The following is a 72089-nucleotide window of genomic DNA, read 5'->3' as shown; positions in this document are numbered from 1 at the left end:
CACATAAGCTTCATGCCATACTTGATCGATCATCATCTGCTGATTGCATATATCTAGACTTTTCAAAGGCATTTGACAAGGTGTGCCATTAACTACTACTACACAAGTTACGTCAGCTTAATATTGAACCGAAACTTCTTGCATGGCTTGAGATTTTTCTAACTACTCGCTCGCAGTTTGTTTCGATTAACAACCAAAATTCTAATAATACCTTCGTTCAATCCGGTGTGCCACAAGGTTCTGTTCTCGGCCCTCTGCTTTTCCTAATATATATTAACGATTTAACGCCGTGCGTCTCATCTAATATAAATGTATTTGCTGACGATTGCGTAGTGTTCCGAGAAATAATCTGTGACGATGACCTTACCACCCTTCAAACTGACTTGAATTCTATAACGGCTTGGTGCTTAAGGAACTCAATGTTAGCAAGTGTAAATTTATGCGTGTATCTAGAAAAAATAACACATTACCTGTTTACTACCTTGATAGCATCGCCCTAGACTCTGTTTCTTCTTATAAATATATCGCTGTTAACATCACAAGCAACCTCACCTGGAACGTTCACATTGAACATATTCTTAACAATGCAAATCGCATGCTGGGTTACCTGAGGCGTAATTTTGCTAAGGCACCATCTTCCCTTAAACTACTGTTGTACAAAATACTTATTCGGTCTAAATTAGAATATGCCCCGTCTATTTGGGATCCATCTTTTAACAATCTCATAAACTCACTTGAAATGGTACAAAACAATTCTGCCCGTTTCATCCTGTCGAACTATAACCGAACCGCCAGCGTAACAACAATGAAATCTACCCTTAACCTTCAATCCTTAGCAGTTCGACGTAAAATTTCCCGACTTTCGTTGTTCCACAAAATATTTCATCACCAGCATCTGCATGAAGAACTCATTTTGCCTCCATTGTACGTTTCTGCTCGCAAAGTCGGTATAGCATCAACCCGAACGACCGCTTTTTCTCAGTCGTTTATTCCTCGTACGTCATTAGATGGAATCGCCTTCCCTCTCCTACAGCAACCATTGTAAATCACACGCTTTTCAAAAATGCCATAGTCAACATTGTGTAATTCATGCTTGTTGTGTACAGTTATGCTTGCTTGCTGCGTTTCTTTTTGTTTTGCCTAATTTTGTATAAGATGTTTGTTTGATATGTATTTCTCTCGCTGCTTTATTTTGTTGTTCTTATGAATGTAACCACTCTCCTCTATAATGCCATTGGCCCTGAGGGTATGACTAATAAATAAATAAACATTTATTTGTCGATTCTTATGCCGGTTTATCCTGCACAGAATTTGTAATTACTCGGCATTAAGACCCCCTTCTAACACGGGGGGAGGTCGTGTTACTAGGCGTAGGATTACGCGACGTTGGTAAGTTTTTTTTCGGCGAGAGGAGCTCGCGTGCTCGCAAGGAGCGCGGTGTGTGAGTTCGATCTCATGAAACCATTGAGCCAGGGTGTCCTAGTGACGTCGTTAACTTTCTTCATTGTAGATAGTAGTACCTTACCAAGGAGTTTAGGTATTCTGTGGTACGGTAGGCTCAGTAAAATACGGCTCATGATCAGTGTCTGCATGATATATATATATAGATACAACTTTATTTGAGCTTTGAGCCATTGAGGTAACCATTGAGACGGCCTCCGACGGTGTGGTCCCTCATTCACAGAGCCCATAAACGGCCAGCACCTCCAGGCCCCTGGCCACTAGGGCCGCGTGGGTCGTTGCGGCGGGGCTGGACCGTAGGATCTCCCATCGCTCTTTGGGGGAAGGAGGTAGGGGGATGTTGGTTGGGGATGGGATTTCTGGGATGGGGGCTTTGAGTGACGTACACTCTGCAATGACGTGTCGCAAGGTGCCTTTTTTTTTTTGGCGACAGAAGGGGCATCTGTCTTCATATTGTTGTGGGAACATGGTGTGTAGCAATGTTGGGTGGGCCAGCGACCCCGCTTGAATTCTTAATATTTTCTGCTCTTTCCGTGTTAGTGTACGATGGGGTGCCGGCAGTGCGCGCCTGTCCTCCCTGTACATTTCTGTTATGTCTTTGAAGCTAGTGACGGCAGTCGGGTCGTCTTCTCCACTCGCCTCCTCGTGTGCCCGGCGTGCCATCTCTCGGGCGTAGTAGTCGGTAATTGTGTTGCCGATTAATGAGGAGTGAGCGGGTGTCTATACGACCTCGACTACCCTTTCTGGTGGCTCTCTCTTGTTCATAATGTTTGTTGCCAAGGAGGAGATCGAGCCATTCCGGTAGCTGCTGTAGGCCTTCTTGCTGTCAGTGACCACGACCTCGACGCCGGGTTGAAGCAGCGCTAGTGCCATGGCAACTTCTGCTGTGGTTGGGTCTCTTGTCCTCGTGGATGCCGTGGTAATTAGCCTGTTTCGAGACGTTACGGCACTGCTGCTCTGTCGCTTCCCTGTAGTCGGGATGCGTCCGTGTACAAGACGTGAGGGTTCTCGCCGAATCTCCTCTCCAGAGCTGCTGTTCGCGCCTTTCTTCCCTCGTCCTCTATCGGCGTCATATTACGTGGAAGGGGCTTCGACGTGATTTTTGCTCGCCAGTGTTCTGGTATGAAGCCTGGTGTTGGCATCAGCTCGATCTTCCATCCTATCTTCTGGAGGACCCTTCTGCCGTGTTTGGTGCCGCTGAGTCGCATCCTCTGGTTGGACAGGTGGGCTTCCACAAGCTCGTCCACGGTGTTGTGGACTCCCATTTCATGCAGCTGTTTGGTGGACGTGTAGATGGGGAGTCCCAGGGCTTGCTTCGTTGCCTTTCTTGTAAGTATGTCTATTCTTTCCCTCTGTGTCTTCGTTAGTTGCAGGTACGGTGCTGAATAGGTGATCCGCGAGATGACGAAAGCCTGGACAAGGCGGACTTCGTCGTCTGTTTTGATGCCTCGATTCCTGTTGGCTACCCGTCTCAGCATACCAAGTACCTGTTCCGTGGTTGCTCTGATCTTGGCAAGGGCTGCGTCCGCTTTACCGTCGTTCCTCAGTATGAGCCCCAGTATACGGCATTGTTGGGTGGGCTTTATCTCGATTCCGTCTATTTGAACAGTGATTTGACTCCTGGTCTTCTTGTTAGCACCCGGTTGGCCTACTAAGAGCTTGGATTTGGGGGGGGGGGGGGGGGGTGTCGCAGCTCAGGCCGCACGACATAGCGTATTCATGCACCGTCTTCGCTGCTTGCTGCAATGTTTCTTCCATCCACCCCTCAGACCCTGCTCTGTTCGTGTATACTGTGATATCGTCAGCGTAAAATGCATGGTCGATTCCTTCAATCTGTTCCAGTAGTCGTGGCAAGGGCAGGAGAGCGAGATTGAACAGTAGAGGTGAGATCACCGATCCCTGGGGTGCGCCGCGCTGGCCCAGTGTTATGGGGTCCGACTTGGTTCCTCCTATCGCCAATGTTGCCGTTCTGCCCATTAGACAGTTTCTGACATACTGGAAGGTCCTGCCTCCGCATCTCGTGTTAAGGTTCCGTAACACGCTGGCGTGGGTTACGTTATCAAACGCTCCCTGGAGATCTAAGGCTAGGATGGCCCTTGGTCCAGCTCTCGTGGCCTGTTTGACCACCAGCTCGTGAAGTTGAATCATGATGTCTTGTGTTCTGAGATGTTTTCGAAACCCGTACATGGTGGCCGGCATTTGTCTCGTGGCCTCGAGATGTTCTTGGAGTCCAGGTATCGGTATGAATCTAACTTCAGCTTGTTTTCATTCGTCCGGCAACGTCAGGGTCTCCCAGGCAGTATTGATATACTGTAAGAGTTCGTTTGCTGTTTTTACCACACATGTTAGATAGGAGCTTATACGTAAAGTTGTCCTTTGCGGGGGCGCTTTTCTTGTTGCTGTCGTCGATAGCCGCCTATAACTATGCGATGGTAAATGGGCGATCTAACTATTCGTTTTCGGTTCCCCCGTATTCCTTGGGTGGGGGTGAATTCCTTTCTCGGTTTGCAAGTACTTCTTTTTCAGTGCTTTCAGGAGTTTACGTTCCCTGCCTTTATACGTGTTTAGTACCTTGGTCAGGTTACGATTCGTTGTTGTTTAACTTTGTGTTGGGTCAATTAGATGTCTCAGTAGCTTCCGAGTTTTACCGGCAGATAACTGTCCTTGAAGGCCCTCACACATCTTGTGCCATTTTTCTCTGCATAGCTTGGCGGCATATTCTGCTATCTGTTTGTTTAGTAGTGCAATGCGTCGTGCCATCTATTGCGTCTATTCCGTCGTTGACGCTTCCACCTGCGCGTCAGCAAGTGTCTGGCTGCCCACACGTTGGAAAGCTTGGCGGCAACGAACGGTGTGTCTGTTGTTGTTATGATCTCTTGTGTAAATTTGCGAAGTGCTTCCCGTTGTCTTTTGGCCCATTCCGCATATGGCTCTATATGGGATGTTCGGCTTCTGTCTCCCCTTCTTCTTGTGTGGCGCAACGCTCTTGGGTATGTTTCCTCATCTTGTCCCAATCTGTGACTCTTGCTTTCCCTAGCTCTGCTTTGTATTTGGGTCCGTGTATATCGGTTTATGATCTTGTGGTCGGAGCCTAGGTCGACGTCGTCACACTTCCATTCCATCTCGAGCGTTCCCGACATCCATGTTAGATCTGGCGTAGTGTCATTGGTGACACTGTTGCCGGTTCGAGTTGGCACTCCGGGTTCGTTGAGAAGTGTGAGGTTATGTTTCTCCATCGCCTTTACAAGAGCTTTGCCCCTCTTGGATGCGAGCTTGTAACCCCACATCGGGTGTGGTGCATTAAAATCACCAAGGACTAGGAGCGGTCTGTCTTTCGCTAGTTATTTCGCGTCCCCCACTAGTGCATCAAAGTCGTATGGATGCTTAGCACCCGCTATGCAGTATATGTTCAGTATGAATATGTTTCTTGTGCTTCCTATGTCTCTTGCGTGTATCTCCACAAGTGTGTGATCACATCCGTGTTGTGCCGTGACGTGTTGCGCTGCCGCCACGGTGTTTCGTACGAGGATTGCTGTGCTCTTCTCGGTTGGGTCCGTATATATTATATATCCTGGCAAGCGTGGCTTTACTTTTGTTTCCTGTAATGTTATGATGACTGGTTGTCGGTACTTGCCTCGTCCTCCGGTGGTGTGCAAGATGAGTCTCATGTCTTTGTCTCTGAAACTCCTGCAATTCCATTAATATACAATAGAGACTTCCTTGTTGTCTTTCCGTTTCCGTTGCCGCTTACTGTTGGGATTCAGTGCCATCTTTTGGGCTGACGTCTATGCGACCTCGCCTCGTTGCGATGGTCTCTTTCAGTCTTTCAGCCATCTCCTTCTTGAGAGAGCCAGGCCGGTTGCGAACTTCCATAGCGCTTACTCTGGCCGCAAGGCGATCGTGCGTGACCTCCAGCGTGGTGATACGGTCTTCCAGCCTGCCTAATGCTGCCAGAATGGCCGGCCTATCGTTTCTTCTCTCATTTATGCTCTTGTCTCCGTTGGGCGTTTTATAATGTAGGCAAGTGGTTAACGATTTCCCCTTTTCTTGTAGAGTGTGAGATCGGTTCTGCCGCTTGACTCTAGGGCCACGCCAAGCATTGTTACGTGGCTTTTCTTTGGGAAGATATCCGTACCTTTTTGTTAAGGTGACTTTTAACTTTGCCGCGTGGCGTCTTTCGTAGTTTGCGAACACAGCTTGTAGCGGAAACAGAATCACGAGAATATCAAAAAATAGTTCGATAATATGTATTTGACGCTATATATTTGGTTTTTTTTTTTTAGTTCGTACCTGCTTGTACTGTATGCCTTCCTTGGTTTTTGAGAGACTGGCGTTAATCCTTTGCCCCTGTTTTATGGTGAAGCAATGCTGGTGCCGGCGTCAGCTCCGTTGGAAAACACTCCGCGGTGGCTCAGTGGGTAAGGCATTGCGCTATTGAGCACGAAGACGCGTGTCTGTATCCGGGCCGCGGCAGCAGGTTTCCTGATGGAAGCAGAAAACGAAAAAGTCAGTGTGTCGAGATTTCAGTGCACGTTGAAGATCCCTAGGTTGTCGCAGTTAATTCCGAGCCCACAACTACTGCGCGCCTAGTAGCCCAGGTGTGGCTTGGGCACGTGAATTACCAAAAATTTTAATTTTTATGTTGCGGTGGAGAGGTGCTTTGGTGTGATGGCGTCAGTTGCGGGAACTGGTGAACGTGTCAGAAGAGCGTATTACCACCGACAGGGCTAGAACGAACTTCACTGCGCAGGCGCGGCACCTGCTGAAAATGCGTATGCTTTCTTTAGTATCCGCCGTAGTAGCATTGTTCATCATTCCACACCACTTTCCTTTGTGCCATATTACAGATTTAGGCGAACCCTCGCATCTCGTTGTATCAGTCATTGGCAACTCCAAGTTCAGTGACGCAGTCTGGCAACACTAGGTAGTCAAAACAATCAATATGGCGTCGCAAAACAGGTCCTTCGTTGCATTTTTGCTTGCTTCCGTACTAAGATTGTTACATCTTGAAGTTAGCGCACTTAAACACGGACACTAGCGAAAGAAACGACAAACCACAGCGCGTTTCTTTCGCTAGTGTCCGTGTTTAAGTGCGCTACCTTCAAGATGTCCCATATGCACTACCAACTAGCCCAGTTGTCACTTCTTTTACGCTAACATTGTTAGACTGCGGCGTTGATTCGCATTGTTTTGGCGAGAAAGAGCGCATGATTTCAGCCGACGACCTTATCGTGATCAGGGTCAATGATCGGAGCGATGAAAATGCCGAGATTGTCGCTATGTGCGTGCAAACGTTGAGGGCGACCAACACGGCATCGTATTTCGCACAAGATGAGCTGCCTTTCTAAGGAGCCAGAAATGGAGGAAGGGCGGTGCCCGCGCACACCAAGGCTCTCGGAAAAGTGCAAGCACCTGCTGCGGCTTTCATCAACTGCTACAGGTAAGACGTACAGTTTTAACTGCCACTGCTGTGATAGAGCTTATTCGCCGTCGCCTTATAAATGAATCTTCCTTTTCGATCCGTAGCATATGAAAACTCAGTTCAGGATATCATAAGCCACGACAACACGCAAATTTAAATGCAAACCATTGCACATATCTCCTCAGTTAGGGCAACTTAGCTTTTATCGCATTGCTGTAAACGTTTATGCCAAAAATATGTGGCTTGTTGTGTCAATGATTACTGCATGCAGCTTACAGGTGCTGGATAAACTTGTGAACCGAACATCTTACGCTGTGGCGTAATTGCCCAGGGCGTTGGGTAGCTGCCGGTGAAGTAAGATTCTATGCAATTGGGCTGTGCTTTAAATGGCTCGACATTGTTCAATTTCCGGTACATTTTTTTTTATCGCAACTTCATAATTTTGCGCTTTGAGACCCTAGTTTGACTATTTTTATTTGCAGGCGTCCGTGACGTTCGCTCATTAATTACTACAAATTCGTACTAGTTGGTTAACAGGCGCACGGATCACTGTCGGCGTTTGGAACATGCGCAACTTACTTCCGGAAAACTACTAAACTAGAAGCTCACATGCGATAAGAGTAAACAAAAAGGCGACACAGCGTGCACCGATAAGGTGACGTCGTCATCTCGCTGCTTGGAGCTGTCGAAGCTGCGGGATTCCTGGCATTCACTGACTTGGACGTAAAGTACGTCGACCTCATCGCGGGGCGGCCCCGCAGATGTGCATTTGATGCCCGCTTCAAGCGCGGATTAAGAAACGATGTTCTCAGCTAACTGAAATCAAGGCTTCATTTCAAATAAGTATCTTGACATAATTAGCACCTAACAGATATCTTTAGCGCTTAACAAATATCTGGAAAGGGCAGGTACGTGCTCGAGCAGAGCACACGGGGAAGCGCGCAGACAGAAAGCTTTACTCCGCGCGCATGCAATGTCTCTTCATTCCAATGAAAAATCAAGTGGTTGCTGACCTGGAAGGTAGTAATCGTCTGGAGCGAAGTGCTTTGAGCAAACATGCATCGCGTGTGTCACTTTTTTACACCGCGTAGGTTCCGTCTCCACAACGCATCGCGAGGCGCGTCGTCTGCTTCTCGCGGGAAGCGGTAAAAGTATCCACTGTTGTACTTCCATCGTGCCGACACATCGAAGGGGATGCAAAAAAACTCCTTACACGTCCGCTTTATCGCCTTCGGGTCTTGTTTCGGCGGTATCAAGCCAACTACGCAGTTGCTACGATAAACAAGTGCGGTGCGCCATGGGGAAGTCCGCAACCGGACCTGATTAGGGCGATTCTCGCGGCGGCCGCTAGGTGGCGAGCACAAGCACGGTGCCGCCAATAGCTTCCGGGTGGCAGCGATGACCTATTTCCGAGGATGCCTGTTGAGCACGGCTGATATCAAACGGCTAGCATCCACAAGGAAATCGAAAAATGAGCCTAATAACGCTATCACGCGTTAAAATTAGGTCAGAGAAAGAGAGAGAGAGAGACTGCAATTTAATGATACTGACGAGGTCTGTCCAGCACGGAGCCTAACATACTGAAAATGAGACGAGGGGAAAAATGAGACGAGTGAACAAAAAAAAAGGAAATGAATGAAGAAGAATAAACTGAAAGAAAGAAAGAAATGAAAAGAAATGGACCGAGTTAAGGTCTGTAGTTCTTATCAAACAGGATATTTGTCGGAGTAGCACAAAGGTATAATATATGAGCAGCAGGAATTAACGTTTATTTCGAGCAAAACAGAATATGGTGGAGCCGTTCACTCGCGCGGGGTAGAATTTTTGCGGGAGCTATATAGAGTAACTCTAGGGCGAGAGACGTCCTCAACCAGGATGTCGTGGGCACGTGCAGGCGGCTGTTGCCGGGAGAACAACTGCTAGCTGATCCTCCAGGTGTGAGCTGGCCAGATGATCCTCCCACTGATCGCGCGGGCAGGGGCGTAAGCCGCCTGATTCCCTGGTGTGTCACTGTGACCGGTAGTCCACACATTGTGAATTCCAGGCACGATGGGTAAGAGCCTTGAGGGAAACGGCAGAGATACGGTCCATTTGGTTGTGGCAGCAGCGGATTGCGAGACAATCAGGATGGTGCACCGGTGACGTATTACAGGCCAGTGTAGGCCTCCTCGTCAGCAGCATGGATGTTGGCTGTCTTGAGGGTGAGTGAAGAGAGGAGGCTGCCCTCAGTAAGGCTTCACTTTGAGTCGACAACTCTCAGTGCGTGGGCTGTGCTGGTTGGGAGGTTCCCATTTGAACCCATTCCCATTTCAACCTTCTCGTTATTTCCCTCCCGTTTCTACCCGGTGCAAAACGACCTTCCCGTTTCGTTTTTTTTTTTTTTTTTTTTTTCATTTAGCCCCTTCCCGGAATAACGTACCCAGTTCGACTCAGGTGACTGGGACCGAGGCGTGCGATTTTTTTTTAAATCAAGGTTACATTCGATTGTGCCAAATATCTTTAGCTACGTCCGACGTAGCCCAAAGTCAAAACTTACACCTACATGCGACGTAACCTGAAAATTAAATTGAATTTACCCCCGGCATATTGCTGCGAACCATACACTGGGTTTGTTTAATTATGTTTTGTTTTTGCCGACCGGCTGCGCCCGGCTGTGTTACCTGTGTTATCGGTGGGCCAAGTGGAGCGCGTGTTCCATTCTTTATGCCGCACGTGTTATCGCCTTTGATACGGAGAGTGTTTTGAACTAACGTCACCGGCATAGAATAATCTTCTTTTATCTACAGTGTTCTGGATGCGATTCGATGTTTCGAGAAACGCTCGCGCCGAGAAGTAAATGCCCTTCAAGGAAGACGCCGCGGTATTGGACTCGCCGAAACTCGCCTGCGCCCGTCACTTTGTTGACTGCTGCTTAGCCGCCTGTGTATTTTTGACCTGTTAGGGGCGTACAAGTTCGCTCCAATAAACTTGCTTTTCCTTCAATCCAACTGCGTAACCTTTGGCTTCGTGACATCTGGTGGAGGTGCTGGGTACATGCACCCTAAACCCTCTTCAAGTCATCAACCAAGCCCAACTCGTGCCAGCCGCCGACAGCAAGGCCTAACGCCGGAGTTTGGACTACTGCTGGATAAATTGAAGGCGGAAGACGTCGCGACTGTTGCAATGAACAACGCATTCACGATGACCAACGCAGCGAGCTCTCCTGTAGTTCTGCAGCAACCCCGGGAGCCACCATCATTTCAAGGGTCACCTACGGAAGGTCCTGAGCAATGGCTGGAGCATCTCGAGAGGGTCCGAACGTTTAACTGCTGGGATGATGACGAAACACTCAGGCAAGTGCTGTTTTTAACCTTGAAGATTCCGCACGGATTTGCTTCGAAAACGACGAACGTACGCTGACGGCCTGGGAGTTATTCAAGACCGAACTTTCGAAAACGTTCACTACTCTGGTCCGCAAGGAACGGGCCGAGCAGCTGCTGCAGACATGCACGCAGCATCCTAATGAAAGCGTGCTCGTATTCGTTGAAGAGTTAAAGCGACGTTTTCTCCGTGCGAACCCAGAAATTAGCGAAGAAAAGAAACTAAGGTTTCTGATGCGAGGGGAAGCAAGAGCTCTTCGCATGCCTTGTCCGCAACCCCCGAAAACTGTGCCCGAATTCGCGTCTGAAGCGGCCGCGTTGGAGAAGACGCTTGAAATACGAACGAGGCAGTACGACTGCCCAATCAATGCTCTGGTTTCGGAGACAATTTGTGCCGGGGCTATTAGCTCCAACACACTACGCGAGACCATCCGTTCAGTGGTGAGGGAGGAGCTTCGAAAACTTTTTCCAGTGACACCACAATCTCAAGTTGCCTCCCTGACCGACGTGATCCGTGAAGAAGTTCAACACGCTTTGGGGACTTCTACGCCGTCCGAAGAACCCCGCTAGCCACAAGCGATGACCTACTCCGCAGCTGTTCGTCGACCCAGAGGTCCCGCTGTATACCGCCGCCCACCGGTGTCGCCCGCAGCCCAAAACCAGACGCCGAGGAAGACTGACGTATGGCGAGCCCCCGATAATCGTCCGCTGTGTTACCACTGCGGAGAGGCCGACCACATCTACCGTCGCTGCCCCTACAAGAGGCTCCGTTTACAAGGGTTCTCTGACGACGCACCACGCCCTCGACCCGGCCAGCGCCCTACTGAAATCGAAGATGACCTGTCCAACACCAGCCGAGGTCCAGCGCGCTTCAACCGTTCGCTTTCGCCCTACCCATACCGATCACCAATCCGTCGAAGCAACGCAGACTTCACGCGTGGGAGATCCCCAAGCCCACGTAGGGGAAACTAAAGCAGCAACTTCTGAAGGTAAAGTTGCACGACGGCGGCAAAACGAAAACCCTCCCACGACGCAATGATTCGCCGGAGACCATGATCTACGACATGCCCTCAGTCCGACGACCCGATCTAACCCTGATGTGACTACCGAGCACGACGACAGCAACACGGAGCGACGCGTAGCCGACATGACCGAGCCTGCCGCTAAGAAGACGACAACGACGACGCATAGTCCCATTGTCCGTCCGAAATCTCGTAGTTCATGCCCTATGCTACAGGGTAGTCCGGTATGGGATATGTATATATGGTCATGGCGCCCAACATTTGGTAAACCGGGTCAATTCCATCCTTCGTGGTATTCTGAAGAGTGTTGCTTATGATCTCTCCCCCAAATCAGATGTGTTCAAAATCTTGTCATTACCGGATTTCAATTCTCTGCTGTTCGAAACCGTTGTCTTAAAACATTTTTGGTACAGTCACTACAAAATTCACTATGTGCCTGCTCGTTGCCTGAGACCTAAGAATTCTTGTGTTACACCCCGCTGTAATACAAGATACGGTAGAAGACTCCGTAACTACTATGTCCCTGCAATGTTTAATTCACTCCCCCCCCCCCCCTGCATACTAAAAGTTAAAACAAAACGTAGTCTCAGAAAGGCTCTTATACACATTAACGCGTGATCGGAATCCTGTTATGTTTCCGAACATTTATTTCATTGCTGTTTTTGTGCTAATTAGTTGCTACAGATGGCTCTGTCGCTGTCTGCCAGGCACTGCCATTCACGCCCACTGCGGCTTTGGCAGGCCGGTCTCTTGTATTGTATTGCACTCATGCCATCAATAAAGTATATAGTGCCCGACCTCCAACACGCACAAGCCGAGATACAACGCCCCGACGGACCCGGAACTCGAGGAAGGCGGCGTCCGACGTCCAGTTGTCCATAGACGGTTTTGATGTAGTCGCCCTCATAGACACTGGCGCTGACTGATCAGTAATGAGCGGGTCATTTGCGTCTAAGGTGAAGAAAGTTACGACCATGTGGGACGGTCCACACATACGCACAGCAGGAGGCCATCTCATAACGCCAAGTGGAACGTGCACATCGCGCGTCACCATAGGCGGTACCACGTATCCCGCTACATTCGTCATTTTGCCCAATTCTGCTCCCACTACGTAATTCTTGGAATGGACTTTTTGACGGACAACGGTGCAATAATTGATCTGCAAAATAAGTCGATAACTTTTTTTCTCGAATCACTCCATGACGCCGGAACTGAAACACCGTGCTGCTGTACGGATCGCCGATGATCACGTCACCCTGCCACCCCGCGCAAGCTTGATGATCACAGACTACTGTGAAGACGCTGCTCTTGACGTCAAACCTATTGCAGAGAGTGACCAAAGTTTGCTTCTCAACCGCGGTGTCTCCGTCGCAAGAGGCATTTCACGCTTTAAGCGACGCCAATCCCACGTTTGAGTCTCTAATTTCACCGAGGAATACCCTGAGCATTTAATCAAGGGCGCTGCTTTGAACGCCCACCCGAACTAGTGACAACTTTGAACGCGCACCTGAAGATGTCTTCAAGCTTCCGCGTCCCTTTAAGCTGGGAAAACGCCCAGAAAAAGCATTCTGCGAGCTGCAACAACGCCTGCAAAACCCGCCGGTGCTCACTCATTTCGACGAAAACGCCGAAACGGAAACGCACACGGACGCCAGTGATAGAGGCTTGGGTGCCGTCTTCGTCCAAAAGCAAAGCGGTTGCGAAAAAGTAATCGCCTATGGCAGCCGTAGTCTGTCGAAGGAGGAGGAAAATTACTCAGCGTCTGGGAAATAGCGCCTGGCAATTATATGGGTCATTTCAAAATTTCGCCCATACGTGTATAATAGACCATTCAAGGTTGTGACAGACCACCATGCTGTGTGCTGGCTCGCCAATTTGAAGGACCCCTCTGGCCGTATTGGGTGGTGGAGCTTGCGCCTGCAAGAGTTCGACGTTACAATCGTCTATACATCCGGCAGCAAACACTCCGACGCCGACTGCCTGTCGGCGCCCCCGTGGACCCACCACCGCAAGACTCCGATGAAGACAGCGCGTTCTTCGGAGCAGCGACGGAGAGCGACCTAGCCACCCAGAAGCGTGCCGACCCCGACTTACGCTTCATGATCGATTACCTCGAAGGACGCAACGTCACCGTGCCTTCAAACGGAACTTACCAGCATTCAGCCTGAAAAACTGTCCTCGCAAAGAAGAATTTTGGCCCCGGAACGAGTACGAATTATCTTCTTGTCATCCCCGAAAACCTTCGTGACGAAATTTTGGAAGCATGCCACGACGACCCGTCTTCCGGACATCTCGGCATAGCTCGCACTATTGGAAAAATCAAAACGAAGTCCTACATGCCCCGCCTTACATCCGACGTCACCCATTACGTCCGGAGCTGCCGTGACTGCCAGCGACGAAAAACGCCACCGACGAGACCCGCCGGACTTCTGCAGCCGATCGCCGTCCCATCGAGGCCCTTCCAACAGATTGGAATGGACCTTCTGGGCCTGTTCCCTGCGTCACGATCCGAGAACAAGTGGATTGTCATAGTGACAGACTACATGACGCGCTACACAGATACCGCCGCTCTTTCAAGGGGGACTGCACAAGAAGTCGCCAAGTTCTTCATAAACCAAGTTGTGCTGCGACATGGAGCCCCTGAAGTCCTAATCACGGACCGCGGAACGGCCTTCACGGCGGAGCTTATGCAAGGAATCTTACGCTACATCAACAGGGATCACTGAAGAACGACTGCGTACCACCCCCAAACGAACGGACTAACGGAGCGTTTGAACAAGATGATCGCGGATATGCTGTCTATGTACGTCGACGTTAAATATAAGACTCAGGATTAAGTCCTTCCGTATGTCACGTTTGCGTACAACACGGCTATCCAGGAAACTACGCAGATGACACCGTTCGAGCTTGTCTGCAGAAGACGGCTGACTACGATGTTTGACGCCATGCTTCCGCACGTATAAAACCATCAACGCCGGTGTCCAAGGACACCTTCAGCGTGCGGAGGAGGCCCGCCAGCACACTCCAGTTAGCACAACGGACCAGCAGCTGGTGGATGTCGGACGGTACAACCTCCGACGCCGAGACGCCGAGTACCGCCCAGGAGATCATGTGTGTGTTTGGACTTCCATCCGACGACGTGGACTCAGTGAGAAGCTTCTGCGACGGTACTTCGGACTCTACCGGATTCTACAACGTGTTGGCCAACTCACTTACGAGGTGATTCCCCGATGGTGATTCCGAAACATCCCGACAACGCACGCGGCCCGAAATCGTGCACGTGGCTCGCCTGAAACCTTACTACGCAAGATAACGGACTTTTTGTTGTTGTTTGTTCGCAATGTCTTTTATTTTAGCATCGAGTCGATGCACTCTTATAGAGGGCGGGGGGGGGGGGGTTAATGCCGCGAACTATGCATCGGGTTTGTTTATTTATGTTCTGTTTTTTGCCGACCGCTGCGCCCGGCTGTGTTATCTGTATTATCCGTGGGCCAAGTGAACCGCGTGTTCCATTTTTTATGCCGCACATGTTATCTGCTTTGATAGGGACATGGATATTGTGAGGCAGATTAAAAAGAACATAAAATAATTAAATGCCTCAGCCTGTGCCACTAGGCATAACAGGCTTGCTTTGATAGGGACATAAAGCTAAAGGGCTATAATATAAAATAAAAGCCCAACCCGTACCACATACGTATCACGGGTGACGCCAATGACGCCAAATGCTACACAGCGACACCACAGCCAGGAGAGCGGGCCCGGGGAGACTCCCCTGATCTCCCCTGGGACGGTAGCAGGAAAGGTTGGGATGAGGGATGCGGATGGTGGTAATAAGGAATGGGTTATGAGAAAGTGGGTGGGAATGGGGACAGCGAGGTTTTCGTTCTAATCCTTAGATGTCTGACTCCTAAAATAGGCCTGAAAACTCAGGATGGCGTCAGACGGTTCCAATTGGAATTCAGCGGACCCCACTATAGGTTCCAACTATCTGAGCTCCGACAGCGAAGAACAGGGAGAACCCGCGACGGAGTGACGACACCTAATCTCTGGACCCTTTTCACAACCAGCCACCCGGCTAACACCCACCAGGTCCCCCGAGTACTCAAGAGACACTTGCCCAGCCTACATAGGTTCTAATCCCCCTCGTCTCAACGGTTTCGGATACTGGTAAAGCTAACTGTCCGGCGGACGGGGTAAACTGTACCCTGTACGCATCCGTCGATCCTATGTGCACCTGAATCACCTATCTCCATAGGAAGGCCTATGTGACTTATAGGGTTTCGGTGGACCTCTTATGTGCTCCTATGCCAACCACTCACCCACCAGGGAACCCCCCATACGGGCAGCAGTCATCAGGTGGAAGGAGTAATCCTTATAGAGTACGACCAGCCCTACTCCCGATACTGAGAGCGAGAAGCTTCCCTAAGAAGTGAGCCAATCCCTCTTTCCTCGGTCCTAGCAAGTGCGCGCCTCCTAGACTGGTCGCAACTAAAGGCCAGAGATATTGGCCATCATGAGCACCTATCGAAGGCCCTGGATCCTGTTGTCCAGGAACCTTCGTGTCGGCAGCGAGCAGTCGTTCCCGCGTGGGGTGACTGCGGCGGACCCTTAATAAGAGATCCTTTTTCACCGCTTTTAAGCCAAGTTCCCAGAGCCAACCTCGGTAGCCACCCAGGCTGTCCGGGCCTGCCTCCGCGTCCAGGATCGGCTCTGGGGCAAGGAACTGGCCCATACAGTTCCAGGGAGTCGCTGCCACTCCCTTGGGGTTTTGCATCCCCGGGTGGGACCTGGCACCCACCCGCCGCTGCCGTTGGCAACTGACCAAAGCTAGGCAGCCGAAACCGCCTTTGCCCAGCCAGCTGGCAGGGGGGACCACTAGCAGGTGGCAGTCGGATTTCCCCCCCCCCCCCCTTTGATAGGGACAGTGTTTCGAACTAACGTCAGAGGCCTAGAACAATCTTTGATCTACACTGTTCTGGATGCGATTCAACGGTTCGGGAAACACTCGCGCCGAGAGATAAATGCCCGCAGAGCAGACTCCGCGGTATTCGATTCGCCGACACTGGCCTGGGCACGTCACTTTGTTGACTGCTGCTTCGCCACCTGTGTATTTTTGAGTTGTTAGGGGAGCACAAGTTCGCTCCAATAAACTTGCTTTTCCTTCAGGCCAACTGCGTCAACTTTGGCTTCGTTGCAATATAACACCGTGAAAAAAGTTTCGGCTGGCGGAACCAAAGTATACAGACACGCCCTATAATTATAATCTACACGACCTTTTTGCAATAGTCCGTTTGACGACACGTGGCGCCAGTTAAAAAAACAACACATAGGTGGCTGCGTTCAGGGCCGCACCCAGAAATTTTTTTTCGAAGGGGGGGGGGGGGGGCGGGGGGGGGCGGGGGGGGGGGGTTAGGAATTTTGGGAAGGGGGTAGTTTTGCTGAAAGCAACAGTAAGTATTGTTAACGTGCTGCCTGGAAAAGATTTTGGGAGGGGTTCGAACCCCCAAACCCCCCCTATGGGTACGGCCCTGGCTGCGTTACGTCCGACCTGGTGCAGCACTGGTGCAGCTGAAGCCGCACCCTTCCACCTGCTTCCGCGTTGGTCGAGCAGTCTGGAGCGTGTTGCTCGCATGGGTACTCCGGCAGCGGTGTGGGTTCGAGTTCCGGCGGTTGCATGGGCATTTCAAAGTATTAAATGGTTTTATATACGAATGCGCGTGCACTTTTTTTCATATGTGACACACAAAAGGAAAGGACGGGAATTATTGCCGCGGGCGCAGTGCCAGTTTGTAGCGTTCGTATCGTGCCCAGAAAGAAGTTGGGTCTTTTAACAAATACAAATAATAATATACTGGGGATAGCAAAAAGCTACTCTTTTATTTCTATGCCGGAAATAAATTCTGAAAATTTAATTTCCAAATCTATCTGACTAACGAAACCTGTGTATTTTCGAAAGCGGTAACTATTATGAACCTAGCTGGTAGTTTTCACTATCCATTTTAATAGGGTGCAAACGGTCACTTTAAATGCAAATTTCTGTATAATGATGGCCATTGAAGTCTAAAGCTGAAATTTTCTCTTTGAGTAAATGGTTCGCAAACATTGTTCATCCAGGTGCTTGTTCTGTATATTCCCGTCACTCTAGTGTACCATTTTACGTAATAAGGCAATCCTTCAGAGACTTGAGCAACGCAGGGCCATATCTAGCTTAAAATTTCTTTACCAGGTTTACTACAGACACTTTAAATTGTCGCGGGAATACTACTTCCAAGAGCCTTTCAAACTTTCAGCGAGAACACATTTCAGTAATATTTTTTAGGCAACCAGTCAGTCACATTTACATTCATAAGTTCTCTTTGTTTCCTCATGCAATTTCTTATTGGAATAAATTATCCGAGCAAAGAGTGAAATCGGTATCGTTAGAAGTATTTTTCCAACGTATTGGAAGTATGTTCTGGTAGAAGTCATGTGTTTAAAAATCGGAATACATCACGATTCCATACACCTATTCGCACCCCTTTGCGTCTGTTGCTTAGTCTTCCACTTATGTGTGTTGTGCGTTTTAAAACTACGCCATGGAAGCAATGCTGGTGTATTCTTAAGTTGCGTGTAGTATTTCAACCGATGTATTTCAATGTGTTCACTTCTCCAAGGGCCCGAAAAGGCCGTGCAGTATCTGGAAATTACTAAAAAAAAGTGCTGCCCATTAGTCACCTATATGAAATTTATTAGTAGCTAAGTCTCTGAATTCCCGCCCTTTTTTCTTTTTTGCTTTTCTTAGATTTCTCCTTTAGATCCCTTAGACCTACTAAAGATCTCTTGAACACGAATACAAAGCGATGCTCTAAACAATGAACGTATGAACGGTTGTTCAATAAATTTCAGCCGCACGCACGGGGACGTACCAACTACAGAAAAACCCAATGCACGTCCCTTTTCAACGTCTTAGGTGTCTCTCGTACTAGATTTCCGCAGCTGCAAATTCTGTCGGCCTCAGACATCAGCAGACTTTTATCGCCCGGAAATATCGGCTGCGGGCTCAATTCCCCATAAATTGCTGCATAGAAGTTTTTACAGTAATGCATGACCCGTTTCTTGGATGCACATTTTGGGGAGCACTTTCAAAAACGGTAAAGCGCAGTTCTCAGAAATTCAAACGGGTTAAAATGGTACGCATTTAAATGGGAAGGGCGTTTTGGAAGTGGGTTGAAACAGGAAGCGCCCGAGCGGGAAGTTTGTTTCGGGAACGGGCGCACACGGGTTGGGTCAAACGGGAAGAGCGTTTCGGGAATGGGTTCAAACGAAGCTAAACATCATAATCGAAATGCAGAGCAGTGGTAAGCGAAGTGGCGCCTTCAGTCGTCCTGAATATAATCGATTTATGTCGATTTATATCTACATGAAGGTATGGTAACTGGAATTAAAACCTAGGGGATGATGTAAAACAAAAAAAAAAGGAAAACCTTTAGTCAATGCCAGAAGCTCCACACGGGTTCCGCAATCGCCACTCATTTGGACAGCGTTACACCGAAGGAGCTTGGAGCATCAGAAATAAAAAGCTTAACTTAAAACTTCAAATTTACCCGTCATAGTATTTAGTGTTTTCTTTTCTTTAGGCACAATCAATTTTTGTTCGGAAAAAGGTTCAGAGTGATCTCTTCACGCCGACAAATTTTGCTGGCAAACAAGTACATTCGTCTTCCTCTTAACTCATAGCGTAGCTTCGGCATGCTGGGGTTCAGACTAAAAGGGGTAACATGTCGCCCAGCGTTTGCACAAAATGTTCGTTATAAAACTTATCAAAAATCAACGCTCACTCAAACCCTATAAAAACCGAAACTGAAACTGTTACGCCAACGCAGTGCGCGCTGTGTGCTTAAAGTGGCCATCAGTTGAACTACGCATCAAAACAAACGAAAACCCGCGCAAGCAGAAGATACCGCGTGCCGTGTTGTGTGGTCCGTAACTGTGTCGTACATGAACCGAATTCAAGGTAATTAATTGCTTACCTATTTATTACTGCTGACAATGGGACTTGCCTACTTATTTAGTGTATTTTGCGCAGCCTTTTTGAAGAACTTCCTGCTTGAAAATCACAAGCACGACCTCGAAGCTATTCTGGCATCTGACGATGACAGGCGGCATTACTGCGTACGAGTCAAGTAAGGTGTTAACTACAACTTCCCCCTTTTGTGACTACGACGGAGATCCCGTCGTGCTGCTTTAGGTCTTTCCAGCCGTGCTCTTCAAGCAAGCACTCGAGTGCGCCTCCAGAGGTTGCATGAACGCCGCAGCGTTGGTTATGTCGTTAGAGTGTTAACTCCCCTGGCTAAGTCCGCATTGACGCTGTATGCTTATTACTTTCTTTTAGCGGAACAACCCTTTTTGATGCCAGTGTGGAATTCGGGGAGTCCCTCCTCTATGACCCCGTGAAAACCCTCGATTCTATGAACGTCTCTGCTGCGTTGGCCTTAAAACAAGCGCTGGAGGAATGTCCTGTTCCAGATAAATACGTAAGATTTCTGTCTCCTCGCTCTTCTGTTTTTGTGCCTAGTGTTCTACTGCCCTGATTTCTCATAGCGTACTAGGAATCCTGAGCCGATTGCGCCGTACTGCGCAGTACTTCGCCGCGTACCGATAATCCAAGTTGAACAGTACAATCGGCAAAAGGCTTGTCTATAACACTCGAGCGGCGTGCTCCGGACTGCGCGGGAGACACCTAGTGATAACGCCTGGTTTGAGATTGGTAGTATGTGAGCATGCGCGGCCGGTATCAGCGCGATGGCTGTGTCCCTCCACACTGTGCCTGTCGCCTTGGCTTCCATACCTTCTTTGACCGTAATAAGCGCTGCATGCTTGCGCTGCCGGGCCGGAAAACTAAAGGGGAGATTACTCGCGCTAGCGCACGCTGCTGCATTATCTTTGGCGCACAGCTGTTGATTACGTCATCGTTCTGCCAATACACTGCATAAATACCGTGTGCACCACTACACGATTTCTGCGCTTGGCTTTGCACGTCACTGCTGGCGGGCTGACGCCACAATACTTAATGCACTGTGCAAGCGATCACGGACCGATACCTAGTCACTCCAGAACACCGGTAGCGATGCGTTTTCACCGATTGTTGTTCACTTTCTCGCATACAGAAAAAACAACTCCTGTCTAAATTCCGTAGGGAGCTGCGAAAATTATGCGGCGTTGCACGTGAACGCAGCCAACGCTGTACTAACGATCGCTAATCTCCACTTTTGTTTCCTGGTCCGGAAGCGTAGACAGCGCTTCTCACGGCAAAAGAAGGAACGGAAGCCGAGGCGACGGGCACAGCGACAAGAGAAACAGCCATCGCACTGATGCGGGTCGCGCATGCTCACATTCTACCGGTCTCAAACCAGGCGTTATCACTAGATGTCTCCTGCGCAGTCCGGAGTAGGTCGCTCGAGGGTTATAGACAAGTCTTTTGCCGACTGTATTTAAAGCCTGTCTGGAATGGGACCAGCATTATTTGTCAAAGAATTGTCTGGGGTGAGATTAATTAATTCCTTGTCGGTATAACCTTAATATCCTTTGTCATCTTTCCCGCAGTTATAAACGCATTGGTTAATTTCTTGAAGCATGCACTACAATACAGCTTGTACAGCCGTGACCTGAAGTATACGGACCACGGGAGCGGTGGCCAAAAGTAATCGCTGTGCCTGCTGTCGAGACCACGCACAGCACAGGCGCAGCCTAGCAGCACAGCACACATGCCGCCATTGCTCGCTTCTTCACGATTGCCTCGCGCTCCGATAAATTGACTCCAGGGGAACCGCGTTCCCTGTTGCTGTCTGCTGTGGAAGCGGCGCGCTGGTGCAATTGGCGGCAATGCTGCGCCGCTGGCAGAGTTGATTGATGAAACATTGAATTATTACAGAATTATCCTACACAAATACTAGCACAAATGTGGATGCTGTGAGGCAATTTTCACAGTGGTTTAGGCGTACCTGGTGAGGCTGCTCGAACACATTCGCAAGCAGTACTTTTTTTTAGTTGGCGGCAGGGTTTGAAAAACGAGGGAATTTGGGAGTGTCGCAGAGGGACCCACGGAGTCCTAGTGTCTTCACGGACCCCTTTTTGCCTGCGGACCCCCATCTGAGAACGACGGCCCTGTCAAATGCTTTGCAAATAATACGTGTAAATAAACTGGGCTTTTTTTAAGTATACCGTCATTTGTGTGCTGCATGCCGTCAACCATAGGCTGTGGATCAAACCCTTCAATTTCAACTCCTGTCACAGTAGCCTGTAAGAACTGTCAATACCGTTTTCAAGGGCAAATAAATCAAATGTACAAATGTAGTTTGCATGCGTTTCGATAGTTGCTGGGAATTCAAAGCACAGTTTAATGGTATCTCGTATCACAATGGAGTTTTTAAACACTAAATGTATGTGTAGGTTCCTCGAACTTGAAAAAATTGCGAAGCTTGGCTTTCCCCAGCAATTGCACATATGCCGCATACCGCAAACAAAGTTTCATAAAGCAATGCACTAAACACCTAAACACAGCAGTATTTGGCAAAGCCTTAGCATGTAAGGTCAGCATGAATATTTTTTCACGTTCCCTTACATTCTCAAGTTCGCTTAAACCCGCCAAAGATGTTGTTTTGTCTTATTTTCTTCGACTGCACAGTGATTTTTGTCTGCTTCATTTTCTGCTTTAATATATCAGGCGGGGGACGTGCCAGAAAAACGCTTCAAGCCTGAGATAACCACCAGCACGCCAACTCTGCCAGCGGAGCAGCGTTGCCGCCAATTGCGCCAGCGCGCCGTTTCCACAGCAGACAGCAAGAGAGCAGCGCGGTTCCCCTGGCGTCACTTTATCAGAGCGCGAGGCAGTCGCGAAGAAGCGAGTGATAGCAGCATGTGTGCTGAGTTGCTAGGCCGCGCCTACGCTGTGCGTGGCCTCGACAGCAGGCACCGCGCAACCAGACAGCGCAGTGATTAGTTCTGGCCACTGCTCCCGTGGTCCATATACTTCAGCTCACGGCTGTACATAAATGCCTTGTTAAGTGCGGCTACGTTGACTTGCCTTTTTTTATTTGTATTGTCCACTTAATGTGTGTCTTACTTTACAGTGCTTAAAAGACAACGTTCACCTTCGGCTCATCAATCTTCCTCAGTTCATTCAAACAGCCACTCTGCCAAAATGCAAGCAGGTCTCCAGATTTCAGGCCATAACAGGTAACGTCTGATATTTCTGGCTATTTGGCATCATAAAGTGTTGGCGTCATAGAGTGTCTTGTATACTAAAGGAAGGGCTCATCAAATGATCTCATTCGCCACTGTAAGGCTTCGACTAAAATTTGAATGAATAAACAAGCGCTTATTTGAAGTGAAGGAGTATAGGGACTGTATATATGACTGAGTGGATGGGTAACGGAGTGGATCCCTAGAGAAGGCAAATGCGGCAGGGGGTGGCAGAAGGTTAGATGGGCAGATGAGATCAAGAAATTTGCGGGGATAAATTGGTTGCAGTTAGCACAGGACCGGGATAATTGGGGATTGTATGGGAGGGGCCTTTGGCCTGCAGTGGGCGTAGATTGGCTGGTGATGATGATGATATATGACTTACAATGTAATAATGATAAGTATCAAGGCTACATCAAAGAAAGAACAGCTGGATTGGGACTAGAAAAGAAACAGAAGGGAAGCAGTGTACAAACTTAAGAAAATTCTAAACTCAAAGAGAATGCAGTAGAGTCATGAAAGTGAGGTTTCTTTTTTTGTTTTTGTGTAGAAAAAATTTGCAGCTTACGTAAAGCTGATCATAGTGTATCAGTAAATGAATTTATTAATATGTTTTTAAATTTAAAGTCATCTTGTATATAAACGGCCTCCTTAAAAATGGAAAGAGCATTTCTTGCAAGAAAGCATAATTTCCAGCTTCATTTCTGACTATATTTATAGGTTCTAGCTGGAATCGACAGCTTCTAACTAGAAAAATTCTTAGTCTAGCTAGAGATGATATATTCCAGCTTGCGGGATATTTTTTCCTTCCAGCCAAAAAAAAAATCTCAATCTAGCTAGAAATTACCTAGAACCTGAATTTCTATCTTAAAATTCTGGGTATTCCTAGCTAGAAGAAATTTCTATTTCAATAGTCAGGCTAGAAAAAAATGTTTTCACTTGCATGTGCACAGTTTTTTAAATTATGATCAGGAACTTGAAATAACGACTGTGTTTTGGTAATACCCCGCCTTTCCTTTTTCCTCTCTAAATATTTGACTTCCACAGGCACAGTTCTGCGGATGAAAGGCATGAAAGTACTGGAACGTTCGAGGGACTACCTCTGCTCATCGTGCGGCCATTCGTTTACTGTGAAGGCAGAGATCACCATGTTCTGCATGCTGACGAAGCCCAGCTCATGCCCCAACCCCATGGGCTGCCGCAGCACCAAGTTCGTCCCTTCCTCAAATGGTATTCACACATCTCGATTGGCCGCCATTTGTGTCAAAATCATTCAGTCACTTGAATCAGCATTTGCCATCTGCAACCTGCTGCAGTGGCTCAGTGGCTAAGGCGTTGTGCTGCTGCACACGAGGATGCGGGTTCGATTCTTGGCCACGGCGGCCTCTTTTCTGATGGAGGTGAAAAGCAAGAACTTCGTGTGTTCGAAATTTTGGCGCACGTTAAAGGTCCCCAGGCGGTCAAACTTAATCTGGAGCCCTCCACCACGGTGCACCTCATCACCTGCGTTGCGTCGGCGCGTTAAACCCTACAATCAATCATTTGCCGTTTGCAACGTTTCTTTCAATAGCATGACTAGATGCGATTGCATTGGTTCAGGCCAATTTTATAGCCAAGGCTAGTAGGCCTGTTTCAATTTTTGCAAATGTTCAATTTTAGTGTAAGGCTTGTTTTTCATATTGGCAAAGAAATGCTGATAGTTGCTCGCACTTTCCAACTTTTGAGCATTTTTTATAAACTTAACAACAGCTGAATTTGAGGTGCCTGCAGATCAGGCATAGAAGGATGCATTCTTTAAAGAGATGGTGGCCATTTTAATGACCAGTATACAAGGAGTGAGTGCCTCTTCGACATTTTTTGCATTAATTATAGATTGCTCGAGCGTCACGGTTTCTGCGACATCGCACTTAAAAAGTGAATAGGAGAGTGTGCTAGCAGGCTACGAGGAGAGGCCAAATTTAAGAGCAAACGAGTGGTAAGGAGAGCATCAGTGTTCAAATTGTTCATTGTAGTGCTGCCCCAACCTGTCTCTAAGTGAGTGCCATTCCGGGGTGGAAGATAGCTCCCGTGTCATCTTTTCTTGCTGGTCACTTGCAGAGACGGACCTGTCCAGGTGCAGTGACTACCAGGAGGTGCTGGTGCAGGAGAAGGCCAACAATCTTGTCCTCCGCAACGTCCCCGGGAGCATCTGGGTCGTCCTTGAAGACGACCTTGTAGACTGCTGCAAGCCAGGACAGGACGTTGTTGTGAGGTAGGCATGCATGCTCCTCATTCCCAAGTCTTCCTTTAGCACAGTCCTGTTTGCTACCATTCTGTTGAATGAATACAATGTACCAGGCATTCTGTGTGCTTATAACGGGGTTGGGGCTATCTTTACTGCTCATGATGACATGAAACGTTTGTAACGTTTGTTTGTTACTTCAAGGTTTTGCAGATTTTAAGAACTCTGCATTACTACGTATATCAAATAGGGAAGAAACACTCTGGCTTGCTTGTCAAGGCCTCGTAGTGAAGCCGAGAGGTATATAGCCAGTCATAATGGCACAGTGCTACATTGATGCTGAAGAGGAGCTAACTCCATGTTGGTCTCCTTACTACAGTCTTCATGCAGCAGAGCGACAAGCAGTGTTCGACGATGGGAGGTTGTTCAGCCGAATCCTTCTCGTAGCACTGATCGTTATACTTCTTTCTGAACTTATAAACACACTTGTTACTGCTGCTCAACACATCACAATTTGCCCCTGTGTGGCCAGCCTTTCTTTCACATCCTTTGTTGTTCTTCTCATCACATGCCTCGTCATTTTTTTGTTCTTGTTGTTGAGGTCCTCGTCTCTGCATCTTTGTCACTCAGGTAGTCACTCCTTGTACTTTGGGCAGGACTGTTTACTAATCTGTTCCTTGCACTCTTCTCATCACACTTCACAGAGCCGTGCTCATTGTTGCAAGTGCATGTTTTGTTCAAAAGGCTTTGCCAACGACAAATCGTGCCATTTTTTTTTTTATGCCATTCACTATTTATGCACGCGTTGCGGTCCTAGTTTCATTGGTTTTATCAAGCTCTATTAACTTTTTTTTCATTGCTGTGTTTGACCGGTGAAAATCTGCAAACCATATTCTGTACAATATGACAGGTGAATGCTATGAACAATGACAGACGTATATGCAACACGACAGTGCGCGGTCAATGATGCAGGCAACACTAATTAACGAACAGGCCCCACCTCGTTAGGGAGCAGGTGATGTAAGCAGGACATATGCACACTGCTTCGCAGATTACATGTCAGCACTTCGGGGACATATAAACGTGGCAAACAATGGCGGGGTTGTGAGTTAAGCACAGGAAAATGGTGGCGAACATTGCAGCGTAGTTGTGAAAACACAATATTTGGCTCATGCCCTCGAGAGCACACAGCTCTGAGAGCGGTTATTTGTCTTACTCGAAGTGTCTTAAATGATCTTGATAACGATAGGACAGAAGGCCTTCAATGCAAAGCTCGGGGGTCATCTAAAGTGATCTCAAAAATGGGGTTTGTGTTGTTAGTGTACGAGGCAATTAAATGGCTTGTATGAACAACAGCTAATAAAAATTACCGTATTTATTCGATTATAAGGCAGTCACGATTATAAGGCGACGGTGCAGATTGGAGAGTCAGAAAAATTGCCATGGATATATATATACATATGTGTACTGAGCTTCGAATATAAAGCGGGGTACGATTTTGAGGCTATGGAGTTTGAGAAAAAAAACCTCGCCTTACATTCGAATAAATACGGTATTATAGTTGCTAGTACGCAGTTCGTGTTGCCTACTTCTGTTCTGTCTTCATCCTGTTTGTGCTTTTCCCATGTTGCAAAGCGACCGTTCGGCGCAAGATAATCGGGGCAGTTTTGTAGTCTCTCATACCAAACAATAAAACCTGGTAGGGCATTCGAAAGGCAGGACTGCATAACCAGAATTGTCATTCTTGTCATTCTTCTGTTGCGTTCTTATGCATGAAAAATGACGCCATTATTGATTAGTTCATTTCATTAGCGACAAACTCTCCTGTGTCTTTCTCGCAGTGACGTAGCCGCTAACTCCCTTGCACCACAGTGCTGAGCATTTCTAGTACCAATGATTCATGCAGTTTGCAGTGCTGTTTCGGATGCACGTAGTCAAAGAGGCCATAAGAAAAAGATGTAATGTAATAAATAGAATGTTAAAAGTGCAGCGCACTTTAGGGCTGCGCCTTGTTGTCATAGTTCGCTTGCTGCACCCAAGTAGAGCCACACGGCGTTCCGTCGTAGCGGCTGTCGTCGTGGCGCAACCCAGATGCTCCGAAAGCCAAGCGGTTTATATAGTCGTAAGTGTTCGAAACTCGTGAACTGCTGGCGCTTGTCATACATCTCCCTGTTGTTTAGCGCAAAGAAAACTGCAGGTACATTTGAGGCAAAATATACGTCACTAACCGGGAGCGCATGCGTTCATTTAGTTGGGAACGCTCGTTGGGTTGGTTTTTACAATAGTAAGGGAAAAAAAAGTGGCCGTGCAACGCCGGCATGTGCGGGAGGAACAGCAAGCACAAAAAGAACAGAACTCCCGCTGGCGCTGTTTCACGCAGGGGGCGCGCGAGCACTGCGAAGGCGGGAAATTTGTTTCACATTGGGTGGTAGCAGTGAGCGGATAACGGAGCTACAGCCTATTATGGCGAATCACTGCTCTGCACTTCTGAGAGCTTTCACATTGAGTGGAATGGCTGTAATTTTTTTACCTATGATGTACTTTTTTTGTAGCGATACTTCGTGCAAAGATTGAAAAGTACAAATCAGCCGTTTCATTTGCTATGGGTTGCTTACAGTTTGTAGAGGTGTTCGGTTCTTTCATTTATCGGCTGAACTGACGCTGCGTGTTTCTGTGAGAAAATTTCTTGTTGGGGCACTGCGTTTATTACAAGCTTGTGAGCTTTAAATTGCTAGGGATTCAGCTTTGCATCTTTGTGCAGTGGCATCCTGTCTGCGCGCCAGCACAAGTTTGTCCGTGGTCAGCGCCCTGACGTGAACTTCGTCTTCATCGCACATAATGTGGAAGTGGCTGAAGAGCAGTGTGCGTCTCTTGACATCACTGCTGAGGTGGTAAGTCGTGCACACCGAGAGCTGCAGATTGGTTAGCCAACATGGGTAACCAACCTTGTTTGCGTTTGTATTCGCCTTTTTTTTTTTTTTCAGTGTGCAGAGTTCTTACAACAGACTTTCAAATTGTGGCTTTAAATTCGGAGTTGCGCAGTGAGACTATGTGAATTGCTTTATTTAACAACAGCATTCAGTTTCTTGGCAGCAGAAATAAGGATTGATTGATTGGTTGATTGATTGATTGATTGATTGATTGGTCGATTGATTGATTGATTGATTGTATGGTTTAATGCGCCGACGTAATGCAGGCAATGAGGCGTGCTGTAGTGGAGGGCTCCGGATTAATTTTGACCACCTGGGAATCTTTAACGTGCGCCGAAATCTCACACACACGGGCGTTTTTGCTTAGCAGAAGTAAAGAACAAAGTTATAACGTTGGCTAGCTGGTCCTTGGTTGTTGGCTAGCTGGTCCTTGGTTGGCATTAAGAGTATTAACTTGAAGCTTTTGACTTGACAAAACTTCACATTTTAGGAAGGCCATTCACATTTAGGATGCCCATTTCCATGCTTTTGACATTTTCGGTGTTGCTGCTGTTGTTGTGTTGTAGTATACACAACACCGCTGCTGTTGTTTATATTTGTATTCTCAGCACTGTGACCCAATTATACGTCAACCTACTTTTTGCGGGTGTGCAAGCCCTTGCACTGTATCCAGTTTTAAGTAGCCACGCCGTTATGATTCATGCTGATGTAATTTTCACGCAAAAATTTCCTTCACCCCAACATCATCACAGGGTTAAGTTCTGGCTCATACCCATGCCAAACGTACTTTTAATTTTATTTGTATGCTTTTTTTCTTTTGCTTCTCCGCACAACCTTGGCATTGTGCAGGAAAGCCAATATAAGAGCACACGTCGTGGAACAGGTCTGTCTTACATTCACTATGACAGCAATTCTCAAACGTTCACAACATTTCTATAGTTTAAACAGCAACGGTGCAACTGAAAACTAAAGTGAAGAACGAGCATTATTTGGGAATTATAATGACATGTCGCTATCGGCAGTAGATCTCGTTACGTTCCAGCAGATGTGATGGAAATATTCATTGTAAAACGAGGCTTCTTAGTATTCTCACGCTGCTATCGCTTTTTCTTTTTTATCGTCATCGACAACAGCTTACTGAGGTCCACCGCAGGATGACGGCCTCTCCCATTGACTTCCAACAGCGCCTGTCCTGTGCTGTCCGAGTCTGTTTGTTGCCACCAAATTTTCCTATTTTGTCCCTACATAGAGTTAGTGGTGTTCCCTTGATTCTAGTCCTGTCTCTTGGTAACTGCTCTGTTACCCTGGCAGTCCACTATTTGTCATTGCATTGCATTACATATCCAACCCAAGTCCATTTCTTTCTTCTTTTTTTTTAATTTAGACTATGACTTTTTCCACCCAAGTTTGTTCCCTGATCCAAAAACACTCCCACACTTCTACCTACAACTGGAACACTATTTATGAGAATCACTCTTGTTTGGTGCTCTTCGCCCTAGCTGGCCTTGCGCAAAAAAAAAAATTCAACAGTTATCATCATCATCATCTGAACGCTATTTAACTATTTCGTTACCGCGGGAAATTGACTAATTTTGAAGGGTCTAACAAAACATTTTTTTGTGCTATACATATTGGTTAGGCACACATTGCAGTGACATAAAATGCAGATTATTCCACGCGCTTTCCAACGACACCAGTTTTAATAATGTTTTCCTAAATAATGATTCCGAAAAAAAATTATCGAATTCGAAATTTTTGTCCACGCGCCAAAGAAAATAAGAAAAAAGTAAGTTGTGTATAATAAACCACCACTAGTAGAAATAATTTAGAATATACATTTTGTAGGTAGACATTTCAGAAACCCGTCCTAGAAAAAGAATTGAGTTGCGCAGTAGAATTTGTCAGATATAAATAAAAATGTTAGCACACGTGGTGCCCATGCCATGTGGTGAAGCCCAACCTCTATTTCAAGTTTTGCTATTTTGGATAGCTCTCTAGAAGAAATCTGGTGGTTTGACATTATTAAAGGCCCAAATTAGCCTCCACGTGATGTAAAAACACCTTATCAATGATTATGACCGGCATAATATTGAAGGCAAGCAAGCGATGTGAAAAAATCCGCTTGGAGTTGAGAACCAAACTCTTTGGTGGATGCTTGTTGACGTTCTGATGATCACTTATCAGTCAGAACTTTCATTTGCGGTTTATTATCATGTTCTGACTCACTATGGTAGCCCTGCTTGCAGGAATACGGTACGATGCGCTAGAATCATGCCCAGCAAGTTTTCACCAAGCCGCCGTCAGGCTGTGAAGCGAGTTCAGCACTACGAGCCTACTACATTGCAGCGCCACCTAACAATTTCGAAAAGAAACAAATACAAGGCTGTTGGAGACTTTGTCAGAATAGACAGTACTACTAACAAGCGATACTAGACGTCCCGAAATACCCTCGTATGAAACCGAAACTGGCCGGTGAACAGCTGGCGGTGTTCAAGGCCAATTGGAAGCGTTCTCCTCGTCTGAACTGACACCCGACGACTTGGTGTTATCGTCTGACCTTCAGCGGAAGCTCTTATCGCAGAAGCAAGGCGTAGATAAACTGGAAGCGCGAGCGGCATGCTTGTTTTGAGGAGCAGTAGCGGGCAATGGAGGCGCCATGGCAAATGAGCTTGTAGTTGGGTAACTGCGTAGTAGCGCCAAATATGAATTTCGCAATGCGAAAACGAAACCGAAACTGCTGGAAACTGGTTGAAAATGTCAGGCACACTTGTTAGACATGCGGGGGACCATCAGAAATAAGCTTTGGGAGAATAAAGCTGCCCTTTGTCCGAACCAAAGATCATCAGTGAATAGCTGAGGCCATTTTCAATGAAATTTTTACCTCTCAACGCTGTCGGATTACGAAGCTGACTCCATTATTTGTTATTTGACTTGCCAGAAGCCTTCTGACAAAAAAAATATTATGGTAATGCAGCCTAACCACGACCTGCATCCTTTTTTCTCAAGTGCAGCAGCCACGCCCCCTTCCTCAAAAACACAGGCACCTCAGCTCGCAAAAAACGCCGCCAAAAATCTCAATGTCGCCGGAGCGGGAAAATTTAAACTGATTCTAAAAGGGCAGTGCCTATACTAACCACTGGCCGCATTAGGTGTACGAGAAACGACTACAACATGTCGAAATAGGCAATATAAATCATCGATCACCGGTGATCGATTTGAATAGGCGTGGTAACGAAAGAGCTAAATACATGTATTGTTGAACACGTGTCATTGAACAATGTGAGTCCACGTAAAAAGTGTTTGAGGACACTCAGTTTAACTCGTTAAGACCCCTGCAGGCCATTGCAAAATGCTACAGTTGAGGTGACTTTCATTCCTGTTACAACAATCGTTTATGTCACTTTACAATGTCGCGGTGGCCACTTCTCTGATGGTGGCGAAAGTGAAAGTGTTAGTGTGTTCAAGATTTCGGCTCATGTCAAAGATCCCCAAGTGGTCAAAATTAATCCGGAGCTCTCCACTATGGCGTGCCTCATCGCCTGTGTAGTGTCGGCGCGCAAAGGTCGTAGAAACTTTTTTTTTGCTTTCCTACCAAATTTGACAAAACTTGATGGGCTTGTTCAGTTTTTTTAGCCGATTTCAAATATCTAATTAGTTTTGATGTGAGGTAACTAGTTTCGAAGTTAATTATAAATTTTCCTTGATTGTTCTTAAAAAGAATAGGAAAGAACTATTAAAAAAAATTACCAGCAATGCATGAATAAATACCGGAATTTGTGGAGAATGAAATGTGGGAAGCAGTTTTTTTTTGTTTGTTTTGTTTTGTAATCACATACACGTTTACATCAATTCTAACTTCTAGGTTTGAACTACTCCTGCTAACCAATTAAAAATAATTCTAATTAAACAACTACTGAAACACAAAATACAAAATCTGCTTCCCTTATTGGGTGGTTTAAACATTCAGCTTCGCAGAGCAAAAGAAATGATCTTCCTAACTGCACTGCATGCTGGGATGTACCTCTGGAGAATTTCTTATCACTGCGGTACCACTTGTGGCAAAGAAGTGGGGAGTTATTGGAAAACTGTTATTTCTTTGTTGAAATCGGGCCACTAGGGCTTCTATGAGTATTTGGTACTGTTCCATGCACGGACTTTTCGATGGAAATACTGTGCAAGTCAAGAGAAAAGGGATGCCTAAAAAATGCTTTTCTGGGCAATTTTTGGGTTCCAAAGACCCATATGCCCCCTTAAACTTCATAATCAATCAATTACTTCACGTCTCCCATGGTGCACAGAAGAAGGAGTTCAAGGAGTTCTGGGAGGAGCACAGGGACACTCCTCTCGCGGGAAGGGACCTGATCCTGGCCAGTGTCTGTCCCCAAGTGTATGGCCTGTACCTGGTCAAACTGGCAGTGTCCCTGATTCTGGCCGGGGGTGTTCGGGTAAGTGTGAAGAAGCCCGTATTTTGGGAGAAGCGTGTTTGCAGTGTGTCCTACTGAATCATAGAACTATTTGTTTCGCATCATATGGATCATGACTCTGGGGGCCTGTGAAAAATGCTGACGAAAATTAGCTTATCCTACAGCTTGTATTCATTGATGAGGCACGCATGCAGGCAACCATGTGAATGCGCCGTCACTAGTTATGTCGGGCTACGTGGGACGTCGGTATTTGTCCGTGCTAAGCACATAATTTGTGTTGGACGTTCCAAACTCTACCCCACGGAACGTAAAGTAATGCCTTCAGTCCGATGTGAGTGTGATTAATGACATCTCTGTTAACACCACCATTGAGAATCAGGTTGAAACAAAGCAAACAACGCACGCCGGTGTTTTTTTTTTATTCGGCATGTGGGTGTAGTGGCACAAGCCGTGCCATGTCCATGGCTGTTTCCAGTGTTGCCAAGCGAAGACAGCGAAACTTTTCAATGAATACCACCTATATCTTTCTCTGCCCTTTAATGCTCTCGATAGTAATGCAGTCTGTCAAAGCAAACGAAGGAAGAAGCCAGTAATAGTGTCCACACAGACAAAAATTACTAGTAAGAGAAAAAGTAGGCTGCCCTACACTTTGACGTAGCAATCAGCGGTCGAAAAAAATGGTTTCATGTTTACCCGCCACGTATGACTTCGTCTGCCTTTGCCGACAGTGTCATCATGGAGACATGCATCATGTGTATTGCATGCCTGTCGCGTTAAATGATTAGACTTTTGAACCAAGTTTACTGAGAGTATTTACCAAGTTATTATGTCAGCTATAAAAGCCTTCGCTCTCATTCTTCTCTGCGATCATTGTGATTCAGCGACGCACATGTGCACTTGGCCTTTACGCTGAAGGACGGAGCCACATGGTTAAGCTTGAATGGGACTAGAATGCAAGGTTGTTAGTGGGTAAACGAATCAGTTTTGTATTCTAGATTATTTTTACGCAAATGGGGGCTGCTTTACTGGCTATGACGTGCAAAAAAGGTGCATTGCGCGAGTTTTTGTGGGGTACAAGATCCAAACGCCCGTCACGTGTGCAGTGCCAACAGTTGTGTCACATCTACTCAGCACGCCGCCAACTCATGGCAACACCGTTATTGTTGGTGCAGGGTTTCTGCATCACCTTAAAAGATGTAATATCAAAATTGTACCTAAATTATGCCAACAGGCACCACTTGTCTGTATCCTTACAATTTCCTAATATGTAATTGAAAGGAGTGGTGCCACTGATGCTGCCGCTTGAATCTCATGTTCTGCACAGATGCGTGTGGGGCCAGTCACCTGTTCGGATAGCTGGGATGTGGTGCCCCCTTACAAGCACCTTCATTATTAGCAAGAACACGCACATGTACTGCAGGACTTAGGTTGTGGAGGAGATGCACCTGAAAGTTATTAGACCATACTTTGGAGGCAAAGCATCATATCCGTGCTTGTAACTGAAGGCGCATGTTTAACTTATTGCAGCATTGCTCAAAAATACCGTTTATGATCTTGACAGGACCATTTATTGATTTTGAGCTATTGCCTGAAATGGCTGTGCATTAATTCTTTTCACTGGAGTCCGCGCAGTACAAAGTGTCGATGTGTGGCTTTTGCCGCAGCACATGCTACTGCTGACCACATTCATAATTCTAGAAGCCGTGAAGCCTTGCTATGGTTTGTATTACTGTGCCGGCACTGCGGAGTGCAGTTAAAGGGACGCTGAAGTGAATTTGTCAAGCTCCCGGTTTTGCTTGCATTACGTAGACTGGCTCAAATCAACACACTTTTCCTCGTTTATCCAGTCAATAAGTCGGTATTTATTTTATAAAACCTGAAAGAAGAAAAACTACCGTGCGGGGTTAGCAGCAGCCACGCCAACTAACAGCAGTGACGTCAGTAAAAGTTGCTACGTGATGGGACGATGTCGACGATTAGAATTAAAAATAGTTTCAGTTTCAGTTCTGTGAAACGACATGCTTGGCATCCGACGCGATTGCTGTCTGGGAATTCTCGATATCTCAATAATCGGCATACCACGCTTCTGCCATGTTGTTGGCTGTAAAATGCGTCAGATAAGCCTGCCAGCACGGCTTGGAGTCGCAATTATCGCTAGCCAAGGCGTACGCAGGGGATGAATGCGCTCCGCGTCACCAGATACGCTCAAATGTGGTGCGCTTTTTTCCCACCTTTGGAGCTTGCCTGGCTCGTGCCTATATCGCAAGAGGATTGTTCACACCAGGCCAAGGTTCGGCTGATTGGGGACTGTGCTACAAGCAGTCGGTGCTTATGGCAACACCACGCCAATGAGAACTTGCCAGCGCGTCAGTTTCAGTCCGCACGCATTCTGCAAACTAGCTTGTGGAGCATTGACCGTTACAGCGCAAAAATGGGGAATTCAGTACACAAAACATTGCCCAAAAACAAACAAATCAACTTCAAAAAAATGAAATGTGCTATTGGGGATTTGAACTTGCGTCTTGCTAAACAATTCACCCTACGCTCGAGACCACTCGGCCACAAGCCAGCACTGTCAGGATCGGAAATAAAAAGTTTATAGTATTGTACAGCCTGTTTACATTTTTATTTAGTTTTAGCATTCTAAGCAGCTTAGATGACTATTTCTTGAATAATGCTCTTGCGGTAAGTGTCCTCCGAATTCCCACAAATATCTCCTCTAGCGGCTGCATTCCTTAGGCCAAAAAGAAATCGGAAATTTGTTGTCATGCTGCTGACCGCTGTCCTAGTTCACCCAGTGCAAAAGTTGTTCCCGCACCTTGGTTTTACGCTGTAAATAAAAGTTTTGGTTGGCTTTAATTCCTTCGTATCTATATTAACTTTGCAAACTCTTCTCCCGCCTTTAATTGACCTTAGATTTTTCTACTGGTGCACCAGTCAGCGAAGCATCGTATGTGCACGCTTGTGTGGAGCAACTTGGACTTAGAGCTTGGTAGAATCTATAAACTAACAAACTAAAGGCACATTCTTTCAGGCACAAGCGTGTTGTGGCGTAGCTTTAACTGAGTGAACGAATTGCGAGTTGGTCGCAGTCCAGCCAGGTCATATTGTTTGAACGTCATATGAAACATCATAGGAAATCAGCAAAGAGAATGCAGAGAGGAGGACGCCACTTTTGAGTTGGTTTTTCTACAGAATAAAGTCGCGTAAACGCAGCGAGAGTGGTCGAAACATGGCCTAGAGACTCCAGACTAGAATTTGCGCAAGTTATTCCGCGATGTTTACAAATCACAAATCACTTCAGTGTCTCTTTAACAGATCAGTGACCTGGCTCAGAAAGTGCTAACGTTGGCGGGAATAGAGGGTGCCACTTTGTTGGGACTATTCCCAATCCAGCTAGGTTAGGCTGGTTAAAAAGCAGTGGTGTGATGCCGAGTGCAGCCATATTTTCTCTTCTGTGTTATCAACCGCAACACCACGGTGAACAAAGAACTTTTTTTACCTTGGGGACTTATGATGGGCGATGGAAAGCAGAAGGTGTATTTTACCTGCATGGCTAACGCCATCATTGTTATGAGCTACCGAGCTACCTGTTGCTCTGTAGTGCTGTGTTTGCTTTGTGCCGGCAATGTGCTTGTGTCTGTCATAGCATGTAGTTCACAGCTTCCATATGGAACTGTTTCATTGAAATCGTAGAGGTGGGGGGGGACAAAATGAAAGCTTTGTAAACTTTGGGGTTCAGTTTCTTGGTAAACTCAGCCGCTCGCTGTCGCAAAGGGGTTTTTTGGTAATTGTGTAAAGTCCTAGGCTGTGTACTCATCTGCAAACTTGAAAGCTTTCAAGCTTTAAGCATACCATGCTATATTGATCTTCCCTCTCTTTGAGGTTTGGTAACGAATTTTTTAAATTTCCAGCATTGTGATGAAAGCGGAACTCGGATTCGAGGAGAGTCTCACTTGCTTCTTGTTGGTGATCCAGGTAAGCACCACAAGGCTAACAGCACAGTTCAAAGTAATCGGTCTTTTTGATATGTTTAATACAGTTTGCTGGTATTTGACCGGGCTAGGCTCTTAGTGCTCACACTGGCAAGATGCAAAAGGTTACTGCATGTGGGGTTGAAAAGGCAGCCTTCTAAAGTCCTCGTAACGAGCCAATTGTACTGTCGCAGTGCTGGTCTATTGATGCCTACTCTAAGCCACTTAGGTATAGCAGTATTGAAGTGCCAGTGATATGTAACTGAATTATGTAACTGTTATAGGCTGTAATTGTTATAACTGGGGTAAATGAAAAAAAAAAATGCGATTTTCTAAGCATACAACGGCTTTTATCAAACATTTTAAACACAACTTTATGGCCACCTGGATGAGAGGAAAGCATCCTCATCACCTCTTCATCTTACGTGTAGGCCTGCGCTACCAGATATCATCATTGTCACTGATTATAAGTAACTGCAGCGTGTAATAAGTGACTTGTTTTACCATGCAACATACATAGAGTTGTTCGTTTTTGGGTAAAACCCGATTTTACTAGATTTTTACACCCCGAACGTGTTTCAGGAGAATCGGGGGAAACCTGATTTCTCCCCGTATGGGCCTTTTCAAAATAGCTATCTGCACAACTGTAGGCTGACGGTCCGCCGCTCTCAACCTACAGTACTTGCTGGAAGCAAGCCCACAAACTAAGCTTTCGAACTCATTGAGTACTGGCATGACTCTGCCGCTTGCCACTCGTGGCTGGCAAATGCTGATGTTGTTGTGCCTATCTTACGGAAGCTATGACGTCGAGAGAACTTCTCTCGATTGATTGATTTGATTGATTGTGGGGTTTAACGCGCCGACGCAACGCAGGCGATGAGGCACACCGTAGTGGAGGGCTCCGGATTAATTTTGACCACCTGGGGATCTTTAACGTGCGCCGAAATCTCGTACACACGGGCGTTTTTGCTTTTCGCCTCCATCAGAAAAGCGGCCGCCGCGGCCGGGAATCGAACCCGCGACCTCGTGCTCAGCAGCGCAACACTTTAGCCACTGAGCCACCGCGGCGGGTGAGAGAACTTCTCTTAGCTGAGATACGTTCAGTCATCGGACAGGTCTTCGACGGAGACGGACATGTTGAACATGCAGATCATAATGCATGTAAAAAAGGATGTAGAAGAATGCTCTTTATTGTCATTATTACAGATTCCTTTCCAAAGAAACACGAAATTTCTGAGAGTATTCGCTAGAAAACCCTGATGTCCCCCCGATTACCAGCTTGCAACAAACGCCATTTCATTGTGTTAGAGTTCATCAAACCTCTAGGCAAGGCACAAACTTGGCACTGATGATAGAAATGTGCACTTTGGGGATCGCGTCTTGCGACAAGCCTGGGTTGAAATCCCGGAAAGCTTGACCGAAAGGCTTGGCTTTGGCTGCCTATTCGGGAGTGCTGAATAATTCGAAAATATTGAATACCTTCATTCGGATAGGAATGAATAACGAATAGAGAGCAATTTGATCGAACTGAAACAAGTGAACTGAGATGAGACTGGCTAGTTGGTGCATGATGCTACTTAGAAAAAACAGCGCCAAAAAACGATACGACAGGGAGTAAAGACAAACACTGTTTGTCTTTACTCCCTGTCATATTGTTTTTTGGTGCTGTTTTTTCTAAGTAGAATTTGATCGAATATTCGACAGCACCGAATATTCGTCCATCCCTGATATTTAGTAATGGGCATGTTTGTGGTGAAGGCTGCCCGTTGTCTTAGCCAATGCTGCAGTGTTAAACCTTACTAATTTGCATGAGCTCAAGACTCGTCATCTCAATCTTGCTTTGCCCAGCCTGCCTTGATTCTCATGTAAACGTCTTTTCGTTTTTCGTTCTTTTTATTATTATTATTATTATGTCTGTCTTTCCTGAACAGGAACGGCCAAGTCTCAGTTCTTGAAGTATGCTGCAAAAATGAGCGCTCGCTCGGTTCTGACGACAGGCATTGGAAGCACCAGTGCTGGCCTCACTGCAGCCGCAATCAAGGTATGTACGTATAAAAGTGCAAACAGTCCCTGGTGCTCATTAAACTGTCGAAAATTTCTGTCAGGACAAACAGGGTTAATATAGGGCCAGTGTACAGCTGCACGCAGAGTGGCTGTTATCACATTTTCTGCTCGCTTTTCACTGGTGGTACTGCTGTTCCACTTCACCCCAATGCGCTTGAACAAGGCATGCCCTGCTGGATACATTTTTATAAAGCCAGCATTTTAGGGACAGCATGCCATGCCTTCACCAATGAAGGTCGCTGAATAGCCTTTGTACACAAATTGCAGATAGTGTGCAATTTTCATTACTAAAACTTGAAAATTCCAGGGGTGGAACAGCTGCACCATTGAGCGTCCAACTTATTTATTTGTGCCATCCTGCACTGAACTGCTTCTATTGCACCAAACTCATTTATTAGCACCGTCCCGCACCGCAGAGCTCGAAATGAGTGACATGATATGATCGCCGTGATGCCTCGTGCCTGAAAACGTGGCTGAAACATCGTGTTTTTGGTTTCAATACGGTTATGTTTCGGTTTCATCAAGGCTGTTAATGGCCGTGGAAGTTGGCCGTAAGGCCGCAGGCACTAAGCACCTTCTCCACCTCCGCTGTGGATTTATTCGGATTGCATTTGCGCGGTTCTGTTTGCCAGTGCCTGCCGCTGCGCCACAATCATTGGAAGATAACCAAAAAGTGAGGGAAAAGTTTTTGTGTCACATCGGAAACAGATGAAAAACAATAATACTCGCGAGAAAGGTTGCAGTTTATTCGAGGTGGACTTCACTTCAGTCGGCCATTTTTGACGAGCGTAGTAGCTGCACGTATTGAACAAACAGGGCCTTGCATGCTTTGCCCTTGCTTGTTTTAATTCAGTTCGCCTTTGTTGCGAAGTAATTACTTATTTTCGCCCGTGAACTTTGGGGTTGGCGTTGCTTATGCGGAGGATGGTCCAGCATTAATTATGCCTTCTAACATGCTCTCGTTACGTAGTCTACGGCATACGGCCGTCAACTCTCACAGCCCCGTGATGGCAAAGACAAAGCTCATTTCTGCTTCGCTAGCGCTGAAACCCCAAGCAAAAATGCAAGTAAACGCCTTGTTTTAGGGAATACCACCGCGAGTTCGCTTAACACTGCCGTCTAGCGGACACAAAGCAATGGCCTTTTATCTGATCCCCTTTGATGCTGCGCGTGAGGTTTACCCTTTGAACGGTGATGTAACGCGGCGCACTTTCGGAGGCTGAAGGTAGAGAACTCTGCATATTGTAAATTTCCAGGTATAGTACGAGAACTGCGTTCCTGGTTCTGAGTAGTTTCTAAAAGTGCAAGGTAGATTGCCTAATATAGTATGTATATCAATAGATTATAAACTTAATTTTCAGGGGGCTGCCATGGCAGCCTGTGCCAATCCCCTGCCGATACGGCCTTTTCTGGCTGCTCCAAGCCTGCTACAAAAGGCACTTTTGCCTGCGCCCAGAACTGCTCCCAAACCGATGTACCCTGTTCCACCCCTGAAATTCTCTTCAGGCAGAACTTTCGGTAGCTATTCACAGGCCAGACTGGTGTTTCTGGCTGATCCACTTTGGGACGAGAACGAATGTCTATGCAACCGCAACCAAAAATTAAAACTAATTCTGTCAGCTTGTGGGAATGTTAGTTTTTATTTGTTCCTTTTTTTTCTTTTTCAGACATTTTAGTCATTTAATATTTTCATATTCAATATAGTCTGTGATAGACTGTGAATAGCTGCATTTTCAAGCTGAGGCGTATCCTTTTTATTCCCAGTGCATTACTAGGATTGTCCATCCTACATTGACCATCCTACCTCAACACTGGAAAATTAACAATGCGTACAAACTAATGCTTTGAGCACACTTTGCTCTGAGGGCAGGCAAGGCTGTGCGTCTCAGTAATGTCGACTGAGCCAGCTTATGCCTCTCTATGAAAAGCAGCAATGGACCTCACTGGCTTGAGTGCCTGCATTTTGCTCCTTCTAGTGGGCCAAACTGATGTCCTTGAGCCGTGTTCTTGTGCACAAATCAGCGCCCAAAATGGGGATTTTCTGTGCTTGTTAGACGCAGTTGTCTGAACCATGCAGGACGGTGGCGAGTGGCAGCTGGAGGCTGGTGCCCTGGTCCTTGCGGACGGCGGCGTGTGCTGCATCGATGAGTTCAACAGCATTCGTGAGCATGACCGCGGCAGCATCCACGAAGCCATGGAGCAGCAGACCATCAGTGTTGCCAAGGTGGGTGATGACCTCGCCCTCTATCACCCTGCATGAAGTTCGTGGTCTTGTGGGGAACACTGAGTACATAGTCGGGTTCCTGAGCTCGTAAAAAAAACCTGTAGTTTATAGCGTACTAATTGCGGGTATCTTCATACTAAATACAGGAACAGTTGGGCCCACTTATAACGGCTGCAGTTATAACGAGTGCTCAATTGTAACAAACGTGGCATGACTGTCACAGTATGCACTAAGGCAATGGCGTTAGGTTTCAGATGCAACGAACGGCGCGAGGGTGCAGCTCAGGTGCAGCAAACGACCTACCCTCGCTTGACCGCGGCAGGTGGTCCCAATCGGTACTTCCATCGCCATCCCGCTTCGCTCCCACGAATTGTGATGTGTTCTGCTTGGGATAACCCTTTCTCAACAGAACTGATAGCAGCCAGCAAAAATAAAACACAAGAGAATGAAAATGCGGACAAAAAAATTGGCTCCAATCCACGCTGTGGAGGTGGTTGGACTGCGAAGCTGTGAGCGACACCCACGATTACCTATGGGGCGTCACTTGAATTCACACACATGACATCCGCTCACTGCTACCGTCCATCACGCTCTTCGCCTCCCTATCTCACTCCTCTCTTGATGAATTGAATGGAGGTTAATAGAGTGGAATTCAAATTTCCCGCCTTCGCAGTGCCCGCGCGCCCACTGGTTGCAACAGCGCAAGCGAGAGTTCTGTTCTTTTTTTTGCTTGCTTTCATGTCGCGCGTGCTTTATTTTGAGGAAGTGTCTCGAAACTGCACTCCAAAAAGTACCCAGGTGATTTCTTACGGGCCGGGCACCACTTTAAGATTCCCTTGAATATCAATGGCAACTAGTGCTGCTGCAAACGTACTTGCCGAGTCAGTACAAAGATCAAAAGGCCAGTACATGGTTGGTGCCTGTCAGGAGTCTAACACATTGCAGGGGTATTTGTTGCTCGCATTTCAACAAAAGTCATAGCTTAGCCTCTTTTCTTTTTTTTTTTTTTGTATGTGCCAGTTTTCATATTGGTGATCACATGATATTCGCTTTGACATGAAATACGCATTCACTTTGATTTGAAGCTGCTGGAACGAAATTATTATTCACTTCGTATTCTCTTCCAAAGCGCTAGCCACTCTTCCCAGGAGCTTGCAAAAAATCCCTGAAACGGAACTGATTAGAGTCACGCTACACGTGGTCACACAATACGCTGCATAACAGAAAAATTTAGACTGTAGAGAGAATATTTGTGCATGTTCTGTTGTTGTACTTTCATTCTGTATTGCCTTTTTAAAGGGGCCGTGCAGACTAAATACAAGTTTGTTTTATTTAAAAGATTTCCTGTTTTATAGTGTCCCCAGTGCTTATCTGGCAGCACGCAATGCTGTATTCATTGAGCAATCAATCTAGGTAAATATTTTGATTCTCCTGCCAAATCGTGTGTTTTCGTGACGTCTGCCCTGAAGTCACAAGGGCGGGTATTCAAACGAACTTCCAGTGCGTCATTAAAGGAGCCATGAAGGGCAAATACAAGTTTGTTTTATTCGAAAGATTTCGTGTTCTATAGTGCCCCCAGCCCTTGTCTGGAAGCAAAAGATGCTCTATTCACTGAGAAATTAATCAATTTAAGCTGAAATTGTTATCCTCACGCCAAAACGTGTTTGAACGTTGTTTGCAATGATATCATAAGAGCAGGTCTTTCAGCTAAATTTGATGTGGAGCGGCACGGCCGGACTTGACTCTCCTCCTCCTGAGTCATGTCCGGCCATGGGAGTGGAGACTTGCTTACTGTTAGTCAACCTAGATGGCGCCACCACACCGCGGCAAGCCGTTTTCTGCCTTTGGTTTGTTTGTGAACGTATCTAAACCTGACTTGTTTTGTTTCATGGAGACAATAATCATTACGTGAATGCTCGGTCGACAAATACAGTTACATAAGACTTCGTCGCTTGCGTCAGTCGGCCAGTGTCGTCTGATACAACCCCAAAGCCCCGCAGTGCTGTGCATCTAAATGAAGCATAGTGCGCGCAGTACCAACAGCAGTACGCATCGGTACTTCGATGTTTACGTGTGCTTTCGTAACTTCCACTATTTGTCCCACCAGTCTTACTGATATAAAAAGAATGTGCCCTAAATTTAAGCGCAAATAGCTCGTCCGGCAAGCTTATAAGTTGTGCCTAATTTGCGTTTGCTTTTTCCGGCCTCCGCCAATCGCAGAGCTGCCTGGTAGGACATCATAGGTTCTGTTGCGGAAAATGAGCTAGTATGTTGCATGGCCATTCCCTTTTTTCCTAATTATACAGCTTATTCGAGCGAAGTTTACGTTAAAAGTGGTGTCAGCATGATTTTAATGAGGCAATCTTTTGAATGAACCAAACTTGCATTTTGTCTTCATGGCTCCTTTAAAGCTCTGCAGCCTTGCTTACCGTCAGTCCTCCCAGATGGCGCTCCCTTACTGAGCCGTAGACCATTGTCCGCCATTGGTTTGTTTTTGACCGTACATATTTGCACCTGGCTTGTTTTTGTTACGGTAGGTTGTAATCGTTACGTGAAACATAGGTGTGCTCGACAAACAGGGTCACGTAAGACAACGCCGTTTACACCAATCGGCCAGTGTCGTGCAATACAACTCCAAAGCGGCGGACTACTGTGCAAATAAAACAAGCATAGTGCGCTCAGTACTAACAGCAGTGTGCATCGGTACATCTATGTTTACGTGTATTTTCGTAACTTTAGTGGTTGCCCCACCATTGTTACCGCTGTAGGATGAATGGGCATTACATTTAAGTGCAAATAGCTCGTCCGGCAAGCTTATAAGCCCTGGCTAATTTGCGTTTGCTTTTGCCGGCCTCAGCCAATCGCACAGCTGGGCATATGACATTAGAGGTTGTGTTGCAAGAAATGAGCTAGTGGGTCGCATGGCCATTCCCTTCTTTCCTAATTACCGTATTTACTCGCATAATCCTCGCACTTTTTTTTCTGAAAAGTCAATGCAAAGTTAGGGGTGCGAGAATTATGCGGGAAAAAAAAAAATCCGGTGCACAGTGTTGCCAATTTGCCTTATGCCAATCCCGCTAAATGTAGCGGTCGTTTTTTGTATATGTAAGCTCAGTGTTGCCAACAGCAGCTATTTCTTTTTATTTTATTATTTACAACGTAAATAGTCTCCCGTCGATCAGCGATCATGAAATTGCCGCCTTTGCTTTCTGGCGCGCGCCCTATCTCGTCGTCGTATGTGCGTGCCCTACTCCAGTAACGCACGTTGAAGTCGGTGACGCCGATGTGCCTGCCTGCGGCACGGTTGCCGTGTTCGATCGCGTACTCTTTCGCTTTCAATTTGAAAGCGGCAGTGTAGCTGGCGTTCCTCCCCAAGGCGAAGCGGCACCAAGCACAAAACAATTAGATCAAAAAGTTCTCAAAACGGCAGCGAGCCATCCACCACTGACGTGAGTGACTCACTGACTGCTGCCGCTCAACGGCGGGACCACGACGGCGACACGACGACACGACAGCGGGCTGCGCGAACACCGTCTATAAGTTGCGCGCATGCGAAACATGCGCGAAACCGGCTCAAGGACAGTGCGAGGAGCGTGTTAGGGCGCCTGTTAGGGAGTAGCCATGCAGGTTGTTAGGGCGCCTGGATGGCCTTGGATACACAGTGCTCTCCGCCGAACGGAGAGGCGTCGGGGGAGGGCGGGTGTTGGAGAGCGCGTGCACCATTCGGGTTTCGCGAGCAGGCAACTTTCGCCGCTGCAAAGTTGGGGGTGCGAGGATTATGCGAGGAACCAAAAAAATCAAGTTTTGGTGGCTCACATTAGGGGTGCGAGGATTACGCGAGTGCGAGGATTACACGAGTAAATACGGTATATAGCCTATTTGAGCGAAGTGTGCGTTAAAAGTGTTGTCAGTATGATTATAACGAGGCAATCTTTCGAATAAACCAAATTTGTGTTTTGTCTGCATGGCCCCTTTGAAGTGCTTCTCCCGATGTGGTGAAGTGTAATAACATTGTTTTGTTTCGTGTGTCTTTCAGGCTGGTCTGGTGACCAAGCTCAGTACACGGTGCTCCATTTTGGCAGCTGCGAATCCAAAAGGGTCTTGTTCTGCAGATGGGGTAAGGAGTTCCATTCCAGCTGCATGAGTGTATGCCTTCACCTTGTGCCATTTGATGTTCTCTTAGTGGCCGTACAACTGACTTCATTCTACTGCTTTTGTGGTTGTAGCCACTGTGCCAAAGTTGCGCTGTCCATTTTCCCCATCTTCATTCATGGAGGAGATCAGAAAGAAGCTTAATGTAACAAACTATAATTGATGCACACTGGGTGTACTTTTCTGCAGGAATAAGTATATGTAATCACATAGAAAGTGACTCGACCACCGTCTCTGGTGGCACTTTATCAGACAAGTGGGAACACCGTAATTTGACTTATCTATTGCTCCACTGAGACAAGCACTTTGTGCTGTCTCTCTCTCATGTTATCACAAGCTTGCAGACCGTATGTACACGATTGTAGGTCCCCCACCCCCCCCCCCTTTTTTTTTTTTTGGACAATTTGTGTCTCTTGTAACGGCAAGAGAAATGACAAGTCAGGGGTGCTACGAGCTGGGGAAAGCGTAAGACCCTCGTTTCTATGGTTACGTTCGAAGCGTAGTGTTTACGATTGCATACATTCTGGCGTCAATAAAGGGGATGCCGACTTTGAAGGTTGGTATTCCTGATCTGTGCCCTTTGTCCACCGTACCTAGAGTGGCTAACCTCCCACCAGCGCGTTTGGAAGTGTACTGAACGGGATATGATTGTGCCTACGTCAGCACCGTGCATTGATTCAAGGGATTCGGTAATACTCTTTTTGTTTATTAGAGACGAGCAAAACGCTTCTTGAATGCGAGTAACGTACCGTATTTATTCGAATCTAGGCCGGCCCCGATTCTAAGCCGACCCCCGAAAGTCCGAAGGCGCGAAAAAAAAAAAAACTTACCTCGAATGTAGGCCGAACAAAAAGGCGAGGTCAGCGTTCACAAAAAGAAAACACGTTTATTGAACATGAAGGTGCGGTGCTGGAACTCAATCAGTTTTTCTTCAAAATCACCGGCAACTTCTGGGCGATTGAGGTTCGACGACGGAGGCTAAAGCCGAAGTGCTTCATGAATTTCTGTAGCCAGCCCCGACTGGCTTTGAGGTGTGCCCGCGATAAGCCTCGTTCCCTTAAAAGCTCCCTTGCTTTTGCCTGGAGCACTTCCGTCGTTACTGGAAGGGCAGCTGCTCGCTGCGTCTGAACGAAGTCAGCCAATGCCATCTCCATTTCATGGTGACGGCATTCTCGTGGTCCGGTCATTGCCAACCTCGTTGCGGCGCACGCAAATATCCTCTCCCGTTGCGTCCTCCAACGACGGACATTTTTTTCATCCACGCTGAAGTCCCGCCCGGCTTGAACGTTCGACGACAACTCCGCAGCTAAAACAACCTTTCTTTTAAAAGCGGCACTATAATGGCACCGCTTCTTTTTGCGCTGTCAAAACCAAACGCCACTCCGCACGCGTCGCAGGCCACTACCTGCACAATTCAAAATGGCGGCCTATGGCCCTTAATGGCTACTGGCTCGTCTAGTAATGGCTACAATACTTTCTTTTCTGGGTGGCGCTAGCTGTGCACCACTTCACTTGGAAATTGGCGCGTATTTCAAAATCCTCGAATCCAAGCCGACCCTGGAGTTTGATATATCAGTATTTCAAAAAAACTATCGGCTTAGATTCGAATAAGTACGGTACTCACGAATCGAAGGAAATCGCAAGTGGATGCTGCCGGTAGCTCCGATGGTTGTCATCTCGCAGCGAATGTGTTCCCACGATTTGGAATAAAGTTTCCCGCTCAACCCACAGCGCATGGTTATTCCGCGTGCTCATACAGAAGCTTTTCTTTTTTAACATCTCCTGCGTGCACCACAAGCGTACGGTTCTTGTGGGAGCATCGATCATTGATGGGAGAGCTGCCGTATGGGGGGTATTGGTAGTTGACAAAAGAGCTTCTCTTTGTGATACGATTTTCTAGGTGGCCACGTTGCCACATGCTTGTGTCACTTCAGTGTTGTGCTGAATTTGTCCCGTCTGTCATAAGTGCCCTGGGCCCAAATAACCCTCTCGGCGCTCATTCAGAGCAGCGTTCGAAGAAGCTGCATTCTGTGCTCACTCCTTTCTTTCTTTTTGAGAGAGAGAGAGAGAGAGAGAGAGAGAGAGAGAGAGAGAGAGAGAGAGAGAGAGAGAGAGAGAGAGAGAGAGAGAGAGAGAGAGAGAGAGAGAGAGAGAGAGGGGGGGGGGGTGCATATTTGGGGGGGTCCACCTACATTCCAGTCGACTTACAATCGTGTAAATACGGTAGTATCACTGATCACTGATCACACCCATTGGTGGATCCAGAGATGGGGTCCGGATGTCCTGACCCCACCTTAATTTTGACTCCAAAAGATGACCCCTCAGGTTGTAAAAAAAAGTCAAGTTGATGACTTTTTTCTATGTCTTGTAGTTGTGGTTATCAAAAATTTTGGTGAATAAGAAGGCTACTATCCTTCTCATCATCATCATCATCACTGATAGAAAGCTGACAACCCCCCTCCCCAGAAAAAACCCGGAACCGCCCTTATCACACCACGTGTAGACTTGTGTTCATCGAATGATCTTTGAAACCAGACAAGACAAGAGACAAATACAAGGCAACCAACATAACATGGACATTAATGCTTTTGTACTCACAACCCATAAGAAATGTTTAGGTGTCCTTGGATATCTTTTTTTTTTTTTTTTGAGAGAGGATGTTGTAATGTTTTTTGGGACAACACATAGCTACATGCACATTGTTGAAAGTTCTGGGTAAACTTCTTTGGTGTGCGGCTCCTTTTCCTGTTACTGCTGCACATGGTTCTGGTCAAGCAGTGTGTACACCAAAGTGTTTTATTATTTTGATTGTTCCAGGTCACTTTTTGATGGGTGTGAAGGGACTAAATTGCTCGAGTACCTTCACTAAAGCACAAACTGCCAGTGACAAAATGCCTTCGTTTTCCCTTTGCATGCCCACAACACTTTCTAGAAACAATACATGTTTGCTTCACTGATGGACGCATTTGCTTGTTGCAGCCTACCAGGTAGCACTGGAGCAAAATACGCAACTGCTGAAATTTAAAAAACTTGGTGTGATATGCAGACTTTTGTTCTTGTTATTGAGAAGTTGGGCCAAAATTGTGACAGGCTGCCCAAGGGCAAATATGCAAATACTGTATCCCCCGTGGCTATGCAACAGGCAGATGATGCTGCCAAGTTATTGGATTGGAAGCATATGTCTGAACTGGTAATGCATCTTTAGGAGATCACTCTAATTGGGCTGCGGTGGTTACAGCATTGGAATTCTTTAAACCAACAAAAAACATTGTCCTAAATCACCTTTTAAAGCTCTTATGACTGCCTACAAGTCAAAACTAAAAATTCTTGTTTGCTGGATTGCTGGACACTGTGGAGTTGTGGGCGATGAAATTGCCGACCAAAATGCCACTTCGGCGACCGTCCTTGGTGGTGTTGATGTACCGCAGGTCTCTCACCTCCATTTGAAACCATTGATTTTAAGGGGAATCCGTAAATGGTGGCAGCACACATGGTGCACACAGGCAGAAAACAAACTCCACTCAATCAAACCACATCTAAAAGGATGCACAACAGAGAAACAAAAGTTTTGTTGAAGTATATATTTGCAGTCTGCGAATAGGCCACACTTACACTACACGCATATCTCTTGATTGGCACACTCCCACCAGTTTGTGACAAGTGTGGGGACATCTCTCCGTCCTCCATTTGTTAACTCTTTCGTGACCGTGGGAAAATTGACCGATTTTTTAGAGGTCCAAGAATACATTTTTTTTCTGCTAAAAAAATTGGTTAGGCACTAATTACAGGAAGGCAAAATGCAGATTATTTAGCAGCTTTTACAAAAAACACTAGTTTTTTAAATGTTTTCATAGAAACATCATAGTTGCAAAAAAAAATATCAAAATCCAAATTTTTGTCAGGTTGTAAAAGAAAATGATAAAAAACGAATTGTGTTCAACAAACCACCGGTAGTAGAAAAAAATTAGTATATACATTCTGTAAGGAAACATTTCAACAACACGCCCTAGAAAAAAATGTTGACTTGCGCGGAACAGTTTGTCATATATAAAATAAAAATGTCAGCACACATGGTGCTTGTGCCATGCGTGAAGCCCAACCTCCATTTCAAAATGTGCAATTTCGGGTGGTTCCCTTGAAGAAATCTGGTGGTTTGACATTATCAGAGGCACGAATTTACCACCACGTAACGTAAAAACATCTTGTCAATGACTGACTTTTCATTTGCGGCTAGCACAGTATTTGGGGCAAGCACGCGATGCAGAAAAACATGCATGAAGTTGAAAACGGAACTCCGTGGTTGACGCTTGTTAACGTTCACTGTCAGTTGTCTCTCAAAGCATAAAGTTGCACTTTGTTATCATCTTCTGACTCGCTATTGTAGCCTTGCTTGCAGGAATGAGGTGCGATGTGCTAAAATCGTGCCCTGCGAACTTTGGCTGAGTAGCTGTTGCGCGATACAAAAGATCAGCGCAATGAGTTTCCTTCATTGTGTGCCACCTGACATTTTTGAAATGAAACGGTACAAAACTTATTGGAGACTTCATTCGAACAGACAGTTCAACTAAGAAGCAACACTGGATCCCCGTAGATACCCTCGTATGGAAACGAAACTGGCAGGTGAACAGCTGGGCGTGTGTAAGGCCGGTTTGAAGCACTCTCCTCATCGGAACAAATATCTGACGACTGGGTGTTATCTTTTGACTTGCATTGGAAGTTCGTATTGCAGAAATCAGGTTAGGGTGGGGTGAAATCAGGAGCGGCATGCTTTTTTCGAGGATCAGTCGTGGACGCTCAAGGCGCCATGCCAGATAGGCTTGAAGTTGGGTAACTGCGTAGTTACGCCAAATATGAATTTCTGGATGCAAAAACGAAACCGAAACTGTCGTAAACTGTTCATGAATGGTTCTGTGGTAAGTAGAACTACATTGCAACTTAGAACAACATGTGCAAAGGCAATAGAACTGCCTAAAATTATGAAGTAGCTTTGCAAACAGGCTCTGCTTGACATTTTCAGTTTATTTCAGGAATTATTAGTTAGAGTGCAAACCTGACAATTGAAAATCGTTTGCTGATTCATCATTCATACCCTGATAACAAAAACCAAATGCTGATGCAGAGTAATTATGAGTGGCACGCATTGGTAGCAGTGACGCGCAATGACCACGCCCCTTTTCCACACTTAGGTGATGCAAACGCATGTCAAAAATCACGTTTTTGTTGCAAAAATGAAAACAAAACCAATTTTGAAAGGGCATTTTCTGATCAGAGTTTCTAATCAGAACATTTTCTGATCTGATCCCTCTGTTCTTCGGGTTTTTTTTTTTTTTTTTTTTTTTTTTTTTTTTTTTTTTTTGCACGAAGTCATGCGTTTTCTGAGCTCACTCTAAATATCTTTACCTGTTCTAGCAATGCCTGGAATGCTATGAAAATGGGCTCCCAAGGTATTGTTAAAATTGAACGATTTTGAATAGGCGCGGCCACGAAAGAGCTAATTGAGTGCACATCCTGCAATAAAATGGCACTTCCCCAAAATCTACGCCTACAACATTCCGCTACACCCTTCGCTATTCTTAGGAGACAAACCAATGTCCACAAACAAATGTCTTTTAAGCTATCTTGCAGATATCAAGTTTTTAAGGCTCATCTCGTACAGCGCGTGACCTCAGAGCCTACAAGCATTGAGCAAGGTCTTGATGCTTCCTTTGTTTGCACGGAGAGCCGTCGCGTAGCATGCTCTTGAGTTCGAGTTGGTGTCACGTCTCAACCATAATCCCTTTCATCCCCCATTATGAACATCTTCACGTTTTAGTCTACGGGCCCTTTACACCCATGTATACAGGATTTCTAGGATGTGTCATATTCATGTCATGCATATTTTAAGCACAAACCTGACCTATCCAAGGACCGCGTAATGTAGTCTTGGCGATCTTTGGTCTAGATACCCTTGCGCCAATAAACATAAACATACATACATAATTAAGCTGTGTGGGACTGCAGCTTCTGTAGGGTCAATGCAAAGGGCTTCACTACCCCCTTTTAAAGGAGCCTTTCATTCTTTATGGGACTTTGGCAATGCTTAGATAAAGATTGCTGTCACTGATTAGGCTTCAGTTTTTAAGGGTTTCCCAGGAAAAGTTTTTCTGGGCTATTTTTACACTTCACAACTATTGTGGGGAGGGAGTGTAAACCCTCGCTTGTCTGCCCAGGAACTGGATGTGAACACGGGCATTGCCAGCCCACTGCTGAGTCGCTTCGACCTAGTGCTCGTGCTCAAGGATTCCCACAACCAGGACTGGGACCGGTTGGTCTCAAAGTTTATCCTCCAAGGCCAGGACCCACTGGGTGAGGGATGTTCCTTGCTTGAAGGGGCTGAAAGGGTTGGATGGCAGTGCAATCCACATGCTTGATTTATGTGAAGCTGTAATTTGTGTTTAATACGCAAATGTGGTGCCAGGTGCACGTGCCTTTAAGAACTTTTGGTAATCTGTTTGCCAGCCCCTGCTTATTCTTGCTAAATGTGATGAATTATTTCGGGCACTTGGTATGACAGTGTTTTAGTGTCCTATTTATGCTTATCTGACCGAAACAGAGGATAGGATGACGATGATTAGTATATTCATACCTACAAATATACACGCAAGAAACTTGTTAATAAGCGTGTGTGTGTGTGGTGTACATATCTGCATACATGCACACATGCATATGTATGTACCGTATTTTCCGGTGTATAGGTCGCGGTTTTTTTCTGAAATTTTCGTTGGTGCGTCTTATCCACCGGTGCGACTTATGTATGGAAGAATTCCGGTTCGCGGCGGCTGCGCGTGGGCAGCGCCCGTTAGGAGACAGCTGTATGGTCAAAATGAATCCGAAGCCCACCGCTACTGTGTTTCTCATAGCCCATTGTGTTTCTCATAGCCCATATGTTGCTTCAGGACATTAAATCAAATAATTAGCAGTTTATTCCAGTCTAAAACAATGATAATGGCTTGCGACAACCGCGCGCCACTTTCTGCCATGCGCAGTAACTACAGTTCAGAATAAATTCAAAGTAATATCAAACTGGGTAGCAAAAATAAAATGCAGCTTATAAATTATCACAGAGAGTTACTCTGAAGGAGGTAAACGTGCTGCTAATTTCTAAAATGACAGCTTGCTGATAAGTTTCGATTTTCAGGCCGCTTCCGGTCGCGTCACTTCCGTCCGCCATGACACCTTTATTGCGCTGATTTACATTTACGACAGCACGCAAGAGACGCGCGACGTTTGGAGAGGTGGCCAAATGGATCTCCGACTCTTGGGACTCCATTTCTACAAAAGCAGTTGTAGCCGGGTTCATAAAGGCCGGAATGATCCGTTCCGCGAGTGGTGACGATGTTGGCGAAGAAGATATCAGTGAGTCGGAGGGTGATAGCGATGTGCTGGCGGAACTCCCACTTGAAGTTGCTGAATTGTTTGTTAGCGAGTCTGAGGAAGAAGACTTCGATGGTTTTGCCTAACGCCGTTTGTAAGTACATGCCATCTTTGTGTATCAATAAACCATTTTTGAGAACTTTCTGTCAAGACTTCGGACGGGAGATGCACGTGTCTAGCCCTCCTCAGCGTGCGATGCGTTGATAGGCGGCGGCCGCCGCAACCATGTACTTTCGTCGCTCTTTCTAACGATCTGATTCACTGTGAGTTTACCTAATTAACAAGTGCGTCTTGTGCACCGGTGCGTCTTATACACTGGTGCGACTTATATACGTTTTTTTCCTGAAAAACTGTCATTTTGAGGGGGGTGCGACGTATACAAAGGTGCGACTTATAGACCGGAAAATACGGTACTTGCATACATATATACATTACATATATACATACATTACATACATACGTAGGTACGTACGTAAATACACACATGCACACAAGCACTCACGCAGAGGGTTCGGAAGGGAAAGGGCTCTCCTCCTCCTTCCCATTCCTCGTAAGTAGCGTAGTTGATTCGTTTTCTGAGGGGTGGAAGGGATGCGAGGTGCATCGCAGGTCGCGGTAGCAGCTTGCATTTTTGGTGCATGCTGTAACCGTTGCACTCGTTATATCCGATATCGCAGCGCTGGAGCATTGTAAGAAACGGTTTATTTCACCATAGGACGCATACAAAAGGGTACGGTGCCACAGTTCGTCGTTATATCCGAGATATTGTTACAAACGGTATCGTTATAGGTGGGTACGACTGTGCATACACACATACATACATACATACATACGTGACATGCATACATACATACATACATACATACATACATACACACATACGGCGAAGGAATCTTTGACATCCACCTGAATGCAGCCAACGGCTACAAAGGAAAGCTATACAGCTTCCTCAGAAACTTCGCAGTTGAAGAAAAATTCGTCCTGGTCCAGGATTCGAATTAGAATAAAAAACTGGCGGGAGCTCGCATTTTCGGTGCACACCAGATTCACTTGTTTTACCCGATATCGCGGCATGGGAGCATTGTATTAAGCGGTTTATTTTACCATAGAACGCATACAGAGGTGGACGGTGCCATAGCTGTTCATCGTTATATTTGAGATATTGTTGTAAACAGTATCGTTATAAGTTGACTTGCCTATAGTGCAGCAGGTTAACATGAGTATGGGCCCAGTGCAGAAAATTGTTTGCAGCAAACCAGTGCATGCCAAAGTGTAGAAATGTTGAAAATCTGCAGGGGTGAAACTGGTGGCTTTTCGATTTCCTCATCGCCATAGACGAGTGTTAGGTGCACCACTGTGACCCAGAAACAAAATCACAAAGAAAATGGTGACATCTCGGGAATTCACCAGCACCAAAAAGGGCCAAGAATGCTTGAGCGTTTTCTAGAGCTCCAGTGATGCTCTTTTTATGAATAATGCCTACCAAGACAAACAAAACGATAGCAGATAGTGAGTTCTAAGGAAGACAGTTGGGCAGTTTGGTACAGCTTTGTACTTAAAGTACCGCAAAAAGACAAAAGCCGGGAATTACAGTCAAAACTCGATCTAACGAAACCCGATTTTACGAATTTCCCAATCTATCGAACGAATTCGTACACAGTGCCTGTACGGCGCAATGCTTTTATAAACTCAAACGAAATATATTCAGCGCCGTTCCCGATTTGACGAAGTGTTTGAAGAAACAGACACATTTATAAAAGGAGCAATTTCTGAAGTGTTTCGTCAGAATGCCACGAGATTATTGCACCACCTTAGAAAAGAAACAAGGCATCTAGTTTCGCTTTTGCAGAGCTCTACGAGATAAACTCAGCAGTCCCGATTTTCAGTTAGTAATACTAGATAATGCCAGCTGTGGGAGCGGAGCTTGCTTCAGTTGATGGACATATTCACTTGCTCAAGCGCTTTGCTGGGTGTCACGAAAGAACCGGGGATGCATTGAACGCATTTGCATGCTGCAAAGAGTCTCTCCGCCCAATGCGAACAAAGTGCACGCGGCGAAGATCACAGACTTTTTTGTTGGGAAATATATTCGTTTCCCCCAGAACCCGTAGCATTCTATTGTTGTTATTTTGACCGCAAACTTTTGGCACATTGTAAATTAACGGGAGGCGAGTGCTGTGGTGTCCGCAATCACAATGTCATGGTAGCTGCTGGAATGCTCCTTGTTATGACTCACTGGCGCCAGGTTTGTGCGGGTCAGTCGCCCGCCGGTCGACCACCCCACCGCTTGTCGACGGAAACGAAAGGAGGCCGACCAGACGCGGCGGCGGCCACTGATTGACAGCGGCTTTTGAGCGGTGTTGAGTGTTGTTGCCCCAAAGGGATTAAGGAGCCGCCGCTCTTCCCCCTGCCTAAGCAACTGAACGCGTGTGCGCATGAAAGCCCAGATGGCGACGACCGGACAATGGGACCCCAGTGGCGGCGGGAGCACAGCGAAGAAGGCAGTGGCAATGGTCAAGCCATTAACTCTTCCCGGAGTGATTCCACGAACTTTGTTAATCTGTGCTGTTAGGCTCCCTGGGAAGTACGTGCGAGAAGAGCCCCACCGTGGGAATGCAGCGCGCAGTGGACACCAAAAGAATACGCGGCGCCCGCGCGTCTTCCGTTCTTCCCCTCTACTACAGGCTCCTGACGAGTGGCAAGGGTGTGTGTGTGTGTGCGTGTGCTGTGCACCTGCCGACATACCTGAAAGGCGTGTCCCTACCCGAGGGCGGTGCTTCACAGCGAGGAACTTGCACATCACCATTGGTCCGCATTGTTTTGTATGGGGATCCCTAACCTAGGGAACTAGGGATCGGGGGTCAACAAAAAGGGCGTGCTGCGGCCCGCCAAGATCTGTCTTCTGTCTTCATCTCGATAACTCACTGTAAAAATGTAAATAAACCCGTTGAGTTTGCTCTAAGCTCTCCCCTAATCCTGGCTCAACAGAGCGACGGCGACCGGCCCCGCTACCAGCAGACTGTGGTCGCTACGAGACGCAACATCCTCCCTTTAGTCATTGAATTTATGGAATCAACTGCTTGTAAAAAGACAGTCCCGATTTTACAAAGTTCTCGATTTAATGAAATAATTCGCGGTTACCGGTGGCTTCGCTAGATCGGGTTTAAACTGTACGTAGAACCTTACATTTATGTGAATCATTTCTTTCTTTGGCTCCATGTACTTTTACTAAAGAGCCGAACAACCTCCACAGATGTTTGCTGTGGTACTTTGTAGTACATCACCAGTTGCCATTGCTCATGAAGTCACTTTCTCACTTTCCGGGCTGCATTTGTTTGTTTTCAGAGGACCGGGAAGACACTGGCTTTTGGTCTATCAGCAAGATGAGGTCGTACTTTTTGATCGTCAAGGCTCTCAATCCCACCTTGACTGAAGAGGCCCAAATGTAACCAACCTCTCGTTCATCTTTCTCGTTGCCGTAAAGGGCAGTTCCTTTCACTGCAGGTGCTCTATGGCTTTCTCAGCAACGCCTTCTGTCTCGGCTTTTCATTTGCTGCAGTGATACGCTGGTTAGGCTGGTATGCTAACCTGAGGTGTAACAAGACAAGCGTACTTAAAACCACCACATTTTGGTTTTTGTGAGACATGTTGAGGGCATCTGAAGTTAAGTGACTATCACGACATTTCTCTGCAGTACCTGCCATTACTGGTGTGTCATTCATTTCTCTGCAGTACCTGCCATTACTGGTGTGTCATTCTCGAGCGCGAGGTTCCCCACAAGGTGTTTGTTACGTTTCTTTATTGCTGTAATGTTATTTGTGGGACACTGCAATCTCCCAAAAAAATAGAGCCCACCACACCCATGCAAGTGCAGCTCCCCTTCTCTAATCTTGTGGACAGTAAAACCTTTTCATTTTCCTCGAAACTGGACCTGGTCCTTTGTACCCGAAAAAATTAGTAGGGAATAAATTGTGAACCATGCACTTGCTTTGTATTGTAATGCTCACATGTTCATTCTGATTTTGCAAGCAGTATAACTGCGTGCTGTTGTGTGGCATAGCTGGTTGGCATCTAAACCTTCACTCCTGCTTGGTTGAAGCTGTGCATGTTTGTTCAGAAGCACCGTAAAGGTAGCTTGCATGTCTGCTTTAGTGTCCTAAGCACTTTTTCAGGGGCTTTACTTGCATTACCATGGTCACTGAAGGAGAAAGTGTATGACATCTGCATCTTACCAGTACTCCCCTACGAGGCAGAAACTTCGAGGCTCACTGAAAGGGTTCAACTTAAATTGAGGACGACTCAGCGAGCAATGGAATGGAAGATGATGGGTGTAACATTAAGCAACAAGAAGAGAGTGGTGTGGGTCAGGGAACAAGCGCATGTTAAAGACATATTAGTAGAAATTAAGAAAAAGAAATGGGTGTGGGCAGGGAATGCAATGCGAAGGCAAGATAACCATGGTCATTAAGGGTAACACAGTGGATCCCTAGAGAAGGCAATCATGGCAGGGGCAGCAGAAAGTTAGATGGGCAGATGGGATCAAGAAGTTTGCGGGGATAAGTTGGTCATGGTTAGCACAGGACCAGGATAATTGGAGATCTGTTGCAGGGGTGAGACAGCTGCGCATATTGCGCAGTTTTGATACAAATTTGTTTTCCTGTGCCAGGCTGCTCCAAAAGCTTGAAAATTGGAAAAATTGCGCCAAACTGCTCCAAAACAGTCTGAGAGCCAAGGATTTGAATGCTCCCGTCAGTTTCAGTGGAAAAAAATGCTTTCTGACGGCATAATTTTTGAGCACCCCCAAGGGGATGGTGTTTGTAAAAGTTTAATTTATTGATCAATCAATAAAAAAACCCGCATAAAATTGTCCCTGAAATAGTTTTCTTGAAAGTCACAGTGTCGGGTTGCACATGTTATATTCTGAACATTTTTAAAGCTTTCCCATCGAAAAACATTGCAAAGTCCTGTATAAAAATACTAATATTTACTGAGGCAGCAAAACCTGTTCAAGTTGATGAAAAAAACGGCAATTTTCGGAGCGCCGTATCTCCGGAACGACATCACTGGGTGCCGCCATCTTGATGTGGTGAAGATTGGAAGACATGGCTGGCGGGCGAAGCAGTTGCACGTGGTTCAGGCTAGTTCACTCTAGGTCAGGCAGAGCGCTCTTCGATGATTTCTACCATGGTTTTGGTTATGTGGGTGGGTACATGTAAATGTTTGACCTGTTACGGGAAGTTACACCACTCATAGGACGGAGTTCATCAAAAACAACGCGGTGCCTGCGAATTCGCCGTGTTTCGGCCTTGAGTGTGAGGCACGGTGCGTGCTTGAAGTGAAATTTCGGACTTGTTGCGGTTGCAGCGTTATAAAACACTGAGTTATTGCTGCTTTTGACAGTGAGCTTCCAAGCGGCAGGAATGGGATGGTCGACACTGCAGATGTGGCGGCGCAGGCTACATCGCCGCAAAATGTTCAAGCAGTGTTCAAGTAGCGGGACAAGCTATTATTGCACGCTAGTAATAATAGTTCATCAATCTGAAGTGAAATTTAATGCCAAGAGGGAGGTGGCTAAACATACCAACGTTACTCAAATTACGATTGTAGTGAACGTGCATCTTAGGGATTGAAAGGGAAAAGCTGGTGGGGTGCGACGACTGTCACCTCGCTTTGCGCAACTTTTGCCGGGGCTCTACACTTGTGCTTAAAGCCAGGTCTGGGATTACAAAACTAATGATTTAGGCATTCGCATGATAATAAAAAATGCCTTACAATTGCTTAGTTTTTCAATTCGATATTTTCAACGGCACTCCACACTATCTATACGTAGAGCCTGAAAGTTTAAAAATGGTTTGTAAAACGTAAGTGCAGTTCGTACCTTGTGATACTCTGGTAGAACAAACTTTATTGAAAGGCTATTTCAGTGTTATGTACGTTCAAAACATTAAAAAGTGCACTCTTCCCTCCCCCCCTTCCCCCCCGATTTGTCAAAAATTTGATTTTTTAGGCACATAAGGTGACATAATAAATGTCATTAACTGCTCCAAATCAAGGTTCTTCTGCTCCAAAAACTGCTCCCAAATCTGATTCAGCTGTCTCACCCTTGCTATGGGAGAGGCCTTTGCCCTGCAGTGGGCGTCGATAGGCTGAAGATTATGACGATGATGACTTGTGTACGGATTGTTAAAAAGTGAATACACATCCTTCTCTTATTTTGTTCGCACCACTTCGCGATGTTCCACATAATGCATTTGGCACAACTCAAGTTAGTTAGAAGGGCTGTAGTTTATGGTAGCCAAGTGTAAAGATGTAAGGGACCAAAAGAGGTGTAATCAAGGGAAGTGTACTGTGTGTAACTGACATGTCTGCACTTTACTGAATTGGCATTGTCGTTGGGGACGTCACTGGCAGTAGATGTACTATCTTCGCAACTTTTGTTCAAGATATTAGTGATTATTTCAGTTCTGGTTGTGACAGAATATTGCCATTTTAAAGTTCTCAATCTGCCCCCCCCCCCCCCCATTCCTCCCAATTACTCATAATGGACTCACTAGTGACCTTCTTGCTTGCAAAGCTCTTTTTGATTATGTGACAGAGCTGGTCTATCAAGTAACCACATTGACGCGACTACGTTCACATTCTCAGCCGACCCCTTGGCAGGGCATTTTCCTTTAGAGTGTTCAAGCTGAAACTAAACTGGGACTGAAGTGAAAAAGGAGCAATACAACTTTAATCGCAATAAGTGGGAATGAAGCTTAACTATGAGCAATACAATAACCAGAAAGTATGCGACTGGCCTCAACAAATATGCTCGTGAGTGGCCTGCCAGCTACATAGTTTCGGTAGTGGTAATTTGCCGCAGTAAGTAGTAGGTGTAGTTCTGTTTTTTAAGCACAAACGGGCCATCTGAAAGCTTTTCGGGCCATTTGGGTTAAATGTAGCGTCGGCTTCGGTAACATTTGTAGCTGCATTCACAATGCAGATACCAGCTCATGGAGATCAACAGCCCCAGTGACTGTGCATGCCGTATTTATTCGAAATAAGGTGAGGTTTTCATACGTAGTCTCAATCATACCGCGTCTTATATCCGAAGCTCAGTATATATACAGTGGACTCCTGTTAAGATGAACTCGGTTAAGACGACCACTGTGGTTAAGGCGAACAACATTTTTGCTGTCTTGTAACGTCCACAATGCAAAAAAACCTCCGCTTAAGACGAATTTCTGATAATGCGAACAAATTTTTACGGTTCCTCCGAGTTTATCTTAACGGGAGTCTACTGTATATGGCAATTTTTTGAACCCTCCAAACTGCACCCTCCTCGCCTTATAATCAAATAAATACGGTATTGTGAGATATGAGAAGTAATGAGCGGCAGAGCACTAAGCACAGGGATAAAAAAATTAGTGGTGGCTTAGCTCTGCTATACCAGGATATACGTAGCGTGAGCTAAGGTTCAGCAATCCAGTCCAGTCCAGTCCGGTCCAGTCACTGCTCCTCGCGCATGCTCAGCACGGCTCTTCATGAGCCACACGGAACGGCTATCAAGCGGCTCCGGTGCAGCGTCAGACTTGGCTACTGCGCAATTGAGGCGCACACCTGGGCACGCGCCGGCGCCAGTGCGTCTGCCGCAGCTATGACGCAACACAATCCAATGAAATCCACTTTAATCCAATCCAAATCTAATCCAAGCCAATCCAATCCAAAGTTCCTCGCACTTGTGCAGAACAGCCCTTCACGGCACACGCGAAACTGCTCAACCTCGGCCAGCGTAGCTTACGCTACAAAAAATTCAGGGGTGATACATGGATTTGACTAACACAGGATAATTGCGGGAAAGTTATTGGGTGTTCTTTGTTGTGCAGTGAATTTTCAGTGGAGAATGATGATGGTGATTATGACAATGGGAACTCTTTTTGCAGGGTCCTTCAGGAGTACTACCGGTGTCAGAGGAACGTAGTTCAGCGTGATGCTGCTAGGACGACGCTGCGGCTTCTGGAGAGCTTGGTTCGGCTTTCTCAGGGTACGCAGTCATTCGTGTCTTTTTTTAACATCACCCGCACAGTGGATATGCAAATGGTGGAGCTGAAACATGGGCAGAGGAAACCTGGCACACACGATCACCCCCACAGAGTTCCTTCACTTGTGTTGTTTTCATGTCAGCTGTGTCTAAGCAAGGATGCCAAATCACTACCTTTTTTGTCCCTCTGGGTCGAGGAAGAAAAAAAATACTAAAAGCATCAGTGTCACCAAAGCATTTCTACAACTAATGAAAATTGTCATCCATAGAAAGAGGCATAATTATCAATCCTGGAAGGGCATCTGGGTGGGGGGAAGTCAAGGATTACCAAATGGAGGCAGTCTCAGCCAACCAGTTGTTTCAGTAAAGACCACTTTGCCGTTGCAAGAGGTCGTGTAGAAGGAAGCATTTTAATACCGAGCGATGTCACTCGACTGTAAGGTTTAAGCTCATGGCCATCTTTTTAATGTGGTGTTTACAATACAGCAGACGGGGAAACTGACGTGAATATGCGCGGGACTGCAACAAATGGATGGCTAGGAAATATAACAGTGACGAGAAATGTCAGAGCGTACATATCGTGAGTTTGAGGGGGTACACGGGCCTTAAAACAACTTATTTTAATTTTCAAGTAAACTCTGTGAAACTTGTCATTCTTGCTGTTTTTTTCCCACAGATTTCAAATATGCCATTGTTTTTTGAGTCAGGCAATTGGTTACCAAGATAATTGGTCATTTTTGGTGGAACAGTAGACAAAAGTGTTGGTCATAAAACTGTAACCTTTATATTTTCCAATAATATGAACCCTAGTGAGTGCATCAAGAGAATCGGTTTTTGACGCACCACTTGGAACTAATTTTACAGCTCATTAAACCTTGGTGGCACGAGTGGCAAGGAACCATTTCAAATGCCCATTTCAAACACCAAACACGCAGCCAAGCGGAGCCAATGGCTGCATGTAACTTGCAGTGCAAGGGCCTTAACAGGTGTCTCTGGGTTTTCTTGCTCCTAGCTGGTCAGCTGGTGGCATCCACAGTGCTTTCAAGTTGTGAGGACAGAACAAAAGCCTCAGGCCTTATAGCTGGCACATTTTAGAGAATGATAACTTTGCTGATACTTAACACTTTCCAATTATTTTTGCGGGAGGACGTTCCTTGGATAGTACTCCAACAATTGTGCGTGTTAAAATTGTAGCCTTCGGAACCCTGTTTAGGGCCCCTTTAACCGAGTCTTCCCTATTTCTCTGGCACGTTGTACTATCTGATAGGCCATGCGAGGCTCATGTTTCGAGAGGAAGTTGGCGTACAGGATGCTGTCGTGGCCGTGGCCCTCATGGAAGTGTCCATGCAGAGTTCAGCCCTGGTGGGGAACGTTGATGCACTGCATACAGGGTTCGCCAAGAATCCTGAAAGAGAGTACCGGAACCAAGGTAAAAACGCCGTTTTCACAGTTTAGCATGCATTCAGTCAAACACGGTGTTAGTTTTTGGTGGAATGAGCATGTTCATTTTGACTAGTTGGGATAGGATAACGTGCCGAGCATGTTCATTTTGACTAGTTGGGATGGGATAACGTGCCGTTCATTTGCCTCGAGACATTTGCGGTTCGTGTATTTGTTCGTATACGGGCAGTTGTTAATTTCTTTCAGAGTAGAGCGTGGCACAAAATGTATCTACTATAATAACTTGCTTCTCTCCTCTACCTGTAGTAATATCAGCGAATGATGATTACTCTGTGCATAATGGTTTCTCACTGACAAAAGAGTTCTCGCTGACAAAAACGAGTCATTATGCTATGTGGATTTTTTGCTCTTGAGATTTGATGCTCTTGTTAAAAACATATGTCATAGCAGGGAAGAGGTACTGATCACAGACATGAGCCCGGAAACGTGCAACCTCCCTGTATCTACAACTCCTGCTTCCATTTTCCCTGGAACCGCAGCTAAAATGTGTTGCGATAAGGTGGCCATTGATAAACATTGTTACTTAGTGACTTCACATTAGAGTTGAAGGTGTGTCAGAATATACTGCCTGTGCTGCCTTACCTGTAGTGTCCCAACCAAAGCAAAAATAGGGAAAATGTTTCCAGTTTTCAGCTGCAGACTATTTCCGTGTTGTTGTAAAAGTGCTATTTGCTGAAGGTTTACTTCACTTCTGATTCTGAAAAAACAAGGGTCCACATAAAGATGTCGTGTGATACATAAACTAAAGTGACATACCTGTATTCTGAATTGTATTGATATTAAGGAGGGTGCTCTGTATCGGTATAGAAATTTTACTCAGCACATTCAGAGCGGTTGTAAAATTTTCATTAGAACACATCAAACTGTGCTTGGAGATTAAGATTTTTGGGCTTACATCAACCAATAACAGAGGACCTCTCTTAATTAGCGTTTACAGTTAGGTTGGCCACTGTCACATATCTATGGAGGATATCAAAAAGAGGGCAACTGCTATCACTACACACCTGTGCATCAAGCTTGGCACAGTTCTCGTGACATACTGTACTTCCCAAAGACCATGAAGAAAATGCACAGCTTCGGTTTATTTGAAAGATTGCGCAGTTCATAAATGCACTAGTTTTGTTGGGCATGCAATGATGTTTTCATTTAAACCACGAGCTTTCTAAATAGTCTGATGACATCCGAAGAGCTTATATGATGCGACGAAACATGCTTGATTCTGCGGAAAGTGGTAAACAGGCTATCACCATTTAATCTACGATACCCAGTCAAGTGTTTCACCTGCACAGGTGAAGTGCTACATACAGCTATAGCACGGCTATTGTTCCCAAGCATGCTTCAGCAGATGAACTTCAAGCTCAGGTATATAGCAGACTAGAATTTGAGAACTTCAGCCCTACTCAACCCAAACGTTTCAATGAGAAAAGGAGTTTTGGAAATGCACATCCAGCCAGACTTGAGTGAAGGGTGCTTTCGCGTCACTCTGTTATTAGAAGAGCCACACCTACATGGTCCACATCCTTGTCATTTTTGCATTTGTCCTTAACCCTTTGAGGGTCGAATTTTTTCGTCAAATGCGACCCCCCAGGGTTGATTTTTTTTTTGTTGCTGATTTAAATTCTTCGGTTGAATCTATTTCGAGAAAAAATTATCATAATTTTTTTAGGCTGACCATAAAGTGACAAAAAAATCGTTTGTGTTGTTACATACATGTTGTTTATTCATGAGTAACACAAGAAAAATTCTAAATAAAAGCGAGAGAGTAACAAGCCGGCACCTTTTGAGGGAATAGAAATCAGATAGGCATCAGTTTCGCGGGCGCAAAAAGCGGGAAGCGCCCGGAGGACGATGCCAAAACCAGCCGCTGCGCCCACGCGCGCGCGCTCGGCCGGATGCGCCAGCGATAGATGGCGCACCGCTCCTAAAAAAATACAAAAACAGGAGAAAAGAGCCTCACCAGTTTCGCAGGCACCCTTGGTCTGTGGCAGGCGCAAGAAGCGAGAGGCGCTCAGTGGGCGTAAGGGGCCTTAGGTGGGCGATACCCAGCGCGCCCCCTCGTTATCGGATGCGCAAGCGATAGCCAGCGTGCCGCTGAAGTAAATCATAAAAAAAATAAAAAGAAGAGCCATCAGTGCAAGAAAATAATTTGACATATTTCCGCAGTGTGGCAGCACATGCCAAGCAAGAGAAGTTGGCGAAAAAGGAGCGCCTTTTAAACATACAAGCGATGACGTACATGTACGTTATTGACCATTTTGAAGGCGTTTGCAGAGGATGTACATGTACGTCCGTGACCCTGAAAGGGTTAAAAGCAAAACCAAGTCTGTATAGGTGGTATTCATCGAGAAGTTTAGCTGACAATTTCTTCGCTTGGCAACATTGGAAACGGACACGGATATGGCTTATGCGCCACGGACATGGCACGGCTTGCGCCACTGCGCCCACACGCCAAAGAGAAAAAAACACCGGCGTTCGTGGTCTGCTCTGTTTCAACTCGATTCTCAACGGTGGTGTCAACAAAGATGTCATTACCGTATTTACACTATTGTAAGTCGTCTAGAATGTAGGTCGACCCCCAAGAATTGCATCTTTCAAAAAAAAAAAAAAAAGTGAGTGCCGCCTAGAAAATCGTATCACAAAGAGAAGCTTTTCCGTCAACCCACACAGCGGCTCTACCATCATCGATGCTCCCACAAGAGCCGTGCGCTCGCGGTATGCGCGGTAGATGTTAAAGAAGAAAAGCTTTTGTATAAGCACCCGGAATAACCATGTGCTGTGGGTTGAGCGGGAAGAACACATTCGCTGTGAGATGACAACCATCAAAGCAACCGGCAGCGGCCACTGCCGTGCGATACCAAAACAAACAACATGGCAGCTGACGAAAGCGGCGGCGCGCGCGATTTACTTCTGAGCGACTAACCTCCCACCACTGCATTCGGAAGTGTACTAAACAACGTATACGATTTGGGCTACGTTAGCGCGGCGCATTGAATCAAGGGATTCGCTAATACTCATTTTGTTTGTTAGAGACGAATAAAACGCTTCGTTTTTGCACGCGATTCGTGCGCGTCGGCGTTGCGCGGGCGACTTTTTCACGTCCGCGTCGACGATTCCGCACACGGCAGCTTCTACTACTTTTAAGTTCTACCACGCGGCAGCGGGAAGAGCCTGACGACTTGCCCCAATGCCGGCTGGCGCCGCCGGAGATGTTTAGGCTTATCACGGTGGCGGATATTTGATTGGCATTTTCCCTCGCGGCCCGGATAATGCTTTATAGTGTCGTTTTCGACCACATTATCAGATCCCTTCCTGCACAAACATCTTTGTTTGTGCCTTCAGTGATATCTTAGGGAGCGGTTAGATGCGGTTTGTGGAGCTACGCGCACCTCTTCGCGGCTGGTAACGCCGCCATGTTGCCGCCACCGCCGTAGCTCGCAGCATGCGCGTGGTATTTGTGGCAGCGGCAGCGCGGCGCGTTTTCACAAGCAGAAAATGCCTCATGCAGGGAACAAGGGTGCAAAGCTGTCCCCACCTCGTAACACCCCCGATTTCTCGTTTCTCTTGCCGTTACTAGCGGTAGACGATTCGACTTCGATTCTAAGTCGACCCTCCGACATTGGATTGTCAAATTTGAAAAAAAGGGTCGACCTACAATCGTGTAAATACGGTAATCGGACTCACATTGGACTCACGGCATTAGTTTGCGTTTGGTGGGGTAGAGTTTGAAACGCCCAACACAAATTATGTGCTTAGCCCGGCGTAAGCAGTAACGGCGCACTCACATGGTTGCCTGCGTGCGTGCCTCATCAGTGGATACAAGCTGTAGGCCGGTCACTAATGTTGCATGGTAACATCTATCGGTGGGTGCAAGAGAGACTCTGTGGGATCACAGACTATCTTTCTCTTTCCTATTTACATACCTCAACTAAACGCAGTTTGCACTAAGCAGGACATGCTTGTCATTCTGGCATGGCTTTTCTCTCTCTCTCTCTCTCTCTCTCTCTCTCTCTCTCTTTTTAAGCAAAGCAGTATATGTATTGTCTTCATGGTTCCTTCAAGCAGCTGTTCTAGTAATTCAGGCACACACAAAATAAGTCACATGACATGTGAAGCTGGGCCTGTGTGTGAATGAGGACTGTCAAGGGTCCGAAAGAAGACCAATGTGCCACTGGTGCTTTTCAAGTTTGCTTCTCCAAATCTCCGAACCATCTTTGCTAACTCTTGAGTGAAGATAGTTAGGATGCACTACTAAAAGGGGGCTGTAGCTGAAATAAAATGTTTGTTAGTGAGCTTGGCAGCAACCACACCATGCTTTATTTTTTTCTCTCTCTCTCTCTCTCTCTCATTTCAGCGAGGATTATCCTGGGCCGGCTTGGTCTTCACGACATCCTTGAGAGGGAGCTAAGTCGCTCCTCTGAGAAAAGCTTCCCCTCATTGCAGAAAAACGATGCTAATTCAACCTCACCTGTGCAGCATGCTGGCGGGCGACACCAGAACTCACAACCATCAAACAACGATGTTCAAACGCAGCGTAGGTCTTCAGATGACTCTGCGGCCACAAGTGTACCACAGCAGAATTACACACAGCGAGCGGGTTCGCAGACTCAGACATCAAGGGGACAGCACAGAAATTCTGAAAACTCTGGAAGACATGGTGAACACAATAAATCAAATGGTGACCCAGCAAAAAGGAAACGTCCAGAAGACTTAAAAGGAAACCAACAACTTGCTTCAGCATCTGCCCAACACGTGGAGTCTATAACGGAAGATCAGGGTTTGGAAGATTTTGGCAGCAATGGCAAAATGCCCGTACAAGCAGGAAACCATCGTCAACAAGGTTCCAAGAAGAAAGGGAAGCATGCTTTGGGGATGGCAACTCAGGCATCATCCGAAACTGAATATACTCCCGAGTGTGATGAAGCAGCCCCAGCAGCGGACAAAAACAACGAGGCCGCCACACCCACTGATGTTCCTCACAGACAAGATATGGCAGAGTTCCTCAAAACCTTTATTTGTAAGCCTAGAAAACCAACTTCTGGGCAAGAGAAAGATCCAGTTTTACTAATAGAGTCCTCGAGTGAAAACGAGCAAGTCTCTGCTAAAGAAGCACCAGAGAAACCTAAGAAAAGTTCAGCCTCTGCATCAAAAAGTACACAACAGGGCGAGACGGCAAAATCAACTTCTGTACGACAGAAAAAATCGCCATGTCGAAGCAAATCTCGCAGTGGGGATAAGCTTGACCCAGCTAAGGAGGTTTCAGTGCAAGCAAAGAAAAAGGCGGTTTCTACATCTGGAAGCACAAATGCGAGTGGTAATTTAACAGCAGACTGTGAAAGTGTCCAGCAAAGCAGTTCTCACCGAGACATCAGCGAACGTACAGAAGTCTCCACTGGTATTGTAAAAGCACAAATGCCTAGTGATGCAAATGTACCGAAAGAACAGAGAAAAGAAAGCAACCCAGCGGCAACACCGCCCACAGCAGCGTCAGGTGGTGTGGTCAGTAAATGCCGAGAAAAGCTGAAAAAGTTTGCTCGTTCACCTAGAGCCACTGAAACACCTGTAGCAAGCGCTGTTTCAACAATGGTGCCATATGATACCACGCAGACAAATAGCTCTGCAAAGGGGGACACGAGCGCGAGTGAGGTTGCTACCAACGCTCCTGTAAATGGCACTGCATCATTTCTTAACCAGAAATGGCCGACAACGCAGGAGTTGACCACGTCGCATATCTTGGGCACCATTGGCGATGACGGACTAGGCCTCGATGACGACGACTGGATGTTTGACCGCGGGCCTACTAAAAAACGCCAAAGAACGAGCGACGAGTGACAGCGGCTCGCCGCTAACAACTCTGGTGTAATGACGGCCGATCACCTGGGAGTGCACTTGTGCAGTGACATGCCACTGAGCGTTCCAAGCGCAGCCTTTTTAAATGTTGCTGTGCTTGGCCAACGTGTGAGTGAATGAAAAAGTTGATTCTCTGAAACATTGGTTCTTGTTGGGCACACAGAAGTATATGTGCATTTAGACTTTATGGTTGTTCATCGCACTCATACGTTTGAGCTGGACCATGTAGGCTGTTAGTGTTGAGCTTTGTTAAAACCTATTGCCTTTATAATCGTTCATCGCATTCATGTGTTTCAGTTGGCCTGTGTTGACTTTTAGTTCTGACTTTCATTAAAATAGATTTTCGACACTATTGAATTTGTATATATGGCTTTCTTTTAAGTACAGAGCACTTTAGGGGCTCGCCTTGTTGTCGTAGCTCACTCGCTGGACCCAAGTAGAGCCCCATGGCTTTCCGTCGTAGCAGCTGTCGTCGCGGCGTAACCCAGAGGCTTCGAAAGTCAAGCGGTTTATAAAGCTATAAGCGCTCGAAACTCGTGAACCGCTGGCGCTTGTCGTACAAATCCCCATTGTTTAGCGCAAAGAAAACTCTAGGTACATTTGAGGCAAAATATACGTAATTGACCTGCAGCGCCCGCGTTAATTTAGTTAGGAACGCTCGTTGGGTTGGTTTTTACGATAGTAAGCGAAAAAAAGTGGCAGTGCAACGCCGGCACGTGTGGGAGGAAAAGCAAGCAGAAAAAGAACAGCACTCCCGCTGGCGCAGTTTCAGGTAGGGGGCGTGTGAGCACTGCGGAGGCGGGAAATTTGAATTGCATTGGGTAGTAGCAGTGAGCGGATAACACCACTACAGCCCATTATGGCGAATCACTGCACTGCACTGCACTTCCGACAGCTTTCACTTTGAGTGAAACGGCTTTAATTTTCTCTTTAGGCGAGACTGCTCTATGGCGTAAGGGCCCTCACGGGTAGAGCACTGCACCTGTTTTGTGCTTAAAAGCATGATGGCACTGGTACTGGGAGTCCTATACGCCTCGAGCGCGGCCTGTAGGGGCGCCACTGAAATCCCCCTAGCGGCCTGTTTCGAAAGCAGCCGCGGGAGTCCGTGCCCCGCTCCCCAGTGCCGCCGCTGCTTTTGCGGCACGTTCACGACTGAGATTTACCGTTTGCGGGCGTTTGAAATCCATGTTTATGTGGAGCAGTCACTCTGTTCGCAAATGGGGAGCGTTTACGACAGTGCAAATGTTTCTGACGCGACCTTAGTGTGGTGTATTCTGTCTGTATAAGCGCCAGGTGTGGGCCACAGGCCAGCGTCGCGGAACCGGCGTATGATGGAGCCGATTGTAGTTACACTGACCTGAATTTACTAACCGTGTCTCCGTAACCACCGGTTCCTCAGACGTTCATGCTACGGCTATACACTACGATTTAAACAGGTTTTGTGCGCTCACATAATCAGCGGAGCACTCATACCTGACAGCACGCCAGTTACGTTTGCCAATATTATACCTCAGATATTGATCACCACCATTTACAAGCCAGTCTGTATTAATTTCAGGAATATTCAACAAAAGTACGATGGACAATGCATAATTATACTCCGGGATCAGCACACGACAGAGTCGTCTTGTCGTGAGGTGAGCGCCCGCAAACATTCATCTGCTAAATATATCCTCTGCGCGCAGCGCGGAGACGGGCTTAGAATATACGCCTCGAGCGCTGCCTGTAGGGGCGCCACTGAAATCCCCCTAGCGGCCCGTTTTGAAAGCAGGCGCGGGAGTCCGCGTCCGGCTCCCCAGTGCCGCCGCTGCTTTTGCGGCACGTTCACGCCTGAGATTTACCGTTTGCGGGCGTTTGAAATCAGTGTTTATGTGGAGCAGTCACTCTGTTCGCAAATAAGGTGTGTTTACGAGAGTATAAATGTTTCTGGCGCGACCTTAGTGTGGTATATTCGATCTGTATAAGCGCCAGGTGTGTGTCACAGGCCAGCGTCGCGTAACCGGCGTATGATGGAGCCGATTGTATACGTTACACAGTGACTGACCTAAATTTACTAGCAGTGTATCCGTAACCACCGGGTCCTCAGATGTTCATGATACGGCTACACACTACGATTTAAATCGGTTTTGTTTGTTCGCAATCACCGGAGCACTCATACCTGACAGCACGCCAGTTACATTTATCACCACCATTTACAAGCCAGTCTGTGTTAATTTCGGGAATATTCAACAAAAGTACGATGGACAATGCATAATTATACTCGGGGATCAGCACACGACAGAGCCGCCTTTTCTTGAGGTGAGCGCCCGCAAACATTCATCTGCTATAGATATATCCTCTGCGAGCAGCACGGAGACGAACTTAGAATATAATCCGCGTCCGCGACTAATCCTTCTTCGAAATGTCGTCATATGGCACAGGGAGCCTGCAGAATAAAGCAGAAACTGAAATCAGAGTACCTTATCACATACCACATGTGCACTCTTCCAACGACACCTTTCATCGCTTGTTGAACAGCCTACCCGCGCCTACCCTGTATACTTCCAAAGATGCGTCCGCCGTACGATCAGCTGTTCGTTGAAGTAGAAAAAAAAAAAAGGAAAGTGAACGCGAGATTTGTGTGTGATTACTAAAACGTTCATTGCTTGATTCCGCTCCGCATTTGTACACAGCGTCCCCCTCCCCTCCACCGATGTCTCGCGAAAAAGCAGTGCATTTCGCGTATAGTTGGTCTAGTGAACCCTACCTGGCTTAAGTTTTGACGAACGTCTTTAGCATGTCAGATGCTGCACTGTTTTTTTTTCATTTTTCATTTATTTTAATTCCGCACTTGCACAGCATTTATTTTTCCGTGCTTTCATGAACTTGCCTTGGTTCTTGCTATATGGCGTGTGTGCGCACATATTTAACGACGCACAGGCTTGGAATATACTTAACATTTTCGCAGGATTTATATCTTATAAATGGCATAAGTTATTGTCCTGGATTGGGTAATCACATCCACGAAACATATTTTTCTGCGACGTATACATTCGAAATGAAGCCGCATTCGTTGTCCACGCAGCAAAATAAAGCCAACCTCTCGTTGTGCCAGTATCAGGTCTAAACGAGGCGACAGTAGAATTCATTTGTGCCTGATGTTTTGGAGGTGACAGGGGTGATACGTTGCTGCCGTCGCCGACGCCCGGAAGAGCGGCGACGAAGCGCGCAGAACCGTGTCCCCGGGTAGCTCTTGCAGGCGATCGCGTACTCTACGAAGATGCAGCTGCTTTTTAAGTGACCTAAACGTACTCTTTGCCTATAGACGTCACCATATCAAGTTTTTTTAGGGCGCGGAAAGGCGAAAAGAAGCGAAACAGAACCAAAACACGGCACGAGCCCCTATCGGCCACGCACCGCAAATCCCGTCAACACCGCGGAGAAGCGGCGGCAGGCGGCGCAGCGATCGCGAAGCTCGAGGCGTATAATCCGCGTCCGCGACTAAATGCTTCTTCGACATATCGTCATATGGCACAGGGAGCCTGCAGAATAAAGCAGAAACTGAAATCAGAGGGCCTTATCACAACCACACTCTTCCAACGACACCTGTCATCGCAATTGTTGAACAGCCTACCCTGTATACTTCCAAAAATGCGTCCGCCCTACGACCAGCTCTTCGTTGAAGTAGAAAAACAAAAGGAAAGTGAACGCGAGATTTGTGTGTGGGATTACTAAACCGTTCATTGCTTGATTCCGCTCCGCATTTGTACACAGCGTCCCCCTCCCCTCCACCGATGTCTCGCGAAAAAGCAGTGCATTTCGCGTATAGTTGGTCTAGTGAACCCTACCTGGCTTAAGTTTCGACGAACGTCTTTAGCATGTCAGAAGCTGGGCTGTTTTTTTTTTTATTTCTGTTAGTTATTATTGCACATCATTTTTTTCCCCGTGGTTTCATTAACTTGCCTTGGTTCTTGCTATATATGGCGTGTGTGGGCACATATTTAACGACGCACAGGCTCGGAATTTACTTAACATTTTCGCATGGTTTATATTCTTATAACAAGCATTAGTTATTGTCCGGGATTGGGTAATCACATCCCCGAAACACATTTTTCTGCGACGTACATATTCGAAACAAAGCCGCGTTCATTGTCCACGCTGCAAAATGAAGCCAACCTATCATTGTGCCAGTATCAGGTCTAAACGAGGCGTCATTAGAATTCGTTTGTTCTTGTTGTTTTGGAGGTGACATGGGTGATATGTTGCTGCCGCAGCCGACGCCCGGAAGAGCGGCGACGAAGCGCGCAGAACCGCCTCCCGGGTAGCTCTTGCAGGCGATCGCGTACTCTACGAAGACGCAGCTGCTTTTTAAGTGACCTAAACATACTCACCATAACAAGTTTTTTTAGGGCGCGGAAAGGCGAAAAGAAGCAAAACAGAACCAAAACACTGCACGAACCCCTATCATCCACGCAGCGCAAGTCCCGTCAACGCCGTGGAGAAGCGGCGGCAGGCGGCGCAGCGATCGCGAAGCTCGAGGCGTGTATACTGCGTATACCCACCGCTGGATATCGGGGTTTAATTAGCATACCACAGTTTAATCGTCAAAGCGGGTAGAGTGAACTAGAATACTTGGGTAGTGGAAAAAGCGGCCGCCGCCGAGTGAGGCACTTCGTGTCAACCCCGCGCGGTGGCGCTCGCGTGCCCCGCCCGAGCGCTTTTTCGCCTCGGGTAGCGGCGGGTAGGCGTGCGTTGGGGCATTCTCCGAGGGGCTACAGTTCTTTCAAAGACGTACGATAGTCTTTCTTGGGCTACTTAAACCCAGAAATTTTGGCCTGTCTGTGACTCGATTCAGCCACCCGGCCAAAGCAAAAGTATATAAGCCTGCGCAATAGT

General features: G+C 46.6%; 1 protein-coding gene across 1 annotated transcript; it reads left to right on the top strand.

Annotated features, from left to right (window-relative positions):
- The first annotated feature begins 19142 nt into the window (after positions 1 to 19142).
- LOC144144183 (uncharacterized) lies at positions 19143 to 67560 on the top strand. The gene is made up of 17 exons (XM_077675548.1): positions 19143 to 19257; positions 19330 to 19426; positions 19636 to 19777; positions 22373 to 22478; positions 23532 to 23714; positions 24582 to 24735; positions 27467 to 27596; positions 31934 to 32080; positions 35974 to 36037; positions 37965 to 38074; positions 40175 to 40321; positions 44358 to 44438; positions 50683 to 50818; positions 55232 to 55331; positions 59809 to 59909; positions 61174 to 61335; positions 65719 to 67560. The coding sequence occupies exons 1-17, from the start codon at positions 19242 to 19244 to the stop codon at positions 67194 to 67196; spliced, it is 3354 nt and encodes a 1117-aa protein (XP_077531674.1). The 5' UTR covers positions 19143 to 19241; the 3' UTR covers positions 67197 to 67560.
- The last annotated feature ends 4529 nt before the right edge of the window (positions 67561 to 72089 follow it).

Source organism: Haemaphysalis longicornis, unplaced genomic scaffold, assembly GCF_048455015.1.
Source record: "Haemaphysalis longicornis isolate Haplotype H1 unplaced genomic scaffold, Haemaphysalis longicornis Haplotype H1 scaffold_64, whole genome shotgun sequence".
NCBI lineage: Eukaryota > Metazoa > Arthropoda > Arachnida > Ixodida > Ixodidae > Haemaphysalis > Haemaphysalis longicornis.
The sequence above is the reverse complement of the archived record's forward strand: the minus strand, read 5'-3'. Positions and strand labels throughout refer to the sequence as shown.

Excerpts from the sequence above, each read along its gene's own strand:
- LOC144144183 (XM_077675548.1), top strand. Across the intron at positions 22,479-23,531 it reads CAGATTTCAGGCCATAACAG|GCACAGTTCTGCGGATGAAA; the intron begins GTAACGTCTGAT and ends TGACTTCCACAG. Across the intron at positions 50,819-55,231 it reads CCAAGGCCAGGACCCACTGG|AGGACCGGGAAGACACTGGC; the intron begins GTGAGGGATGTT and ends GTTTGTTTTCAG.